At 35.5% G+C, this 70,714-nt stretch overlaps 7 protein-coding genes and 3 pseudogenes across 8 annotated transcripts; 5 read left to right on the forward strand and 5 right to left on the reverse strand.

Annotated features, from left to right (window-relative positions):
* Positions 1-2,828: 2,828 nt before the first annotated feature.
* LOC120159148 (phospholipase D zeta 1-like) lies at positions 2,829-10,490 on the reverse strand. Of its 2 annotated transcripts, XM_039169799.1 has the most exons (20): positions 10,144-10,487; positions 9,957-10,058; positions 9,706-9,821; positions 9,475-9,616; positions 8,792-8,962; positions 8,082-8,255; positions 7,365-7,607; positions 7,147-7,263; positions 6,724-6,863; positions 6,486-6,635; positions 5,885-6,041; positions 5,293-5,796; positions 4,782-4,892; positions 4,542-4,688; positions 4,248-4,445; positions 3,980-4,081; positions 3,722-3,853; positions 3,576-3,641; positions 3,207-3,268; positions 2,829-3,125 (listed from the first exon to the last, which is right to left on the reverse strand). In XM_039169799.1, exons 1-20 carry the CDS (start codon positions 10,375-10,377, stop codon positions 2,876-2,878), a joined length of 3,318 nt encoding a protein of 1,105 aa, XP_039025730.1. In that variant the 5' UTR covers positions 10,378-10,487; the 3' UTR covers positions 2,829-2,875. The 2 variants fall into 2 exon arrangements, with proteins under 2 accessions (XP_039025730.1, XP_039025729.1); XM_039169798.1 differs by having other exon boundaries at positions 2,829-3,268; positions 10,144-10,490.
* Positions 10,491-16,234: 5,744 nt separating this feature from the next.
* Positions 16,235-18,948, forward strand: LOC120159107 (cytochrome P450 83B1-like). The gene is made up of 2 exons (XM_039169773.1): positions 16,235-17,164; positions 18,266-18,948. The coding sequence occupies exons 1-2, from the start codon at positions 16,280-16,282 to the stop codon at positions 18,872-18,874; spliced, it is 1,494 nt and encodes a 497-aa protein (XP_039025704.1). The 5' UTR covers positions 16,235-16,279; the 3' UTR covers positions 18,875-18,948.
* A 1,190-nt stretch (positions 18,949-20,138) lies between these two features.
* Positions 20,139-20,603, reverse strand: LOC120159060 (protein RALF-like 33). The gene has a single exon (XM_039169733.1). It carries the CDS (start codon positions 20,572-20,574, stop codon positions 20,197-20,199), a length of 378 nt encoding a protein of 125 aa, XP_039025664.1. The 5' UTR covers positions 20,575-20,603; the 3' UTR covers positions 20,139-20,196.
* Positions 20,604-21,616: 1,013 nt separating this feature from the next.
* Positions 21,617-27,259, forward strand: LOC120159122 (cullin-1-like). Its single transcript, XM_039169784.1, has 20 exons — positions 21,617-21,762; positions 22,163-22,339; positions 22,462-22,561; positions 23,265-23,450; positions 23,541-23,588; positions 23,673-23,876; positions 23,963-24,040; positions 24,164-24,253; positions 24,338-24,418; positions 24,614-24,676; positions 24,797-24,832; positions 24,911-24,997; positions 25,086-25,235; positions 25,321-25,376; positions 25,460-25,580; positions 25,692-25,853; positions 25,982-26,125; positions 26,245-26,463; positions 26,557-26,724; positions 26,829-27,259. The coding sequence occupies exons 2-20, from the start codon at positions 22,200-22,202 to the stop codon at positions 26,928-26,930; spliced, it is 2,235 nt and encodes a 744-aa protein (XP_039025715.1). The 5' UTR covers positions 21,617-21,762; positions 22,163-22,199; the 3' UTR covers positions 26,931-27,259.
* A 1,195-nt stretch (positions 27,260-28,454) lies between these two features.
* On the forward strand, positions 28,455-38,120 carry LOC120159124 (zinc finger CCCH domain-containing protein 34-like). Its single transcript, XM_039169785.1, has 7 exons — positions 28,455-28,759; positions 28,857-29,002; positions 29,229-29,294; positions 29,508-29,618; positions 29,698-30,006; positions 30,087-30,392; positions 37,640-38,120. Exons 1-7 carry the CDS (start codon positions 28,690-28,692, stop codon positions 38,036-38,038), a joined length of 1,407 nt encoding a protein of 468 aa, XP_039025716.1. The 5' UTR covers positions 28,455-28,689; the 3' UTR covers positions 38,039-38,120.
* A 1,849-nt stretch (positions 38,121-39,969) lies between these two features.
* On the forward strand, positions 39,970-43,598 carry LOC120159123 (annotated as a pseudogene).
* A 51-nt stretch (positions 43,599-43,649) lies between these two features.
* Positions 43,650-47,311, reverse strand: LOC120159125. The gene is made up of 8 exons (XM_039169786.1): positions 47,161-47,311; positions 46,254-46,664; positions 45,942-46,062; positions 45,183-45,492; positions 44,683-44,755; positions 44,240-44,330; positions 44,080-44,159; positions 43,650-43,909 (listed from the first exon to the last, which is right to left on the reverse strand). Exons 1-8 carry the CDS (start codon positions 47,227-47,229, stop codon positions 43,775-43,777), a joined length of 1,290 nt encoding a protein of 429 aa, XP_039025717.1. The 5' UTR covers positions 47,230-47,311; the 3' UTR covers positions 43,650-43,774.
* A 7,454-nt stretch (positions 47,312-54,765) lies between these two features.
* Positions 54,766-56,105, reverse strand: LOC120159126. Its single transcript, XM_039169787.1, has one exon. The coding sequence runs from the start codon at positions 56,054-56,056 to the stop codon at positions 54,788-54,790; it is 1,269 nt and encodes a 422-aa protein (XP_039025718.1). The 5' UTR covers positions 56,057-56,105; the 3' UTR covers positions 54,766-54,787.
* A 3,716-nt stretch (positions 56,106-59,821) lies between these two features.
* LOC120159128 lies at positions 59,822-62,185 on the forward strand (annotated as a pseudogene).
* Positions 62,186-66,055: 3,870 nt separating this feature from the next.
* The window catches only part of LOC120159219, a 5,059-nt pseudogene continuing 400 nt past the window's right edge, over positions 66,056-70,714 (reverse strand).

Genomic DNA, 70,714 nt, shown 5'->3' on the forward strand with positions numbered 1-70,714 from the left:
CAATCTCATCATTTGTTTCAGTCTTTTCGAATAATTCTGACAGCAGAATACCCCCGATAAATTATTCTTCAGGTATTTACTCATTTCTCGGACATTTTCGGGTCAAGTGCCTTCTCAGATTTTACAAACGGAATATCATGAATTTTCCTGCTAAGTCAGGATCTTAACAATCAAATCTGTACTTAATCGAGTTAAGTATGAATCCTCTAAGTATTTTTTCATTCAGGGTTAACTCAAACTATTCGATCTCTTAAGGGCATTTATGTAATTTCTTAACCAGATAATTTCGATATTAGCTTTTAACGAAAATAATATAATTTAGAGATCCTATGATTAATTGCTTTACCGAACCTTCTCTGATCTTGAAGTGATTCCTTAACAGACTTCTAGTATCTTGCATAAACCCTCTTGGTGTTAAAAACCGGTTATCCATAATTTCCAAGTAAAACTAACATTTCCTTATGCACATCAATAGTTTTAGCAGATCAATAATTCTTTTCAGATTTATTAATCCACTTCCAGAGACAATTCTTGTCATTTTCCACCATAAGGGTAATTTCGTAATTTTATCTAATCAAAATATTCTCATAATTTATCATCTAAGTACCTTTAATAAGATAAATTATAATCTACAATCCATGGTTGATTCTTTTATCACTTAATTTCAGAACTTGTAATTTAATTCCAACTGTCCTCCAATTTCTTATAATAGTCATCTGAGCCATATTCAGTTATCTATTTTCTATCGTATTCGTATCTAGTGTAGATCTTCATTTATTACACATATAAGACCAAACATTTCCATTCATGCATTTACCAATACCAACATGTTCTATAAAGCATAAAGAGGTAGTAAAGTATTACCTCGATTTCTGTGCAATACTGATCGACCATAAAAATTCCATTCGAACACCTTTGATCTTCAATTCAACTTCCAATATTTCCTCGGATCCATATAAACAGAAATTATATCAGAAACGAAGCTTAATTACGATAAACGGATCGAATCGGGTGATAAATCAGTGAAAGACGACTTACCGGGTTTGAATTTGGTAAAACGGACTTCGGATTAGGATTCAGGACGTCGAAAGCATAAAATATGACTTTTCAGAAATTTAGAATTTTCGGTCAAAATCAAAGTCAACGGGTTTGACCGGCAATTTCGAGGCCTTCGGGTTCGAATTTCGAAAAACGGACAGCGAAATCGGATTTGGAACGTCGGAAAATGTCAGGATAGGTATACTCGGTCGAAGTCAAAGGTCGTTTAATGCCCGGTCAAAGCCGGTCAAAGTTTTGGTCAACAGTGGTCAACGACGGTCAACGGCCAACGAGTCAACGGGTCGAGTCAACGGGTCGGGTCGGGTTGTGACCGGTCAAACCGGTCAACTATGCACCAAAACCGGTCAAACCGGTCATTTTTTTCTTTCCCACGGGCAGTGGCGGCGCGTGAACAGTGCTAAAATCCCGGAAAAATTTCTAAAAATTATTTTGAGCGATTTCGAGATACTTACAAAGCTCGGTTCACAATTTTGAACGGCGGAGAGCTCGATTTCAACAAATCGGAAACTTTGACCGCTTCACCTCCTCACGCGCCACCGTCGACGGAGACTAAGGATGACACCATCGAACTCGGAACGATGCAACGAACACGATGGTGCGGGAGGTGTCGTAAACGGATGACCCGATCGTCGTGAATCGATGAAAAATCAACTAAAACCGAGTTATTACCGACGATATTTCCGACTGAAATTCACGACGAACGGCGATGATTCACGACGAAAGGTTTGAGGGGTTTTGTTCCTCGATTGACAACGAACACGATGGTGGTTTCGGCTCGTCGTTTGGAGGTCGGACGGCGAGTAGATCGGAGTTGAAAGGAGGGTAGTTGGATAAGGAAAAACTGGAAAATATGCATCTGCGCACGGGGAAAAAGATTTATAATTCAACATATATAAACAATGGGTAAACCAAGAGTTTAGCCACTGAACTTCCTGCACTTCATAAAACGGTATGCCAACTTTGAAATCTTACAATTTAATCCCCAATGTTTCTTTCAAAATATCAATTAAATCAGTCACTTTATAATTTTTTAATTTTAACCCCTAAAATGGGGTGTTACATTTAATATCTAAACTATCAATTTTAATATATTTTAATACTTCAATTAAAAAAATCATACCTAATATTTAATTTTTATTTCATTTTAACACCTATTATTAAAAACTTAACTTTTTATTTCATTTTAACACCCATTATTAAACACTAACACGTTTAGTATCTAAATTATCATTTTTAATACCTAAACTTTTAATTTTTTAAAATTTAACATTAAATTTTAAACAGAAGTACTAAAATAAAACAAAAAATTTAGTTTAAATATAATTTTGATAAAATTAAAAATTTAAATACTAAAACACACCGAAGACTAATAATTTGTATAGAAATGTATAAAACTGATTTGTTTTACTAATTCGATATGATAAACATAAGTTCACGTATGCCTCAAGTATGCATATAGTGTACAAATACAGTATACATATATCGTACGAATACACAAATTGCCAGAACTATCAAAATAAATATATCGAAACAGAAGAATGTACGATGGGAAGTCGAACCTGTAAAGGAGAAAGCTCGGCTCAACCTGGCTTTACGACGCTTGGATGGAGATGATGATGAAACGAGGAGCCTCAAGATGAAGATCCAAGAGATGATATAACAGTAGTCGATGATCATACAAAGAATGACGACGACGATATCGATACATAAATACATACGTATAGTACGATTTCCGTATAAATTTGTTGCGGAAAAAATGGGGTGAGGTTTCCTATGCAATGGATGCAAAAAAAATGGTGTTTCGAGTGCTCCCGACTTAATGAAAAACTTGGGGAGATGCATAATATTCACTCTCGTTAAACACGGGTCTTAAATCTTCCTTGCACATGAAATCCAAGGGGAAAGAAACAAGATGTCCACGTACCGACTTCAACTTATCCATCGGACCCGTTTGTTTGATATCTCCGTTGTGGAAGGATTCCAATTTCTTAGGGGCTATTCCTAAATCGATTGTAGTGTGACCAAGTCTTTCCTTCCAAAAGGTGACGTCTTGTCGGAGCGCAAGCCTGCAGATTAGAGCCCATCGAGTCAAGTGTCGGTAATATAACAACCAAAGAGAAAAGGAGGATAGACAGATGTAGTCGTACCGGGTATGTACGAGATCACTTGGGACACAAGAAAAGACGTCCTGGTAGATTGTTGTATTCATCTGTTTCATAATATGAATGTATCAGGTCATTGTGCAATTGCAAGTGCTTAACTATGTTGCTTTGACTCCTCATTTTTTGTTTTGAAATCATGTTCGGCACTCCTGTCCGACACATATATGAGGAATGTGACCTCCAACAAATCCGACCATACCCATATGGGATACATCCTCTACTCCGACACTCGCATCCGAGTCCAATTAACATAGGTTCTTAGATCAAGGTATCATCAGATTCCTTTTAATCCGAGCATTCCAGAATATAAAAAAATATGAAAGTACTGAAGAAACATACAAATCCAGTTCTTACCTTCGCAGTAGCAACCCATACGTCTTTATAACTTGAATCACTAATGGGATCGATTATTTGATTCATCTGAGGTGAAAAGGAAGAACAAATATATCAGCTGAAAATGAATGTAAATTAGGAAAAAGAATTGATGGGGGCTATCAAACCTCTCCTTTACGAAGACCGAGATGTTCAGACCATAATGAGAGGCGCAGACTCAACGTGAATTTTCCAGCCTTCCATGGATTTCCTCCCATGCGTGAATCAACAAATTCTTTGTCTTCGATAATCACGCCAATCTGAATGTTCACCGACATCAAATTTCTTGGGGATTAACACAGTATCTGTTATGTCTTTGCCAAAGAGAAAAAAGATGGTGCAAGTATTCCGTCCATAAATCAACTTATCCGGAAATGCAGTGGTACCTCTGAATCTCTCGACCCGAGTAAACTTCTGTCATTGATATTAGCAGATCCAATTAAGGCTGCAGAGTCATCAATTAACATGATTTTACTATGCACATATACCTGGAAAAATAGTAGGCACAAATATATCATCAAACATGCACATGCTACAGGTTAAACTTTCATTGTTAAGTATTACGACATGATATAATGCCACGGAAAAGAGAACTGCATAGAGGCGGCAAAATGATAAGCGAGATAACATATTACTATTAGTGCAAGAACATACTGGACTTGTAGCCACGGGACCATGACCAGCAAGTTGACCATACGATCTAAGGCCGTAGAAAGATATGTAATCGTGAGTTTTAGGACCAAGAACTTCATAAAGCTTATGCAGTATTGAATTCTGGCCTCTGCAAATGGTTCGGTACTGCCAATGCATTATGGCTCTCACAGATGCAGCACCAGCGTCATCAAGCCCACCCTGTCAAAACTTAAAAATCAGTTCAAACATAACTATTATCTGAACACCAAAATTAAAATACATGAATAATAAAAAAAAGTGGCCAAAATGTACAACCTGGAAACCAGGAAGGAGTGGTATGACGATAATAACCCTGAAACACTTCTTATCATTGTAAGCCCGCTTAATACGCCGGTATAATGCTTCCAAGACACGATTCCGAATAATTTCATCCCCAGAGAGGCCTGATATAAAAAATTGGTTCTGCAAAGAATGAAGCAACAGGAGTGTAAGCCATATGTAATTACATGATTTGTAGAGAACCGAAAATAAAATATTGAGAAAATCAGAACTTACCTCTATGTAAACAAAGTGTTCCGCTTTCTCAATGAGGGAACAATAAGCACAGTGAATGCTCTCTTCTATTTGGCTGGTTCCAGCAGACCACTGACTGACACTTCTTATAATCTGAATATTAGAGATCATCACAAGTTCACACCACTTAATAAGTTGAAAAATCTCTCTTTATATGAAAAAGAAGTTAAACTGAACAATAGAAGTAACAGATCATGCTCCATCATAATTGCAGCCCAAACTAACTGCAGACTGCAGCGGATAAATGATAGACTTCCTTTCATTAGTGAAAGTTAAAGCTTATTTGGCAGAGAAGAGCCTCATAGCTGCAAAAAGCACAGTACTGATGGCTTGAACCAAAATCATGACCAGAGACACTACTTCCTTTACATGAATTTTTTTATTTACTAATGCAATAAGACTGAAAAATTGGGACATAAAAGTAACAAAATATAAATGAATATTCGAAGCCAGATGCAAAACTGGCAAAAGTCTTGATGAGAATACAACCTACCTGACAACGACATGAAGTTCGGGGACCGACCTGTTCGGCTTCATTTACAAAACCGACTTGATCACCTCGTTCCTGTGTTTCCCACCACTCTGGGTCTGCAGCTTTGCTTCCAGGCAGCCTTTTTGCATCCGAAGATCTTTCCACAAGATCCAAGGAATCAAGGTCATCAACAAAGCCTTTCATGGGCGTGTCTGCAACTGCTGGTTCTATTTTGGACTTCCGAAATGCAAAAGAAACACTTTTACTGCCAGTGGAGTCCAACGCTTTTGATTTCGGATACCCACTGCAACTATCCAACTCAGCCTCTTGAGGCAAAAGTAGAGGAATATCTTCAACAGCTGATCCAGAACAAAATGAATCCCGTCTTTGGATGCCGTTAGTGTTTTCCAAATCGTTCTTGCTCTCAATTTCAATCTCTTTGCTTCTTCCCATATAATGTGGAATCACCATATGATGCTGAGGCATGAGTAGTGGAATTGCTTCCTCATATAGAGCTTTATTCCTCTGGTAAAGAAAACACCAGAACTTCGTGAAATAGCGAACTTATAGAATTGTTCCAGTTCACTCTATATTAATTCTAAATAAATATGACCTTGGCATAGTTCCAGCGCTGAACAAAATGGCGTGCTACATCACGACAAGGTGGTCCCCAGAGTGCACAATGGACATCATGCCAAGGCATTCGAGGATATTTTCCTCGATCCAGCTCATCTTTCATTATATCTTCCCATGAATTAGGTTCAGATTCCCTGTAAAAATGAATTTGGTTCCATTTGTTACACTGCAACAGCTTCAAATCAATTCATTATTACTTCAAACCATGAATATTACACTTTTTTCAAGAAAATGATCAGAAAGGAAGAAGGGGGAGCAATAGGCAGCCATGAACTCTTGAAGGTTTTGAACTCCTGATCTCTTTACATAAAATTGAACCAATAGAATTCAGAAAAATGTTGGAGAACATCTATTGATGCGCAATCCCAAAGTTATGAGAGATGAGGTATGAAAATCAGCCAAAAAAATCAAACAGTTACTTGGAATGATGTCTTCCTGGTAATAGCACACTAAAGAAGAATAGTGCATATAAATTAGGTATAAAACAACTGATGACAACTGAAACATCCCAATTTCATGAAAGGCTGATATGAATGCAATTCAAGTTCGAGGAGAGTCTTGGCTTGCTAATAGCTTACCGTGGGTTATAGTAGTCTTTTCCAGGCCATACTAAGGGAGGATTATCAGCCACCTTGTGTTCAAACGTGTCATAGCGACCAAAGCATAAATCAAGTCCACCAATAAAACAAATGTGGTAATCAACAATTACAAGTTTTTCATGGTGGGACCTACAGGTAAAAGAAATATATATCAAAGTGAAATATCCAATGTAACGAAAAATGCCAGTACACACTCAATTCTCCAAATAATGCATACCATAGATAAACACCAGCAGAGAAATGATCTGGATAACGCAATACCCTCACATTCTCATGAATGCTTTGAAGCTTTCTCTTGCTATAGACACTGTTGATCTTCAAAGCAAGGGCAAGTTCTTTGTAGAGAAGGATGTATATCTGCAGACATAGATATGTTCAACATTTTCACCTCAGGATTGAGCAATGATCTAAATAGTAGGACTGTAGATTTCGTTTTTGCAAAAAATAAAATAAAAGAGATTGTATACGTATGCAATAGTTAAATCAGGTTTAGAATTTAATGCGCTCAAAATCAAAGCAAAAGTCTTCGAAGTATCAAACAGAAACTCAACATCCATTTTATTTACAAAAAAAGAAATAATAATTTATGGACTTTATAGTACAATAAATCTTCTAATAAATAAGCCAAAGATTACAACACCTGGACCCCTTGCTTAGCTTTGGCTTCCAGTAAAGCATCAAGCCTGGAGGATGCCTGCTCGTGAAAAGGTCGGCGTAGATATAATTCTGGGCAAAGCCACCAGCCACAAATAAATATCTGCATTAATTTTTGAAGCATACAACAGGCTTTATGCTAAAGAGAAGAAAAAACAGTTGGGACACAACCAATTTCAACATGCAAGAGTAGAAAGCACAAACCTCTGATTTAGCATCCTCAATTGATGAAGCTATAGCATCAAAAGCAGCCATACCATCAATAAACCATTGCGCCTGACTACCATCTTCTGTCAAACCTCTTGGTGGAGCAAAAGATCCAAAGCGATGAGGATGACACCAGCCCTCAGGGGGCTTAAGCCCAGCATCATTAATTGCAGCAATCCAATCTTTAACTTTAGCACTACTTTTCGTTCTTAACCTTATACTCCGGACCCCACATGTAACCTTTTGAAGTTCCCAATCATCTGTTAGAAAGTGAATATCTCTAGATGTATTCATCGGATATACAACTTAACCCATCATCATAGAGATAAGTAGTTCATTTAATGTGTAGGAATAAAACCTAAATGTATCGAGAAATTCCCACATATTTATCTAGGCCCTAAATGTTTAATGAAAATGTGACGCTAGTAAAGTCTATAAATCTGGTTATAGAAATAAGTATAAATATCTTTTCCAATGACAGGAGTATCACTAAAATTTTTTAATTGGAAGAACTATTTTCTACTCTTTTTTTGTTTGTTTGTTGGGGATATGATATTCTTAATCCAAATCACAATGAGAGAATAAAGTAAAGAGAGGTCATTGAATGTGAACCACAACAATGACTTGAATTTTATCATGACAATGTTAAAATAATATGCCCATCTGCAGGAAAGTTTTTTTTTCCAAAAGGACAGAAAGCAGTATTCTACTGACCTTAAAAGAATGGCGTAATGGATTATGTTCCTTTACTTCTTCCGCTAACGATACCCGGCCCTCACCATTGCCATCTGAGGCTGGTAATACATCAAAAACAATAATATCTAAAGGTTTGGTATCAAAAGGATCTACCAGCAAGGCCAAGAATCCAGGTTTCAGTACAGCCCACACCTGTAAACAATCATTACAAATGAGGAAAGAATAACATGTCTCGTAGAAATACGCTAAAATGTGAAAATACCCAAAATGATGGCAAAGGAGTGTTATTTTGATGGTTCAACCAGAGAGTTGTCTATATGGCAAGACTAAGGCACAAAAAATCTGAACATTTTTGCAAGGTAAGAGACAACAGCTCCAAAGCTCTCAAGCATAAGAATCAAGTCAATCAACATATGATCTTCAGCATCCTCTTCCCAAAATCCAATAATCTTATTCAGTTTGACACGTCACACATCTCGCCCATTAAACAACAGTGGGAGATTCCTATGCATACTCTATATCACTAAGCACAGCTTACCTAGTGACACCACTTGCTGAAGCACAAAAGATGCGCACGGTCACACCAGTTTCTCTCCAACCCAAAAATATTTACAGAGAAAAGATGTGCCTAGTGGTTGCATCACCAAATGCACGTGTAGCACATGCTCTGAAACAAGTGCAACTTATATTGAATACAAACCAAAGTTTTAGAAAGTAGATCACATTACCTTCTGCCAGTTGTCATTACAGAAATTGAACCACTGACATCCACAGCATCTATCAGAATCGTCATTCTGGGCAATTTTTGGTAGATGCTTCACCAATACATACGCTTCCTTCAGCTTAGGGCCATACTCTGGTGAAAACGACAATTTTGAGACCTCCAAAAACTTGCAAACCTACAAGAAACTTGAGAAGATACTAATTCAACAATCAATCAAATAGGGTTAAAACTCAAAACATAAAACACTTATTAGTTAGCAACCACATTCCAAGTTCCAAGTTCTAAGAGCAAATCTACAGCAGTTGAACTAAGAACTCTGACTAGTGACTACAACTACATTATCCTACTAGTTTATTGGCTGACAGAGTGACAGGTCACTGAACCAGCATATAGAATATAGGAGGGGGTTTCATCTACATCATGAATCATGATTGTTCCATGAAAAAAGAAAAGCAAAATTGAATTTGGTCATTTATTACCAACATAGAATATTGGAGGGAGAAATTGAACACGTATCAGTAGTACCTAAAATAATCTGAAATTACATGGTTTATTCTCTAGGCATACTAAAGTGCCTTAGTCTCATGAAAAATGGTCTTAAAACCTGTAAAGATGAATATAATTGAACCAAAAATAATTGCCACAAATACATCATTATATCATATCTCCATGTTTAGGAATGCATACCTCTCGAGAGTTGACAATATCCAAATTTCCAAGAAAGTGGTTCAAATATTCTTGCATTGCAACCTTTGCTCTGTCCGACATTGACACCTGCCTTCCCAAGGCTGGTCTAATAACCGGAAAGGCAGCACTCGATGGAACATCTCTGCATAGAAAAAAAAACACTCATAAGCAAGAGGAGTTCAATTTTGTCTTCTTTTTTTTAAAAAAAAAATCAGTGACAGCAACAATCACCTTTTTTTAGCACTTTCATCATGATGTAAAGGAACAGCATCATCATCCGGTTCATCATCATCGTGAACAACTGGCGAATGGTCTCCTATTCCTAGATTTTGAAGCCATTCTTTAACCTTTAATGTAATAATATTCAGTGTTAAGGCCACATTCGGAAGCTCTTAAACCCTCCGAAACCAACAGTTACTAATTAAGAACATTTAAAAAATTGAAGCAAAATACAGCTAAAAGTAGTCGTTTCATATACACACCTGTTCCTGCTTCTCGTGAATTTCTTCAATAAACAACCGTTTCTTCAAAGCAAAGTGTAAGTAGAAAACGTCTGAAGCTTTCTTCAATAACTGCCACTTAAACTGAACAAAGTAAAAAAGAAGAAGAAATTAGTAAATATATACATAAAAAATGAAGCAAAAAAGGAACCAGATCAGGAGCACTTGCTTGTTTGTATTGGAATTCGATAGTGTAAGATAAGAGCATGGGACTGATATCGCCGGCGTCAGGTCTGGAGACAGAGACGATGGTGGCTTTAGGTAACTCGTCGAAAATCCAAGTTGACTCAAGGGCGGCACCTGGAGCTAACGAGAAGTACGAAGACGTCATCGACGGAAGATGCTCCGATTGCAGCGGGTAGTACCGGAAATCACCGCCAGACGTCAATTGCTCTGATGTCATACTGTTTGAACCTTTATTATCGAACGATCAAACTGAATTCGGATAATTTTTGGATCGGATAAATTAAAAGATCAGAAGTTGAGAAAGGGGAAATATGATAAAATTTGGGATCTAGAAGCTTTGAGAGGTGGAGAAAGGACACCGAGAGTTGGAATTGATGATAAAACAAATGTAAACATGCATACCCAAACTATGATTCAGATTTTAAATTAGTCCCTAAAGTATTAATATCATTTCAAACACATCCTTTTTTTAGTTTAACAAATTATTTAAGCATTAAATATCAATTTAGATGTGTCCTGAAGCATATTTAAAAATATACATATTTGTATTTACCAAGTAACTTCTGTGATAAAGGAATTATTGGTATTTCTTGAGGATTTGGGTTCGAGTAAGTGTGAGCGTTTAATATCAAAAAATTAAGTGTTATCTTTAAACATATATTACCTTGTAATTATCTCAATTTAATAAATTGGATATGATGTGTTGAAAAAAATAATTATGTTAAATTCTAACGATAATAAGTTTTTGCATGATATATCTAAATTCGAGATGATAATAGGTTGGAGTTTTGACCAACCTAACTCGAAAAGCATACTCATCCACTCGAATTTAATTCAATTTGATTTGAATTTAGGGAAATCACATCTGACCAGAAATTCAACTCAAAAATTAAGATAGAAATCAACATTCGATCCGACACAAATATAAAAAATAATTTTATTTGAAAAATTAGAGACCTAACTAACAAAATTTATAGATAGAGGAGTATTATAATAATTATCCCTAAATATATAAGAAATTATATTATTATCCTAAAGTTGTTCGAAACGAAGATTTTTAACCTAAATTTGAACATGATCTGATTTGATATCACAATTTATAAAATCTCACTTGACCTAGATCCATTTTTTAAAAATTTATTGATCCTATCAATTCGAATCGGGTCTAAAACCGTCGCAATCAAATAAAATTATCACCCCTAATTCAAACTATTCAAATTATCAGAAGAGTAATTTAAATTTTTTTAAAGTTTAATGACTAATATAGAAATTGGGTATAGTTTAAGGGTGTTGGTAAAATTAACTATTAGAAAAAGAACAAGAGGGTGAAAGAAACAAAGATGGGGGGAGAGGAAACGTGGATGACTTGTTGGATGGATTTACATGGTCGAACTTTCAAGATACGTTTACGAAACGTAATAAAGTATTTCTTTTAATTCAAGTATATGAGTTGTCGGTTCACATATTAATTGGACTCTTCACCATTTTTTTTGTTGCTTTTTTTTATACAAAAAGGGATAATATAAGGTAAATTATGTATTTAGTATCTAAATTATGAATTTTAATCCATTTTAATATCTAAAGTTTTAGTTTTTTAAAATTCTCTCTAATATTACATTTTTATGGGTAAATTACATAATTCATCCGTTCAATTATTTTCTCACTCCTATTTAGTACTAAAATTTAAATTTCTTAATTAACTAATAAACTTTCAAATTGCTCATATTTAAGCACTCTAATTTATTTTATTAATAATATTTGTGACATGACATTTTTTATTATTATTTTAATAAATATATAAATAAAAAATTAATTTAGAAGTTAGAGTGATTAAATTAAGAATAATTTGAAAGCTAAGTAATTAAATTAAAAAAAATAAGTTTTAATGATCAAAATAGGAGTGAAAAGATAGTTGAGTGATGAATGGTGTAATTTACTCATAAAAAGGTATCATGTGCAAATCACCCGTTAAGTTTTAGTGATCAAAATAAGAGTGAGAAAATAATTGAGTGATGAATGGTGTAATTTACCCATAAAAATGTATCATGTGCAAATCACCCGTTAAGTTTTTAACGACGAGGTATTAAAATGAAATAAAAACTAAACGTCGAGTATGATTTAAAAAAATTAAAAGTTTAAATATTAAAATTGACAAAGACTGATAATTTAAATTCTAAACGTGTAATTTACTACCAGAATATTTACATGTGAATGGAGATAGACAGAAAAATGTCGAGGTTTGATCAAAAATTAAAAAATCAGTTCGACTGTGGATGCAATACATGTAGTAAAACAATATAAAAAAATACAAGAACTTAAGACGGAAAATGTTTGTAAAAAGCTACCTTAACATAGAAAATTTTTCCATTCTCGACAATCTGATGATCACCCGAGTCAAAAGCTTTGAACTTAATTTAAATTAAAAATTAACCAAAATTTTACATTAGTTAACACACCATGCAAGCCTAAAATTTAGGCTTAAAGCTATCGGAACTGATTCAGAGGTCCAAAATCAAAATCAAAATCATAATTTCAATTTAATTTATGTGTAAGTAGATAAAAATTGAGTGAAATGAGAATATGAACCTAGCCTTTCAACACGCAAGTAATGTGACTTTATCAAGCTCTTGAAATTGAAAAGATATTACCCATTATGAATGAAGAGTCGTTGGCGAATGGTGACGCCGTATGACGACGGGTCGACGGTGCAAGCAGTGACCGGCGAGATTAGGAGCAGAGACCGGCGAGATTAGGAGCAGCGACCGGCGAGATTAGGAGCAGTGACCGGCGAGATTAGGAGCAGCGACAGACCTAAGAGAGAGTGACTGAGGGGAGGGAAGAGTATGGTTTGGGATATCTAATTTGGGAGTTAGGGAAATAATGGGATTTTTAAAAGGGTAAACTATAAGAGTGACCATTTTATAATGGTCAAAATTATTTTAACCACTGATATTTTAATTTGATCAAATATATCATCTAACAATTTAAATGCTTTGATCAAGTCACTCGTTGTTAGTAGTTTACGGAATATGTGATGTGGCAGTTAAAAATATTTTAGTATGACTACACAATTGGTACATGTTACTTATATATTTCTTCAATTTGGTCCTCATTTTAATAAATTAAAAATAATTACACGTGACGTCATTCGATTGGATGACAAATCATATTTTATATTAACAAAAAAATTACTATCCGTATTATATTAATAAGTATATGAATATAATATTTTATACTATATATTCATATTATATTATTAAATATTAACAAAAAAGAATATAAATATGTTTTATATATTTATATTTTTTATTAATGTAAAAAATATTCTTAATTTTTTATTTATTAATTATATTATTCGTATGAAAATTTTATATATTATTTAGTCATCCAATCGAATGATGACAAGTGTTATTATTTTAATTTATTAAAATGAAGACCAAATTAAAAGAATATATAAGTAACATGTACTAATTGTGTAATTATACCAAAATGCTTTTAACTGTCACATCACCTGTTTCGTTAACTGTTAACGGCGCGTGGCTTGATTGAAACATTTAGATAATTGGATGGTCTGTTTGATCAAATTGAAACATCAATGATCAAAATGATTTTTGACTATAGTTGAGTGATCATCCGTGTAGTTTACCTTTTTTAGAAATAAAAAAAAAACAAAAAAATTAGGTAATCGAGGAGTTTGATTCTCGGTTAAAATTTTTTTTGTGACTCGAGTCAAATTAAAAATTCATAAAAAATAATGGATTGAGTACACGATCTACAAATTCAATTATATTTATTATAAACATCGAATAATTTTTAACTAAATCGACCGGTCAACGAGTCAGATAATTTGGGTTGAATATTTTTAAACACCTTTGTTAAGTAATATTATTATTTTTGTTAAAAATGATAAAAAATGATATTTAAAAAATGATAAATAATAAAACATATTTTTTTATTTTAAAAATAACTATCAAATTTCTCACCAAAATTTTTTTGGAGGTATGTTTTAGCTTCAAACATATAGGGACGAGAAGAGAGTATTATTTTTAAAATTGTCATAATAGATATATCATCGATCACTAAATGTGAAAAAAAAATATCACCTTTATAGCATATTTTGTGACATTTTATGCAACGCCATGTAGAAAATTCGTCATAAATTGAGAATTTTGTTATAGTGGTTGTTACACCAAAGTTATGCAAGGAAGGTGGTAGCTCGTTACCAGATCCTCTGTTTTACCGAAGTGTTGTTAGTGTGATTTTCTATTTGAATCACACTCGACTTGACGTTGCCTTTAGTGTCAATAAAGTTGCTTAATATATGTAGGGATATAAATGAGACGAGACAAATATCGAGCTACTCGAGATCGATTCAGTCAAAACTCGATAAACACTCGACTCGGATGGACTCGAGCCAAAATGAATTACTTGATACTCGACTCGAAAAGCTCGTGAGCAACTCGAAAATATAATATATTAAGATTTTATTTTTTTAAATAATAATAATATTAACATTTATGTGTTGATTTTTTTTTTTTAAAAAATGCATTATAAAATTTTCATGTATTTAAGGTTTAGGTCCGAGTTCGAGTTCGAGGCTTTAATCGAGTAAAGTTTAAGATTTTTTTTTCTTTTCGAGCCTTTTCAAGCTTTTACGAGTTTCAGTTCATGATTTCGAGTTCAAGTCGAGCTTTGAAATTTTAGGCTCGTGAGTTTTTGAGTCAAGTCGAGCTCAACAATACTCGAACTCAACCCGGCTCGTTTACAACCCTAAATATATGCACGATCCTCGTGAACAACATTGGATTGATGTGCAACATATCTTGAGATATTAAGATGACACTCTTGATTTTGGTTTGGTTTTTTTGCAAGAATAGCACTGGTTTAGCATTGGAAGCCTTTGTTGATGCTGATTGGACGAGTAATGTTGATGCTGATTGGACGAGTAATGTTGATGATCGACGTTCAATTTTCAGGATTTTGTGTGTTTCTTGGTGGTAACCTAGTCTCGTGGGGCTCTAAACGTCAACGCTCGGTATCTCGTTCGATTATTGAGATCGAATATCGAAGAGTTGCTGATGTTGTTGCTAATATTACTTGGATTCATGCTTTTACGAGTTTCAGTTCATGATTTCGAGTTCAAGTCGAGTTTTGAAATTTTAGGCTCGTGAGTTTTTGAGTCAAGTCGAGCTCAACAATACTCGAACTCAACCCGGCTCGTTTACAACCCTAAATATATGCACGATCCTCGTGAACAACATTGGATTGATGTGCAACATATCTTGAGATATTAAGATGACACTCTTGATTTTGGTTTGGTTTTTTGCAAGAATAGCCCTGGTTTAGCATTGGAAGCCTTTGTTGATGCTGATTGGACGAGTAATGTTGATGATCGACGTTCAATTTTCAGGATTTTGTGTGTTTCTTGGTGGTAACCTAGTCTCGTGGGGCTCTAAACGTCAACGCTCGGTATCTCGTTCGATTATTGAGATCGAATATCGAAGAGTTGCTGATGTTGCTGCTAATATTACTTGGATTCATGCTTTGTTGGACGAGATGGGTATGGCCTGCATCTCCACACCGGTTGTTTATAGCGATAACATGAGTGCGGTAGCGACCGAAAGTTAATCCTATTCTTCATTCAAAATCAAAACATGTTGAGCTAGATCTTCATTTTGTTCGAAAAAAAGATTACAACTGATGCAATTTACGTTCCTGCTCAACACCAAAAGACGGATGGCCTCACTAAACCTCTTCCTCGTGCTTGCTTCACTTCATTTCGTAGCAAACTGAAAGTTTCAACAAGAGAATTAGAACCTATGGAAAGCATGAAAATGTTGATCATAAATGACGAGTGACCTGGCACAAAGGGTGAGCTGGCAAGCTTCTAGAATTTGTATGACAAATTGTTCATAGAAGAATCTAGAGGGTAATGTAATCCTAAATACGTGTTGATGATTGAATGGAAGTAAGGCTTTTTCTATCGTTTTACTGTACGAGTGGAGAAAAAATCAACAAAGATAAATAATTTATAATATAGAGGAAGATAATTATCTCATAATATTTGACTTTAATTTACGTTTTTATTTCAGAAAAAAAAAATTGACAATACTCATAGAATGGCAATACTATTGTTTCTCATCTTTCTTCTACCTCTCATCTTCTTCCTCTCGAAACATACCAACAATGGCAATCTTCCCCCGGGCCCTCCTGCCCTTCCCTTTATCGGTCACTTACACTTGCAGATGTTTAATAGCTCACCTAATCATATTTTCCTCTGGAAACTCTCTCGAAAATACGGTCCTCTGATGTACCTGCGACTCGGGCGTAAGCCGGCCGTCGTAGTTTCTTCGGCGAAAATGGCTAAGCAAGTCTTGAAAACCCATGACCTAAACTTCTGCAGCAGGCCCAATCAACTCGGCACCGGCAAACTCTCTTACAACGCCTTGGACGTGGCGTTTTCACCGTATAACGACTACTGGAGGGAGGTCAGGAAGCTTTGTGCTGTACATCTGTTTAGCAGAGTTCATCAGTACCTTCCCATTCGAGAAGACGAAGTTGCTCGGCTGATGGAAAACATACGTCGGTCGTCGGCCGATGCTACGCCCGTCAACCTGAGCGAGGCGATGATGCGCCTCTCGATGACGATCGTCTGTCGAGAGGGGTTCGGGAAGAGGTGTTGTGACGAAGGAGGAGGAGGAGGAGTTGAAAGGAGCAGGTTCCGTGGGTTGCTTAACGAGGGCCAAGCGTTGTTGGCGAGCTTCGGGTTTGCTGATTATTTCCCGTTGATGGGTTGGGTCGATCGGCTCACCGGATACCTCGGTCGACTCGAGAAAACTTTCGAGGAACTCGATGTTTTTTATCAGGAACTCATCGATGAACATCTCGATCCGAATAGAGTAAAGCCACAGCACCGAGACATACTCGATGTGTTGCTGCAAATACGAGACGATGGCGACTTCCCATTCGATCTGACCACCGATCATATTAAAGCTATTCTTATGGTGACCTAATCTCCACTCAAAATCTTCATCGTTTTTCTTCATGCTTTATGCCCATGCCCATAATTATATATACATACAGCATCAAATTCAAGTATTTAACTCTATAATCATAGAATATATTTTAATCTTTATGATTATGATTTTTTTTAGATATAACATTTATGCAATCTTCACAATTTTTTAAATCTCCATTACATAAATAAAAATTAAGTTAAATTACATATTTAATATTTAAACTATTAATTTTGGTCTGTTTTAATATTTAAATTTTTTATTTTTTAAAAAATATGTTAAATTTAATTTTTATTTTATTTTATTTTATTATCTCATTTAAATTTTTAAAAAATAAGTTTGAATATTAAAATGAATCAAAACGAATAATTTAATTACTAAAAAGTTTAATTTACCCTAAAATTTATAATAAAAAAAATAAAGAGTATTTTAGTATATATTTAGGTTTTGAATACATTATAAAACATATATATATTTATATCCTTCATATTATATTATAATGTCTTGACGTGTATTATTTAATGTTGAGATGTTAATATCACTTAATTATGAGTAAAGTATACAAATGATCTTTCGATTATAAAATATTATTTTTTTATTTTTTTATTATTAAAAATTATAAAATAATTATTTAATTATAAAATGTTATTTTATTAAGTCTTTCAAATATTAAAAGTTATAAAATAATCATCTAAATATTCATTATGTTTTAAAATTGTTATTTTTTTATAAAAAAAATTAATGATTTTTTAAGTTAGACGTTAGTATGATGATTGTGATATGATAGTCGTTTAAGATTCTAAGTAAGATTTAATCATATCATAGTTAGTAGGTTAATGTTCAATTTAAAATATTATTAATTTTTAATATAAAATGATAAGTTTAGAAGAAAATAAATAATCAAATGATTATTTTATAATTTTTAATAATCAAAAGATTTAATAAAATAATATTCTATAATCGGAGGATCATTTTATAAATTTTAATAGTTAATGAATTTAACAAATCAATAGAGGAATCATTTGTGTACTTTATCCTTTTGTGTACTCTAAAGACCTCATGTTTTGCTTCTTATTCCTCTGTACGTAGAATGTGTTCATCGCCGGAACGGACACAAAGGCGGCCCTGGTGATATGGGTCATGACTTTCCTGATGAAAAACCCAAACTGCATGAAGAAAACCCAATCAGAACTGAGGGATTCGGTCGGGAAAAAGGGCTTCGTAGACGAAGACGACATCCAAAGCTTAGTTTACCTAAAAGCAGTGATAAAAGAAACGTTCAGATTGCAGCCGGTTACCCCGTTGCTGCTGCCACGAGAAACGCTCCGAAAGTGCACCGTAGGCGGCGGCTACGAAGTGCCCGCAAAAACCTTAGTCTTCGTGAACGTGTGGGCGATCGGAAGAGACCCAGAAGCTTGGGAGAACCCAGAAGAGTTTTGCCCCGAGAGATTCATCGGCAGCACCGTCGATTACCGGGGACTGCACTTCGAGCTCTTACCGTTCGGTGCGGGTAGAAGAGTTTGTCCTGGAGTGGAGATGGGAATGGCAGCCGTGGAGCTTGCGCTTGCTAATCTTCTTTACGGATTTGATTGGGAAATGCCGACGGGAATGAACGAGGAGGACTTGGATTTTGATGTACTACCGGGGCTCACTACGCATAAGAAGAATGATCTTATCCTTCTGGCTAGGAACGGTTGATGCTTAATCGATGATGTCTTGAATTTTGTTACTGTCCCCCACTTCCCCTTATTTTGTGTAACCTATAATTGAAATCTCATATTTGTTTTTAAGGATAAATTATGTATTTAATATTTAAATTATTAATTTTTGTCTATTTTAATATCTAAACTTTTAAGTTTTTTAAAATCAAGCGTAATATTTATTTTTTATTTTATTTTAATATTTTGTCATTAAAAACTTAACATATTTAGAACTTAAACTATCAATTTTTGTCTGTTTTAGTACTTAAATTTTTATTTTTTTCAAAATTTAACATTAAATTTTTAATGATGTATTAAAAGGAAACGTAAATTAAAATCTTTAGGATATGGTACTAAAATGAAACAAAAACTAAAATTTATGTATGTCTTTAAAAAAATTAAAAATTTAAGTACTAAAATAGACTAACACTAATAGTTTAATTACTAAAAACATAATTTACCCTGTTTGTTTTAAAGAAACCAAAAAATATGTTAAAGTATAAAAAATGTCTATGATGTTTTGTTAGATCTCTTAATTATAGCAAATTAAAAAAATAATTTAACGATAATAAGATGTTTTTGTTGAGTATTGATTATTAAAAGTTGTAACATAATTACGTTATTATTTATATATTTTAAACTCGTCATTTTTTGTTAAAAATTTGGTGACTATTTGAATTAGACATTAATTTACTCATTGAAATACAATAAAATCTGATTCTAGAACTGTTTGAGCTATATTTTATGGATCAAATCTCTGTTTATATTATGTTACCGAGTCAATATTTGAAAGAAATGACGATGAACAGGTTAATATCTAACTCAAACATCTGTTAATATTTTTAACGAAAAAATCGTGTTTAAAATATACGAATAATCATGTGATCATTTTGTAACTTTTAATAATTAGATGACTTAAAAATACTCAGATAATTATTTTATAACTTTTAATAGATAAAGACTTAACAAAATAATGTCTTATAATTCGAGGTCATTGTATAATTATATTAAAATAATGAAAATTAATCTAAAATCTCGCAACCAAAAAATTAAAGCATGAAAAAGTAATTCCAACATAAAATATAAAATTAAATTAAATCTATAATATAATTTCATCCAATAATCTTCAAATTTATACCAGTCACTTATTTTTATATACGAATTTAATAAAAAAAAAAGGGGAATATATATATATATATATATATATATATATATATGAACAACAATTCATCCAAACAACATTACAACAACACACATAATTGAAAATCAAACAATATTATTACTTTTAGTATTGTAAAAAAGGATTTAAAATAAATAAATCTACCGCCTACAGCGTGTAATCCTACTGCAGCCGCGTGAGTAGGGATTTGCCTGAGCTCCAGGCCGGCAGTTGTAGTACGATGCGCCTCGTCGCGAGCAAGGCACGGTGTTTCTCCTCAGCGCACCGTAGCTGATGTACCGAGTCGTCGCTAAAATGCGTCTGCTGATCTCGGATACCATGGCGAACTCTTCGCCAAACTCCGACGAGTCGTCCCCACCTTGCATCAGACACTCGGCGATGGATCCGCGGCACTCGGATTTTATCGGGAGAAAGTTTCCGCCGGCGAAATCGAGTGTCGGAGATGAGGCTGAAACCGCCACGTGGACGGCCAAGATCGCGCAAACCGCGAGGGAAATCGAGAATGTAGAGCGTCGCATGTTTCTGGGTTGTGGATATGAAGAAAGCAGGCAGGTTTTAGGTTTATAAGTGATTGCTAATAAACAAAGCCACTGGGTTTTGATATATTTTCGATTATGCCACTTGACTTTAACGTGACCGAGCCGGCTTTAATTTAAGTGTTTTCAATTACTTTATGGACATCCACTAACCATCTTTTGACTTTTTACTTATTACATTTAAAAATATATATGAATTAGTTTAAGTTTTAATTTATTTTAATATTTAAGATTTCAGTTTTTTAAAAATCATACATAACGTTTATATTTTGTTTTATTTTAATATTTTGTTGTTTTGTTAAAAATTTAACAGACGATTTATCAATTGCATAGTCTATATTCGTCGTCTGTCGTATCCATTGGTCAATGAAGCCCAACTTGCTAACCTACAACTTTTCAACCTTTGAACGTGACTTCGACTTCCGTTTCACCGTAAAATGTCTCATCTCCCTAAATCAACGATGGGTTCTTCGACTTATTTATCCTTCAATCTCCGTCATCAATCGTCCAATGAGTCTGAAACTGAATTATGTTGGTCAACTCGTCATTCTCTTATGATCCACTGTTCGCATTGATCGTTCGTCCACCGTAGCTATTCCCTATCAGCCTGTCCATTAAATTTTCAACGATTCGATGCTAAAATGAAACACAAACTAAAGTTTAGACAATATTTTGAAAAAAATAAAGTTTAGATATTAAAATAGATTAAAATTAATAGTTTAGATACTAAATACGTAATTTACCTTTATTCTTTTACAATCACCCTTACCCGATATATTGCACGTTAATTTGATTAAAATATTATAAATATTTATTATTTAATTATGAGTTTCATCCCTTACTCGAAGTGACCTCCGTGATAAAGAAATTGTTGATATTTCTTGAGGACTTGAGTTCGAGCATCATATATGGCAGGAATGTAAACATTCAGTATTGAAAGGTTGATACTATCAAAAGTTTAGGTACTGAAACGGATTAAAATTAATAGTTTAGATACTAAATGCATAGTTTACCGGAAACTCTATAACAACGAAGGAAAACGGATCCAAAACCCGAAAGGATCTTTTAGCGACAAAAAACCCATCCATTTCCTTCTTCAATGATCTGTAGGCAGTTGGCTGTCAATCTTCGTCCCCTTTAGCAGATTTTTTGTTCTCTCTGGTTTCCCAGGTCTTTTTAGTTAGTATTTGTCTATTTATTTACACTATTTAGTGCATCTACAGATCTCTTTCTCTCCTGATTATCTCTCGATTTCTCATGAATTTTTTTTCCATTTCAATTTGATGAATTTTTCTTTTAGTTGAGCTTAGATTGGATCGATTGGCTTCAATTCTAGAAAGGGTTTCAGAAAAAAATGTTAATTTTCCTGTGTGGTAGCTAAGAAAATGTTGGTATTGTTTCAAGTAGCAGAACTGTGGCGCTTAAAGTCCAGATTTTTAAGTTGTTTTATGGATGAACCTTTTTTAACTTGTGGGTTTTTGTTAAATGAGCTAAAGGTCACGAAATGTCGGTGTTTTGAGCTAGAATGTGAGCTGATTATGTATGCTGTTTGAATCTTTTGATGTTTCAGGTTAGGGTTCTGATAATTAGGGAGGTGGCGTGGCTCGATGGCGATGAACGAGAGGAAGACGATCAACCTCGAACAAGGATGGGAATTTATGCAAAAAGGAGTCACAAAGCTAAAGAACATTCTCGAAGGCTTGCCGGAGCCCCAGTTTAGCTCAGAGGATTATATGATGCTTTACACGTATCCTATTTGTAGTTGTTTTGTTGTATTGGTTTATTTTTCCTTCATGGGAATTATTGGGAACATAACTGTTTTCGTGTGTTGCGACTGTTTTGTTGGTGCCCTTGACCCCTGTTGTGTAGAACAATTTACAATATGTGTACCCAAAAGCCTCCTCACGACTATTCCCAACAGTTGTATGAAAAATATCGAGAATCTTTCGAAGAATACATCAGATCATCAGTAACTAATGCTTGCTATTATTATTTTGCTTAATAAGTTGATTAGATTATGTTTGGACTTAGTGATAATGTACCTTATGGTTATATTTGTTGACTGTTGTTTCACTTGGTATCATTAACTTAGTGATAATGTGCTTTGTTATCCCGACTTAGGCATGTGTGTTGGATATGGGTATGTTTCCGAAATGGGTATGCATAATTTTTTTCAAGTATTTTCATATATTTTGAGGATCATACTCTCATATATGTACTTTAGGGAAAATGGAGAGTCTGGTTTGCATATTGGTTACATTAAACATAAGCTAGCCTATATATATATATATTGCATCGGAGGAATCAAATGCCTCATTATCTCATTTGTTTAGAAGCGATAATCTCTTATGCATTTCGTAGTACTTTAGAAAGTGCCTCACTACTCCTCCTGACTGCAAACCCCCCTTAAAGCCAGACCAATTGGTTACCTTCATTTCAATGATCTAAAAAGAGTATATACTTGCTTTTCGTATTTGCATTAGTTGTAGTTTTTAGATTTAGAGAAGCTGTTGATGGAAGTGAAATCATTGTAGCTATGCATGTCATGTTGAAAGTTATAATAGATTTTCATTTATATATACTGTTGTTCCTGTTGAGCATCATTTTGATTGTGCTATCTCTTCTAATTTTTATTCTTTATTGATTCGATTCATGAAATATTTCCTTTGTAGGTACTCCCATCTTTACGTGAAAAGCATGATGAGTTTATGTTGAGAGAGCTGGTGAAAAGGTGGACTAACCATAAAGTTATGGTTAGGTGGCTTTCACGGTTCTTCCATTACCTTGATCGCTACTTTATTGCTCGGAGGTCACTGCCTCCCCTTAATGAAGTTGGACTCACATGTTTCCAAGAACTGGTATCTGCAGATTGAATGTATTTGCTATGATATCTCTATACTTCCTTTTATGTTACTGGCACCTTATATGCGCATTTTCTCTGGTTTCAGGTCTACCAAGAGTTAAATGCCAAAGTGAGGGATGCGGTAATTTCTCTGGTAATTCCAGTTCTCTTTCACATACATTGTGCACCTTTCTTTTTCGGCCAAATAATAGTAATAAACTTCCTAATTTTGAATCAGATTGATCAAGAACGTGAGGGTGAGCAGATCGATCGGGCTTTGTTGAAGAATGTTTTAGATATATTCGTTGAAATTGGAATGGGGCAAATGGATTTCTATGAGAATGACTTTGTGGCCACTATGCTCAAAGATACAGCTGCCTATTATTCACGGAAAGCTGCAAATTGGATTGTAGATGATTCTTGTCCAGATTATATGTTAAAAGTATGCATTATATATATGAATATTTTTTCTTTTAATTTGTCCACTTAGGTAGTGTCTAATGATTTCATCTTGCCTTCTCTTTTTAGGCCGAGGAGTGTTTAAAACGAGAGAAAGATAGGGTCTCCAATTACTTGCATTCTAGTAGTGAGCCAAAACTACTTGAGGTTGGTATTTGATCTTGCTATATAAATCCACCCTTTCATCTTGGAAATAATCATGCACTTCGAAGGTTGTTCCAAATATTTTTCTGAAATGTTGTTTCTTATTGCGTTCTTTATCTTTTATAGAAAGTTCAACATGAATTGCTCTCTGTCTGGGCAAACCGACTGCTTGATAAAGAGCACTCTGGATGCCATGCATTGCTCAGGGATGACAAGGTACTTGCTGCATTCATAAGTTATTTGTTTTGTTGCTCGATATATTGGCTGGTCAACCATTGCTCATCTCTCTTTAACTTTTAGGTGGAGGATTTGTCAAGAATGTTTAGACTCTTTTCGAAAATTCCTCGTGGGTTAGATCCCGTGTCAAGCATCTTCAAACAGGTCAACTATTTCATAGCTTGCCCACTGTTTAATTTATTACTATTCTTTATTGATGACTTAAGTTGACGGTCATCTCAGATATATCATACCTTGAATTACTTTCACTCGGGTTTTTCGTTTATCGTTCCATAATCTTTTACATATTATTTCCATTCTTTTTCCTTTTTAATATTATGGTCTCGTTTCCTGCTTCAGCATGTTACTGCTGAAGGCACATCATTGGTCAAACAGGCCGAGGATGCTACAAGCACCAAAAAGGTTCGTATCTTTCTTGCATCATCTTTTAAAGTTCCATTTTTTTAAAAAAGAGTAGATTTTATATTTGATATCATTTAAGTTTATATCTACTCATACCAAAATGTTTTCTACCTTAAATAGTCAGATAAAAGGGATGTGGTTGGACTGCAAGAGCAGGTAAAATATTCACTTGTTCTTCACGACTCCACTTTACTGTTTCGAAGTTTGGAAATTGATTTTGATTGTGGCTTTCAGGTTTTTGTGAGGAAAGTGATTGAGCTGCATGACAAATACCTAGCATATGTGAATGATTGTTTTCAAAATCATACGCTCTTTCATAAGGTCTGCAATAGATAGCGTTTTGAAGATTAAGTTTCAAGGTAGGTCATATGTTTTGTTTTATGTTCTCAGTACTGTCTATTTTCCGTAGGCTCTCAAAGAGGCTTTTGAAGTTTTTTGCAACAAGGGTGTTGCCGGAAGCTCAAGTTCAGAGCTACTTGCCACCTTTTGTGATAATATTCTCAAGAAAGGGGGAAGTGAGAAGTTGAGCGACGAAGCAATCGAAGAAACACTTGAAAAGGTTTTTTGCGCCCATTCCTGTGCTCAATCTACATTTTAGGACCTGTTACACCTTACACTACATAATCTTGTTGCGAACTTTTCAGGTAGTGAAGCTACTTGCTTATATTAGTGACAAGGACTTGTTTGCGGAATTCTACAGGTACATGTGGTTTAATCGAATATAGAATTCATTTGGCTTGAGATTATTCAGCTAATTTTGTTTTTGTGAATTATTATTGGTAGGAAAAAGCTTGCTCGGAGGCTTCTTTTTGACAAGAGTGCTAATGATGACCACGAGAGAAGTATATTGACAAAGCTGAAACATCAGTGTGGTGGCCAGTTCACCTCCAAGATGGAGGGAATGGTCGGTTTCCATTATTAAGATTTGTGCATTGAAAGCCGCCTTCTATTCTCATTTCCAGATTTTCTTAACGCTTCAAATAGATAATTTTTGAAATGCTTCTCTGTTCTTTAGGTGACAGACTTGACATTGGCTAGGGAAAACCAGACAAATTTTGAGGAGTACTTGAACAATAATCCAAATGCAAATCCGGGGATCGATTTGACCGTAACTGTTTTGACTACTGGCTTCTGGCCAAGTTACAAGTCTTTTGATCTCAACCTTCCTGCTGAGATGGTATGCAGTATGCACAAAAATATCGCAAACATTTCATTTTTCGTTTTGCTACTTGCAAGTTTACCGAAAGTCACTAACTTTGAGTTTCTTTCTTCTCTCTTCCATCTTTCCCCCCAAAACCTCTTTAGATTAAGTGTGTTGAAGTTTTCAGGGACTTCTATCAGATAAAAACCAAACACAGGAAACTTACTTGGATATATTCATTGGGTACTTGTAACCTTATTGGGAAGTTTGAACCAAAAACGATGGAGTTGATTGTCACGACGTATCAGGTAATATGACCGAAAAGGTTATTTAGTCTTATTTTTTATTTTTTTCCCTCTTTATTCTAGAATAGCCAAATGGAGTTGAAGAATCATTTTTACTGATACCAAGTCTTCATGGTCTTTAGGCGTCGGCCTTACTGCTGTTCAATACCTCTGATAGACTGAGCTATTTGGAGATCATGACACAGTTGAACTTAACCAATGACGACATTGTCAGACTTCTGCATTCGTTGTCATGTGCTAAGTATAAAATTCTGAACAAAGAACCAAGCACAAAAACCATCTCTCCCACTGATCATTTCGAGTTCAACTCCAAGTTTACTGACAAAATGAGGAGGATCAAGGTACTTTTTAACAAATAAACCTACCAACATTCCGATTTACTCTCCTTTTGAATAAATAATATTTTCTACTGCATTTCGTTGCTTATCAATCAGATCCCTCTTCCCCCTGTGGATGAGAAGAAAAAAGTAATTGAAGATGTTGACAAAGATAGACGGTATGCCATTGATGCCTCGATTGTGCGCATCATGAAGAGTCGGAAAGTTCTAGGTCACCAGCAGTTGGTTATGGAGTGTGTCGAGCAGCTAGGCCGCATGTTCAAGGTTTGTATCAACTCTTTTCCTATTGTACACCATGTGCACAGGTGTCTGCTGTTACTTTCGTGCTTTCCGTGGTTATGCTGATAAAAAACTTTCGACAATTGCAGCCCGATTTCAAGGCGATCAAGAAGCGAATCGAGGACCTAATTACTCGAGACTATCTCGAGAGAGACAAAGATAACCCCAATATGTTCAGGTACTTGGCGTGATGCGGGAAATAGTAATTATCCTGATGAAGCGGTGACCATTTTGGTGCTGCAAATAGCTCGAAACTGCTAGACGAGGCTGGTTTGCAGTGAATGTGGCATGTAAGCATAATAAGATGCTACCTGATGAGCAGCAGGACCTGAGATGCTTGTACAGTAAGAGCCAGGTTTGGTCAAGTTGTAAAATTCTGAAACCAACCGGGGAAAATTTGTTATCGATCCCAAAATACGGTCTGGCGCAGCAGCAGCAGCGGACCACCTAGTATCCGGTTTCATGTTACTGCAAAAAGCACATTTCATGACTTCAGTTTGATGCTGGTTTGTTTTGTTCCCACCAAAAAGGGGAGAAATGTGACGCTTTAAAAGCTTCATTCTGCTTGTAAGTTGAATATTAGGAATGGCCTTTGAGAATGCAACCAGGATTTATGGCTTATCATTAATCTGAAAGCTGAGAGGTGATTTATGTAAGATTCTTGGGTAAACTATCGGTTTAGTCCTCCAACTGTGCTATTCATTGGATTATTTCATATTAGATTACATAAAATTTGAAGATTAAAATAAAAAAAATTATTATTATATCACTTGTCATAATTTTATTTAGGCAAAAAAGAAGAGGTCTATGTACTTTAAAAAAATCAATGTGGTTCTTGTATTATTGTTCTATTAATGTGGTTTTTTAACTCAAAAAAATAAATTTAATGTTATCTTTTGATCAATGTTTTTTGTCGTTAACCATTAAGGTGTTGATGTGGTAATTTATGATGTTGATGTGGTGGTCTACGATGTTGATGTGATAATTTACGACGTGATGGATAACATGATAGATGAGTTAAATTGCTAACTCAAATGGTAGATGAACTCTCTATTAACACTGGATTGTCACGTCATCATCATGAGCTGTCATGTAAGTATCGTAATGATTAACTATAGAAAACGTTGGTCAAAAAACCATATTGGATAGAGCTACATTAGGTTTATTTTCTGAGTTGAAAGATCACATTGAGAGAAAAAATAATATAAAAGTTACATTAATTTTTTTTAAAAAGTACATAGACATCTGATATATTTTAATCATTTATTAATGGTCAATCTAATAGTATGTATCAAAATAAAAAAAAATATTAAATTAGGTAGAAATTATTATTTGATTGTTTATTTAATGTTTTAACAGTAATTTAAACGTTTAATTAAAGATTATTATTTTTATTAATGTTTTTATATCGTCAATTTAATAGAATGATGATAGAGTTGTTATTTTGTTATAAATGATAACATTAATAATTAATTTATTTTTAAAATTTTAACGTAAAATCGAAAATTTATTCAAAGATCAATGACCATTAGTGTAATTTACCCTTAATTTTATCATATTACCTTCTCCCCTTCTACTTGGCGCGTATATAAACCACCGACCCATTAAAAAAAATACCCAGGAAGGAGAAGGAGAGAGAGAGAGCAAACAAACGGAAATTTTCTCAGAAATTCTGAAGCTGAGAGAGAGAGTTAGAAAATTTGGACTAGCACCAAACTAAACAAACAAAGCTCCAATAAAACAGCAGAGGAAGCAGTGTTTTTCTCTTGTTTGTGGAAGAAAGAAGAGAAGAGAGATATAGGAAGTTTCTGGTTTTATCTCTCATTTTTTTGGGGGTTTTTTCGCTGTATTTTTTTTTCGTTTTCTATATAGAAAATAAGACATGCATAGCCATTTGATCGAATTACAGTTTAGGCTATTTGGGGATTGGGGTTTTTGTTCGTACGTTTGATGGAGCGGGACCCAGAGTCCGATCCACATCCGGAATGGACTGCTCCGGGACCCAGAACGGGGCTCGAAGGTAAAGAGTACTTGTAAAATTTTCGTTTTTGGATTTGTTTGTTTGTTTGTTTATTTGTAATGTGCGATTTGATATGGTGTTTTCGTTTGAGATGTAGAGCCGATTCGGCAGTTGGGATTAGAGGGCGGGTCGGAATCATACCCGGAGAGACTCGACGAAGCTGATTGTATTTACTATTTGAGGACTGGGTTTTGTGGCTATGGTTCTAAGTGTCGGTTCAATCATCCGCGTGATCGTGTTGGGGTAATACAGTTGATTTGATCGAATTATTCTATGTTCTTTTATCTGAATTTTGGTTTGTGGTTGTTTTTGTTTGATCATGGTCTTTGGAGTGAAGGGGTTTTGAATTATGGGGTTAAAATGCTACTAAGATTTCTTTCTGCGACTGCAATAGTGTAATTGGCAAATGATATTTTGGTAGCCTATGCTTTGTTTGGTGAAATAAATGTGATGATGATGATTGCCTTAGGTTATGGGAGCTGGAAGTGGCGGTGCTGGAGAGTATCCGGAGAGAGCAGGCCAGCCAGTTTGTCAGGTAATTTTTGTTTAGTTTGTTTCTTAAATGTTCGACAAATTCGAGATATGTATGCTGAAATAGTACAATTTCGATAATGTGCGTTGCATAATTCTTGGAGAAAAAGGGTGAGTTAATTAAGGATAGAGTTTTGGTCTTATTTTTACTATTTAGGAAAAAATTATAAGTTTCTTTTTTTATGCTGTATACAGTTTCGTTTTTATTGATTTGCAGTATTTTATGAGGACTGGGGCATGCAAATTTGGTGCTTCCTGTAAATATCATCATCCCGCGCTGGGAGGCAGCTCTGTGCCACTGAATTATTTTGGATATCCATTACGCTCGGTTTGTATCACTTCATTAACATGAACTTTAGATTCGTACTGTTAGATCTTGCGTGATAATTGACCAATCTGTAGAACAGGGTGAAAAGGAGTGCTCTTACTATGTGAAGACGGGGCAGTGTAAATTTGGTGTAACATGTAAATTCCATCATTCCGCACCGCCGGCTATGCAGGTTCCAGCACCATCTCCAGCTCCACAAGTTGTACCTGTGCCTACACCAGTTCCTGCTCCAACTGTGTTTTCCATGGTGCAGTCACCATCTGGTCCTTCCTCTCAACAATATGGAGCTGTAATGGTGAGGCCTCCCATGATGCCAGGCTCGTATGTGCAAGGCCCATATGGTCTTTTGCTGCTGTCCCCAGGTGTTCCAAGTTGGAATCCATATCCGGTAGGTTTTTATTCAGTTCCCTCAACAGTGACGATACTATTAAATTTTTATGTTTGTGGTTGTTAATACGCTTGGTGCAGGTACCTGTCAATCCTGGTACTCACCTCCCTGCTCGATCAAGCTCAACTTTTTGGGAAACACCGTTATCTCCTTCAGCACATGCCTATACTGGATCTTATCAATTTGTGCCATCCAGTTTTGGGCCTCCAAATGGTATTCAGGAGGATGAGTCTTTTCCTGAGAGACCTGGCCAACCAGAATGCCAGTATTATATGAAAACTGGTCGTTGTAAATATGGATCCTCCTGTAGATATCATCATCCACCAGAAGTGTTTGCACCAAAAAAAGATGTCATCCTCAGCCCTCTTGGTCTTCCGCTTCGTCCCGTAAGCATTTCATACAAGATTGGATTTAAATTTTATAATGTTTGTTTGATACATAGTTACATGCTACCGCCCATCATGAATCTAAGTTTTCTTTGCTCAATTGCTTTTGCAACAATTGGTTACGTTTCTGTTCTGTTTGGCATCTATTGGCATTCCTTTTGCGTGTTCCAACTTGCAACTAGACATAGTAACACGTATAAGAGTTTTCCCGTGGTCAGGGTTTCTTTTTCTGTAGAAAACCGAAAGCACTTTGGAAAGGTGACAATGCATACCTCTGGAAACCAGACATACATTTTTGAATAAGAAGCATATAAGATCTGGTCAAAACTGATGTCTTTGCCTATTCACATAACTAGAAGCTTGCCTTGTACGTTGTAAGTTTTAGAAAGTAAGCCTCATTCCCAGAAGCCCTTCATGGAACACAGTCCTATTTTTTTCTACTCAACTTGTTAATGCTTTGGGTGCCTAGAATGGAAAACATCGTCTTTGGAGTCTTTAACTTGAACTTTTTTTCTTGAAAAGCCTGTTTCAATTATGTGTGGCAGATTGAGCAATGAACTTGTTTCATGGTTCAAAAACTAATTTGCAATTTGTGAAAGCTCTTGTAGCGCAAATTTTTGTGCTTGTTTGGACCCCGTAACTGATGCTTGGAAGTATCCTTGGTGTGCACTTCAATAGATTGTTATAACATTTCAGTTGTGAAATTACCGAATTTCTGTTGTTGTTTCATAGATGCATGTGACAGTCTTCATTGTTTGCGTGTTTATACTTTTATGTGATTTTTTTTATAAGAAGTGGAGGCCTCGTTAAAAACCTCCTTCATGATTGAAGGAAGTGTTCCTTTATCAGCGGAAGGAGGAAAAGAGTGCCTCAAAATTCATTAATAACTGAAAATTTACATAATGTTTAAAACAGCCAAGACCCTTACAAAGAACAACCCGAAACACTCAAACAAAACATCCTAAACTCAACAACAAAACTAACCAATTCCTGCCTTAGCTAGGTTATCAACCACTATATTAGCTGATCTATCAACCCATCTGATAACACCCTCCAATTCTCTTAACGTGACAGCAATATCCTTCACTAGATATAGATAAACACCAGGACATCTATCTAAATTCTTTACCCAATCCACTGCTAGTTTACTATCAGATTCAACAATCCATCGATTCTTGAACCTCTGAAGAATAGAAACAAAGAAAATTAAACCCCTCTTAATGGCTAAAAGCTTCATCAAAATAGGACCTGGACCCACAGCCTCTTGGAAAGAACCCTTCATCTCACCGACCTCATTTCTTATTAAACCACCTATACCACTCTTTTGCCAATCTCCACAAATAGCTGCATCCACATTCAATTTTAGAAAACCTTTTGGAGGAGGAACCCAAGGCACGATTTTATGAATCGAATTCCTAGAGGAAGAGCATAAATCTCTAATAGAGGGATCACTAATGAGAGAGTCCTTAGTAATAGCAACTTCCTTGAACTTAGCTAAGAATCAAGAAGCTAGCCTAAATCTAGCCATGAAAAATAGCTCAATCTGATCTAAGCTCCTTCCTTTAAAAACAATGGCATTTCTAAATTTCCAAATAATCCAAAGAACAACTCCCGGAATAAAGGACCAAATAGAAGAATAAGGCACAAAATTATTCCAAGCTAGTAAAAAGCTTTGAGCATTATCATGAAGAACCGAACTTAATTTCCAAAAATTCATAAACTTATTCCAAAGGGACCACGCCACCATACAGGAGAAAAATAAATGGGAGGCAAATTTGATGTCTCTTTTACAAAAAGGGCATGAAATGTCAACAATCCCTAAAACCCCTCGTTTTTGTAATTCAAACTTTACTGCCAATTTTTGATGCTCCACCTGCCACATAAAAGTTTCCACTCTTGGAGGCACCAACCCCCTCCAAATAAATTTCATCCAAAAATTCTCGTCAGCCGAAACATGATAACAAAGCTTCATACAAGAGTTGACGGAAAAAATACCTTCCCCATTCCCTCTCCATATCAGACCATCTCTAGACTCTTGGGAGAAACTAAATTTATGAATGACAGCCAATAAATCTGAAAATTGATCCAGCTCCCAATCACACAGATTTCTCCTCAGCTGAACATGCCAAGACCACCCTGCTGATCGAAACTCACCATACTCAATTAAGACCCCATACTTATTCAAAGAAAGAGCAAATAATCTCGGGAAAACAACCTTCAAAGGAGAATATGATGCCCAACTATCAAACCAGAAATGGATACTCTCCCCAATACCCACTTTGACTTGAAACAAGCTTCGAAACTTAGCACCAAACTGATCTTCTTTAAAATGGTTATTGACCACCGATTTCCAAAGCCAAGAAGCATTTGTTGGATATTAGCTGTTGAAAATAACAGATTAGTGTTCATATTATATTTGGAACAAATCATCTTCTTCCAAAAAGATTCCCTATCATAGCAAATTTGCAAGACCATTTCCCTAATAAAGCTCTATTCATAAAATTAAGATTCAACACATCCAGACCACCACAACTTCTTGCTTTACACACTGTCTTCCAGTTGACCCAGTGAATCTTCTTGAACTCTGCCCCTCCTCCCCATAAACAATTGGCCATGATTGAGTTCAGCTTTGAATTGATTGTTGGAGGAATATTAAACATAGACAAAAAGTATGTAGGTAACGAACTCAATACCGACTTTAATAAAACCAATCTCCCTGCCAAAGAAAGGGTTTTTGCCTTCCAACTCGCCAGCTTCTTATAAAATTTCTGAACAATCGGATCCCACAAACCAGCGGAGTTCCTGTTGGCACCAAGCGGCAACCCTAAATAATCAGAAGGGAAACGACCAACTGTACAGCTAATGACACCCACCCACTCCTTGACCTCTTCCTCATTAATGTTGATGCCAAATAATTTGCTTTTACTGAGATTAAGTTGAAGACCGGACATAACTTCAAAAACTCGTAAAACTCTTTTAACATTTAAAATTTGCGTCTTGAATGCATTACAAAAAATAATGAGGTCATCTGCAAATTGCAAATGAGATAGCATAAAAGAACCCCCATCTTTCCCTAACACCATACCACAAAACAGACCCGAAGAAACCGTCTTGAGAAGCAATAGATTGAGGAGCTCTCCTATAAAGTTAAACAACAGTGGGGAAAGGGAGCAACCCTGTCTAAGACCTCTTGCCATTGGAAATTCCTTTGTTGGCTCACCATTAACCAAAATTGACACCGAGGCGGATGTAACACATTTTCTAATCCAGCTGCACCATTTAATTCCAAAACCCATTTTGACCATCACTTTAAAGAGAATATCCCAATCCACTTTATCATAACCCTTCCTGAAATCAATCTTAAACACGCAGTCCTTTAATTCTTTCTTCCTCAAAATGTCAATTCCTTCATTGGCAATAAAAGAACAATCCAAGATTTGTCGACCAGGAATAAAAGCAAATTGCGAAGCACTAATAACATCATTCATACAACTTCTCAGTCTTCTCGAAAGACACTTCGATAGGATCTTATACATCCCTCCTACTAAACTGATTGGTCTAAAATCATCTAAGCCGCCAATGTTAGAACCCTTCGGGATGAGAGTGATGAATGATTGATTAATACCATGCTCCAATCTTTTCCCAAATAAAAGTTATGAAAAAATTTCAGAATATGATCTTTCAAAGAGGACCAAAACCTTTTGAAAAACCCCATATTCAACCCATCAGGCCCTGTAGCTTTGTTACTAGCACACGAGTTTAGATCCTCTCAAACTTCCTCTTCCGTAAACATCTTTTCTAAGCTAAGGCTCTGCTCCAAGGAGATTCTTGAAAAATTCAGCTTGATATCATCCACTTCTAAAGTTGACCGAAAGTTAAAAGTTTCAAAAAAAATGATATCGGAAACTTGCCTTGATGAGAATCGGATCATAAAAGATTTCATCTTTGACCTTAAGAGCGTTTAAATAATTCATCCTCCTCCTGATGGTGGCACAAGTATGAAATTTTTTTGTATTTCGATCTTTATCTTTAATCCAATTCATTCTTGATTTTTTAAACCAAACTTGTTCATCAATCCTGTATAATCTCCACAATTCATTTTTCAAGGAACACAATTCTGCTACACTGTCAGTGCCCCTCACAGCCTGCTGTTTCTGTAAATCACTTTCTAATAGATGAATCTTCACTTCTAAAGCAGAAATTACAGCACCTGGAAACTGATCTCTCCTTCCAGACCATTTTTTGATAGTTGATTTGGAGCTTCTGATGATACTCAGAATACCCGATCTTCTCTGAACTTTCTTGCATTCTTTAATAGCCTCTACAACCTGCTCATCAAACCCATCCTCATTCATTAAATAATTGAACTGCCTGAAAGGTTTCTTCCCCCAATTAGCTCCCCCACTCTCAAGTAAAATTGCATTATGATCAGAAATAGACTTTGGAAGTAAATGTTGGGTGATATCCGAAAATGCAAAAGAGAAATTAATGTTCAGCAAAACCTGTCCAATCGAACTCGAAAAGTTTAAAATTAGGCTCGGCTCGACTCGAAAACTCGTGAGCTAAAAATATCAAGTTCAGCTCGAACTCGAAATATAATATTGAAACTCGACTCGAACTCGAAAAGGCTCGAACTCAAAAAAATTTCAGGAGATCGATTGAAACTCGAGACTCAAGCTCGAACTCGATTCAAACTCGAATTTGAACCTACAAAAATCTTATATTACATTTAAAAATATATTTTTAAAAATTTATAATTATCAATAATGTATTTTTAATAATGTAATTTTAAAAAATCTAAAATTATAATATAATATTTTTTTCGAGTAGCTTACGAGCTTTTTAAGTCGAGTATTAAGTAGTTTGTTTTAGCTTTTCAAGAATTCGAGTCGAGTTCGAGCTCAAGTCGAGTTCATTCGATTCGAGTGTTGATCGAGCTTTAACCGAGTCGATCTCGAGTAGCTCGCGATCTGTCTCGTCTCATTTACAGTCCTAGTTAGTGATCACATATTATTATATTTAAAATTTAAAATCATTAAAGAACTAATCACTTTAAAATATATATTATTATTATTATTAGTCATTTCATTACTAAAGAAACCATCACTTCAAAAAAATATTATTATTATTAGTCATTTCATCACTAAAGAAACAATCACTTCAAAAAAAATATTATTATTATTAGTCATTTTATCATTAAAGAAACAATCACTTCAAAAAAAATATAAATTTATTTTAATTTTCTTTGGTTTATCAAGCTGTTTATTTTCATTTTCCTTTTCATTTCACCATTCATGGCTTCACCTTTGTTTCTTATGATATTATAATGACAGAAAATTTTATATTCTTCTTTAAAGCTATGGGTATGCAAGAGGAAGAGGCTCAGCAGATTCAAAACCCACCATTGATCGTTGATGGGCTATATTGCGAAGATGAAGAGTTAGGAGAGTGTAGTTTTGAAGACAACGCAAGTGAAAATTTAGGGAGAACAGTGAAAAACGAGACCTTTTCACCTTTGTTCTTTATTGACCGCAACTTGTTATGGGAAGATGATGAGTTGCTCTCTTTAATGTCTAAGGATTGATGTTAACTCAGATGAGCCATTAATTTTGGCTCGCAAAGAAGCTTTGGAGTGGAATTTCAAGGTCAAGGAATACTATGAGTTCAATGCCTGGCAGCTAAAGAAACACAAGCCAAAGCAGCTAATTGTCTCATCCATGGCTTGTCTTTTTGAAAATTTAAGCTTGAAATGAACCTATCAAAGTAATTCACAACAAGAACCATGGTCAAAGCATTGAACACATAGTGTTCCTTGACCTTGAAAATCCACTCCAAAGCTTCTTTGCGAGCCAAAACTAATGGCTCATCTGAGTTAATATCAATGTATCCATGGTTAGTTTCTTTCTCCTTAGACATTAAAGAGAGCAACTCATCATCTTCCCAGAACAAGTCGCGGTCAATAAATAACAAAGGTGAAAAGGTCTCGTTTTTCACTGTTCTCCCTAAATTTTCACTTGCCTTGTCTTCAAAACTACACTCTCCTAACTCTTCATCTTCGCAATACAGCCCATCAACGATCAATGGTGGGTTTTGAATCTGCTGAGTCTCTTCCTCTTGCATACCCATAGCTTTTAAAGAAGAAAATAATTTTTTTTGTCATTATAGTACCATTAGAAACAAAGGAGAAGCCAGAAATGAAAATGAAAATAAGCAGCTTGATAAACCAAAGGAAAATGAAAATCAACGGGAGATGAAATGAAAATTAAAATAAATTTATATTTTTTTTTGAAGTGATTGTTTCTTTAATGATAAAATGACTAATAATAATATTTTTTTTTGAAGTGATTGTTTCTTGAGTGATGAAATGGCTAATAATAATAATAATATATTTTTAAAGTGATTAGTTCTTTAAATATTTTAAAATTTAAATATACTAATATGTTAATGTGATCACTAACTATAACTGTAAATGAGACGAGACAGATCGCGAGCTACTCGGTCAAAGCTCGATCAATACTCGAATTGAATGAACTCGACTTGAGCTCGAACTCGACTCGAATTCTTAACGAGCTAAAACGAACTACTTAACTCGAAAAGCTCGCGAGCTACTCGAAAAAAATGTTATATTATAATTTTAGATTTTTTAAAATTACATTATTAAAAATATATTATTGATAATTATAAATTTTTAAAAATGTATTTTTAAATGTAATATGAGATTTTTGTAGGTTCAATTCGAGTTTAAATCGAGTTCGAGCTTGAATTGAGCTTACTTTCATGATTCATTGTGTTTATTTTAGGAACATAAAGATTTTTTCCCCATTTTTGATACTTTTATTAATTTACTTCAAAGAACGAAGTATTTTTATCCTCCTGGGTATGATTACTGCATGAGCTAAGTCCGGCCTTCCAATTATAATCTATATATAGTAAAGAAAATTGTCTTTCTCGGTGTAATTACAGCTTCGGATGGGAATGGGAATGTGTTTACTGGATTTTCTATGAGATTATTCATGGTTAACGTAGTTCATGTTCTGACATTTTTACCTTTCTTTCTTGATGCCATTCTTCTGACATTTTTAAAACCGGGCTAGTTAATATTCGGTCATGCTATCATCTCGTTACATGAATTTCTGATTATGTTTTACTCTAGGTTTTTTTTTATTACACTAGCCGTGCGAAATATATTGAGTTGTTTCCCCGTAAGTTGTCGTTCGTGTACTTATTCTGTGTGTGTTTTCTATCAGGGTGCACCACCTTGCACTCACTATTCACAGCGTGGAGTGTGCAAGTTTGGAGCCACTTGCAGGTTCGATCATCCTATGGGAATGTTAAGTTACAGTCCGTCTGCGTCTTCTCTTGCTGATATGCCTGTTGCACCCTCTCCTGTTGGATCTACAATAGGCTCTGTAGCTCCTCCATCCTTGTCGTTGGATTCACGACCCAAAGTTCATTCAGGGCATAGCGAGGACCCTGCTGCAGCCATAATGTCATCGTTGGTGAGCTCTTCCAGTGAACCGGTCACCTCGGTTTCCTCCAAAGGTGCACCTGATCTTCAGTCAAGCACACGACAGTCTAGTTGGAGTTCTGCCCCTTCTACTGGCAGTGACAGCAACGAAGAGAGTGAACCTCCCACTTCCAGTTAAGAGAGGAGCAACCACCTCAATCCGGCTTTCTCGATCGAGGTCATGAACCAAAACATTATATATATTTTTTTGAAGGTCTTCAGAAACAGGAGGCTTCCTTTCTTTATCATCATGGTTCCACCATTATCTATCTATGTTCTCCAACCCATAAAAGCCTCAATGAAACCCTATACACCATGCTGCTGAATAAACCATAGCATAGGGGAGAACCGAGTCAAACCATCCGGTTTTCCGAGTCCATTGCTTTTGCTTATGGCGAAAACAAACACATAGGACCCATAGCATTCTTCCCTCGACGCAAACACATAGGACCCATAGCATTCTTCCCTGGACAGCAACCGCGCGTTCACCTACACCGTTCTTAGACTCTTAGGTTCGATATCGGGATATCTGGACGAGTTTCGGACTCTACCTAGAAAGGAACTTGAATGCCTTCTTGTTCCCCGACATTTTATCTGGGATTGTTGTGAAGAAGGGTTAATACATGCATATTGATGGGCTTAGATACACAATCACGTTGTGAAAATGGAAATGCTCGACATTGTTGGGTACATCATTTAGTTATGATACATACCAATATATGTGAATTAGTTTTTTTTACTGTAATGAATGTTCATTAGGGTTTATGTTATAATTTCACAAAATTTTGAATTTAATTATTTTAGTCCTAATTTTGAAATTAGATAAGTATTGTAATTTTTTTAATTCAATCATTTTTTATAAGTTTTAATTTTGAAATTAGGTGAAGTAGATTCTAGTTATTTTTTTGTGAACAATTGGCTTTTAGTTTCGTTTAATTTTGAAAATAGATAAATTTAATGTAATAATTTTTTATTTAAATATTTTTAGGTTTCCTTTAATTTTAAAATTAAGGGTAAACTATGTAATTAGTGCACAAATTATTAGTTTTGGTCCGTTTTGAAATTTATATTTTTTTTTTCAAAATCATACATGACGTCTAGTTTTTGTTTAATATTAGTATCATGTCGTTAAAAACTTAATGCGTTTAGTACCTAGATTATCAATTTTGGTTCGTTTTAATACCTTAACTTTTATTTTTTTTAACTTAACGTTAAATTTTGAATGGGGTATTAAAATGAAGTAAAAATTAAATTTTAGGTATGATTTTGAAAAAAAAAAATTAAAAGTTTAAATATTAAAACATATCAAAATTGATAATTTAGATATTAAATGCGTACTTTATCCTAAAATTAATTAAATTACATCTTAATAATTAAATCATAGTGTATTATTATTTATTTATAAATATAAAATATTAAAAACTATATTAACAAATAATTATAGATGAAATTATAAAAGAATTGTATACGGTAAACACATATTATTTCACAAAATATCACTCCTTAATAAATAAATCAACCAATAACTAACACATTTTCTTTCCTCTTGACATGTTTTTTTTTTATAGAAAATATACTATAAATATGATCATAGTGTTAAATTATTATTGGATAGTTAATTATCTGAGTAAATTATACGTTTAATACATAAACTATTATTTTTGATCTATTTCAGTACTAAACTTTTATTTTTTTAAATTATATCTAAAGTTTTATTTTTTGTTTTATTTTAGTACTATGATATTAAAAACTTTAGTTTTTGTTTCATTTTTGTATTACGTTCAAAATTTAATATTAATTTTGAAAAAAAATGAAAGTTTAAGTATTAAAATTGGTCAAAATTAATAGTTTAGATACTGAAAGCGTTAAGTTTTTAATGACAGGTACCGAGATAAAATAGAAACTAAATGTTAGGTGTGATTTTGAAAAGTTGAAAGATTAAATATTAAAATAGATCAAAACTAATAGCTTAAGTATTAAATAAGTAGTTTATCGTAGTTATCGTACTTTTATCCTCGGATAATTAATTAGTGGATAAATATATTCCTTTTCTTTTCTTTTCTTTAACGTCTCTTCTTCGTAGTCCTTACAGGCTTACACAACAGAAGCTTTTCTTATTTCTTCCATTTGTCGATCTGTCACTTCGGACACGATCTTTGTCTTAAACGGACACTCAAGATCATAGAAACTGAAGCTTGAAAAAAGGAGAGGATTTTAAGGGGCGTTTGGATTCTTCTTAAAGGGAAATTTCGTGGTTTTCTGAGAAAAAAAGGGTGAAAGTGAGGATGATTTGGAGTAATTCTTGAAGAATTGTGTGTTTTTTTAATTCTGGGTTTCTTTCTTGGATTTCGGTTATGGGTGGTGGTGGGTGTTTTCCTTGTTTTGGATCATCAAACAAGGAAGAGACTAATGCGGGGGGCTCCATTAAAGAACTGGGGAAGAAGGATTCAGCTAAAGATGGCTCTGTTGGACAGTCCCTTCATGTTAATAGAGTTAGTTTAGGTAAACTAATTTCATTCTTTTAGCCCAATTTCACTTCTGTTGTTTTATATTATTGGTTTTTGATCAGCTGTTTGAATTTGTTGTTAGTTCGATCTGATGAACTTATGGTTGTTTTGGGGTATTTGCTTGAATTATATGGATTATGAATTTGTTGTACTAGTTTGAATTTTACAATAGTTTAGAGATCTGCTCTTAGTTTCTGATACTCGATTTTCGTAGAGTTCTTGTTATTCCATAATTGTTAAGCTAGTAAATGCATTTAAGTTAGAAGAGGAATGTTCCCACAAATGATGTAAGAATGTAGTTGAGTAAAGGGCGTATAGCTTCGCCTTGGGACGTTTCTCGTCTCACTTTGAGTGTCGAAATCAGTGTTGAAGTCATAAATTTTTCCTGTGGTTAATTTTGGGTGCAAGAGAGACGAGTTTGAGTATTCGAATCTATTGAAGAAGTGTACTGCAGTGCACAATTCTGAAGTTTTGTAGTAGCATTTATGCGGTCTTTCTTCGTTCATCTTGTCCGGTGTTTCTGATTCACTTATTTGAACAGACAAATCAAAATCTCGGAGTGGTTCTGATTCCAAAAAGGAACCTGCAGTGTTGAAAAACGAATCGACAGAAAATATTGCAGCACAAACATTTACGTTTCGAGAGCTTGCTGCTGCCACAAAAAACTTTAGGCAGGAATGTTTGTTGGGAGAAGGTGGTTTTGGACGTGTTTACAAAGGGCGTTTGGATAGTACGGGACAGGTCTGTTACAGTCTTGAAACAAATATCGGTTTCTGTGTGTTCTAAACGTTTCCTTATATTATGGGATTGCACTTAAGCTTCTTGCTTTGTATGATAGTTAAATATGTTCCTGTGCAGGTAGTTGCCGTCAAACAGCTTGATAGAAATGGCCTTCAGGGGAATAGAGAATTTCTTGTTGAAGTTCTCATGCTTAGCCTCTTACACCACTCGAACCTCGTCAACCTGATTGGTTATTGTGCCGATGGGGACCAACGCCTCCTTGTCTACGAATTTATGCCTTTTGGGTCATTGGAGGATCATTTACACGGTAAGGCTGGCCATCCTTCTGTTTTCATGTTACTTGCACTCCTCTAGCTCTTACATTGATTTCTCCGTCAACTTAAAGAACGAGTCACGTAATAAATTGCACCGGGATTGTTACGTTATAACCGAGTTATTTATTGATTAAGCAGCTTGGGTCAACTTTGGTATGCCAACAACTCCTTATATAGATGTTTTTTAAGAGGCCATTAAGAGATTTTGAGATAGTAAGATTTTGAGATAGTAAGATTTTGAGATTTGAAGAATCATAATGCAGGGAGAATAATTTTTTTCGGATAAACTATTGGTCCGTTACCGGTTTCCTCAACACCATTAGTAGCACACATAATGAAACTATTTTTATGTATCGGTACATCAGAATCTTTAGTATGAATAGGAAGCAGTCGATATGGAATCTTTGGTGGCTTATCTCGAACTCGGTAAATATAAGGCTAGAGTTCAAGAATCGGAATTTAGTGGACCACAATGATTGCCTTGTTTTAAATTTTTTTTTCAGATCTTCCACCGGGTAAGGAACCTCTGGACTGGAATACGAGAATGAAGATTGCAGCTGGTGCAGCCAAGGGATTGGAATATTTGCATGATAAGGCAAATCCTCCCGTTATATACAGAGACTTGAAATCATCGAACATCCTTCTTGACGAAGGCTATCACCCCAAATTATCTGATTTTGGGCTTGCAAAACTAGGTCCTGTTGGTGACAAAACCCATGTGTCGACTCGCGTGATGGGCACTTATGGTTACTGTGCTCCAGAATACGCAATGACCGGCCAGCTCACTCTAAAATCTGATGTCTATAGTTTCGGAGTGGTCTTTCTCGAGCTTATCACAGGGCGCAAGGCCATTGATAATATGCGTGCTCCTGGAGAGAAGAATCTCGTTGCATGGGTAAGTGTCTTCTCTGTTCTACCGAGCCTTAGTTCAGACATGAGGGGTATCTTCTGAAATTTATTGCTTCTTCGACTTAAATCACGTTAATTTTTTGTTCTTTATGTTGTTAAAATGGGGGTTTCTAGGCACGACCGCTTTTCAAAGATCGTAGGAAGTTTCCGAAAATGGCTGACCCACTACTACAAGGCCGTTATCCAATGAGAGGATTATACCAAGCTCTTGCAGTTGCAGCAATGTGTTTGCAGGAACAAGCTGCTACAAGGCCTCTAATAGGTGATGTTGAGACGGCCCTCACGTATTTAGCCTCACAAACCTATGACCCGAATGCAACCAGCAATCAAAGCAACAGAGTCGGTTCATCAACTCCGAGACTCAAGGACGATAGGAGTATAGCAGATGGGTTGGACAGCCCCGATGGTCGTGGATGGCAGGGTTCCCCTTCCACTCATAGAAATTCACCTGATTACAGGAAGAGGCATCATGCTAGGGAATCGAGCACCGGTACTTTGTTGGGTAGGAATCAAGCTGGTGGGGGGTCAGGGAGGAAATGGGATTCTGATGATTCGGAACAGCAAGAATCTAATAGAGGCAGTCCCGTGAACGCTGTGACTGCAAGGGAAACTCCACATAATCGTGTTCTCGATAGAGAACGTGCTGTTGCAGAGGCCAAGGTATGGGGTGAGAATTGGAGGGAGAGAACGTGGAAACCCAATGGGTAGCTTTGATGGTACAAATGACTGATGCTACCTAAATACTAGTTCATTTCCTTATGCTCTTTCAAGTGAAGGCATCATTTTTTGATTTAGGGGTCGTCATTGGAAAAGAAGAAGACTTCGAAGATAAACAGTCTGTCACCGTCGGTCTCTGTTTCTACCCTCAAGAAATATGGCTCGAAACCGAATGCTTCAATTATCTGGTTGAAGAAAACACAGTTAAAGAACAGATCGCGACCATTAGTTAACAGGCTTGGAGAATTCACAAGTAAATTTCCGCTGGCAAAAAAAGAACAATGTATGCAACATGTTAATCTTTGCATTTAGCTTATGTCTTAGATTCATGTCACATAAGATGTCTTAGTTTTTTCCCATATTATTATTGGTCTTGTCTGTGGGGAGATCTTATTTTGTGTGGATATCTATCTCATCGATCATATCGATTGGACTCGTAAGTTTCGTGTATGTTTCTCATCGTCATTCCTGTTTTCGGCTTTATACAAAGAGGTTTCATGATATTGGCATTCATCTGATCTATTATAACTAATCAGAACTATTGCATTAACCAGTGAGTAGTGTGATGTTTGTAGGACCAAATTTATCAGTAAAATCTATCATACAACAAACGTGCATATCTACATTTAAGGCCTCGGTTACTAGGCAATAAGCATAAAAATTCAGCACTGCATTCATTAGATCGAATCACACTGGGCTTGAATTTCCAGCTACCTGAACTCGCCAACCAAAACAGTAAATATACAATGAATTGAGTGCCATGGCTGTCCCTAAACTCACCGTCCCGGAGATCAGTATAGCGAAAACAGCATTCATATGGACCTGCAGAAAGACATGGAAAGGTCTATGAGAACAAGTTGAGTTCCGGTTTCGGGATGCATTTCGGTACATATTCGGGTACGAAGCATTAAAAGAGAACGTTTCTATAGATACCATTCATGCGAATTGCTTGCAAAAATAAGTTAGTTTAATGCTTTTAAATCATTGCTCACCACACCATACAATAGATGAACGGCTAATGCGACAAGTGCAAATTCGAGAGCTGCATACGTCCATATATACTCCTTGATTGCTGCAAATGCGCAAAGCCGAAACAAGCCGACCTTAAACCACAACTCGAAAAGAAATGTAAAGTTTGAGGTTCCGTCATACCTAAGACGACTGCAAAGATAGATGCTAAGAGGCCTAGGGTAAATGCGAATGGCGCGGCAATCATAATTGCTTGTCTCTTCATTTCCTGAATCTGCAAAATCACGGGGCATGAAATTGACTTTCAATATACAAAGGATATGTTGCTCCAACACCTCATTTTTATACAAGTACCCGTGTTCAACACCCATGTCGGATAAATTTTTGGACACGGGTATAACGATATAACCCTCTAAAGACCCTGAAAACATGGGAAAACTAAACAAAAAATCGAGTACTCGAATCCGAGCAATATATATAAGTTTATAAGTGACATTTTCTGCTCTTCCATGCTTAAGAACACAGTTGAACCACTAGACGATTTCATTGACTTTGACAACATTACGTTCAGCAGAATAACAAGATCAATTGCGGTTCAATTTTCCGATAAAGGCACGAAAGCATACCAGTAGCTGCTCAAGGAAGAAGAAATAGCATATCGAGCTAATTAACACGAGAACCACAAAATCCTGCCAGGCACTGCATAATTGAAGCATGTATTTAAGTTAAACGCGAGAAAACAACTAATTCTCAAGAAAGTATTTTGCTGTAGAATAATTATCTATGTTGCTCCGAGTCCAACTCTTCATTTTGTTTGAAGTACTCGTGTCGGACACCCATATCGGACACAAAAAAATGAAGATATCCATATTGGACTTATACTCGTGTCTGACATACATACTCAAATCCGACTAAAATAGATAATTATTAACACTATATTGTAGGCATGCTCGGCAGTGAGCTTGGCATAGATTTCTAAATGAAAGAGAACAATGCTTGAGAGATTAAAAAAAGATCTAGTTCAAGTAAATATTTGAAGAGAATGTCATTAGATTCGAGTTCATTATCAAAGTGTCATAGTGCAAAATCAACTGTAATTAGATGCAAGATAACTAGCCGATACTACCTCACGGTTTCTGATGATAATCTCTGTGGATTAACGTTCTGTCTATTACCCCTTCGAGCCGTAGTAGGCATCCGCAGCAAAGTTACTGGTAAGTTCCTCACTTCTTGTCCGCATACCTCACAGTTTTTGCTTCCTCTCGTACTAAACCATTTAATGGCACATGCTTCGTGCACAAGTTGTAGGGCACCTTTGCAGCTGCATTCCATTTTGAGTGTATTCTGCTCGTCGCATTCATCAAAACAGATACGGCACACGGCTTCCTCTTCTGGAATCTCCTCATCATCGCTTTCTGCAGGAACGGGATTAATATCTGCACATCCGCAGGAACAGCAAACCAACCTCAAAACTCGAGAGGAATAAACCGACAATAAATGAAGCCAAAAGTTTAAAAAACACCGAGTTGCAAGTTCAGACCAATTTGCATGGTCATGTGTCCTAGAATAAGCAGCTCAAATTTTCAGACAGTTTAGTTTCTCTGTCGATCTTTGATGCTTCGAATCTTCATTTTTCTTGAAACATTTGTATTAAGAACTGTGTCCGACACATCTATGGACGTGGTTATGAGGATATAATACTCCAAGGACCCTCAAAATACATAGAAAAACTTTAAAGATTGAACATATCTGTGTCGGACATACTCATATCACACTTATATCAAGTCCGAGTAACACTAGTTGAAGTAATGACACTGAAAGGGAACTCAAATAGTAAGGATGAAAAAATAGAAGATTAGTTATTGCTGTATGTACCACTACATACCATCACTATTATCTGCAGGGACATGCTCTTTACGAGTGTCGAAAGATGCTGATCTTACTATAACGATATTTCGCCCGGGCACTGAAAGTGACCTTGAAACCACCCTAGGCATTGCTTGTTTCTGCATAAAGTTTACAGTAACCATCTCAAAATGCTTTTAAATTATCAGAAGGGGAATGTATTTAGCATCTTAAAAAAACCATGATGCTTCAGCTCTTCATAATGCTTGAAGTATCCGTGTCCAATGTATATTTGGACATGCGTATGGCTCTCCAAGCCCCCTCTAAATAGCTAGTATTATAAGATACGTACATTTGATTTATTCCGTTCGCCAGACATCCTTTCTGCATCCGGCATGCCAACCGAAGGGGACAATTTCGATGCTGGTGTGACAGGCAGGGATGTACACTTTTTCCAAAAAAAGGGGGATGGAAAACTGGCCATACTCGGACTTTTGGGACCGGTATTGCTGTCAGGAGTGAGGAGAGAGCTACACTCGCCATCAGCTATGTTGCCTTTTTTCTTGAAGCTCAAGCCACGCAAGAAGCCTCCAGGTGAAGAACTACCTTTGCCGGAACCCCGGGACGGAAGTAAACCCTTTCCACTACGGCTACCAAATCCTACCGGTCTAGGAGGTATTTGAAGCGAAAGATCCGAGGGCCAACCACTTGTTCCGGGCTTAGAAGGTTCGTTACCGAAGGGTTCCAGCAACGGAAAATTCGCCTGCATGTCATGAAAGTTCAATTCAATTTCTTTACCAAGCCTACACAAAACATTCAACATCACAAGAATTCATGCAACACCATAAATTGCATGACAAACCATGTATGAATCGAATGTAGCATTCGTTATTGTTTCTCGCAGTGCCCGGATCCTCGCTCGCCCGTACTGGAATCTGAATTTTTATTCCGTTAATTATCCATTTCAGTGATTGTAGCGTGTGCCACCATGAAATTCGTGTTGCCGTGTTGTTAATATATCTTATACCCTCCCTCAAAAATATTTATGAATCCGCCACTCGTTTCTCAGATTTCGAAATTTGGTAGATGCCTACTTAATAGCGTACTTAAACTCAATATCCTTGTATCTATCTCAGCTAATTTATGGATCAAGTATGCATATATTTCTTACGATTCATGACGTCAAATTCCTAAACCCCAAACAAAATCAATAGCACACCATAATATATATATATATATATATAGGAAAAGAAGAGAACCTGAGAAGAACCCTTAGAAACTCCATTGCTGAGAGCTCCACCTCCAGCTCCAGCTTCAGTTGCTTGCATTACTAATTCTTGGGTAAACTCGTAAGCACCCCCGATAAATAATTTGTAAGAAGTATTTATAAATCAGTCGGATCGGAGTCGATGACTTGGGAGATGACCATAAGCTCTGTCTGGACGACAGCCCCGCCCCACCCCCGCCTTGCCCCAATGTCTTGTCTTTTTTCTTTTCTCTCTACTCATTCGCGATTATATGTACGTTCTCTACTCGCTTCAGATCGTCGCCACGTTACATGTTGAATTTATTAGGGTAAATTTCACGTTTTATACCTGAACTATCAGTTTTACTCCGTCTTAGTATTTAAATATTTATTTTTTTTAAATTATACTTAATATTTAGTTTTTGTTTAGTTTATTTTTGCTCCGCATTATAGGTAAATTACATCATTCATCACCCAATTATCTTCTCACTCTTATTTTTTATTAAAGTTTAAAAAATTTTAATTAACTACTCAACTTTCAAATTGCTCATATTTTAATCACTCTAGTTTATTTTATTAATAATTTTTTGAAGTAATATTTTTTATTATTATTCTATTAATATAAAAATAAAAAATAAATTTGAAAGTTAGAGTCATTAATTTAGGAGTCATTTGAAAGCTAAGTAATTAAATTAAAAAAATAAATTTAGTGATTAAAATAGGAGTGAGAAGATAATTGAGTGATGAATGATGCATTTTACCCATAAAAAATGTTGCATCACCTTTTTATTAGTAATATACTAACTTGAAACAAAAACTGAACGTTAAACATAATTTTAATTGTTTTTAAAAAAATCTAGGTATTAAAATATACTAAAATTGATAGTTTAGATACTAAAACGTAATTTTTTCAATTTATAATCCAACTTTCAAAGAATGGCGTTTTAAAGTTGGCATGTAAGTAATTAATTTGAGGTGTGAATAGAAATAATTTTATTAAAATAATTTTAGTTTATTAAATTAAATCGAATCAGAAAATATTAGATACAATTTTTTCCATGTGAGAGTGGGCTTTGACAAATGAAGCAAGCCAGTGAGTTGGTTCCATGGTTAGTATGACACATTCATTACTCCCAAAATAGTTAGGAAATTTCCTAAACACAAACAAATCCCCATTTTAAAAAGAGTAAATTACACATTTAGCATCTAACCCATCCGTTATAATATCTAAATTTTTTATTTTTAAAAAAATCATATTTAAACTTTAATTTTTATTTCGTTTTAGTACCTTTCAGTAAAAATTTTAGTTTTTGTTTCATTTTAATATCTTTGTTCAAAATTTAATGTTGAGTTTTGAAAAGATTGAAAGTTTAGGTAATAAAACGGACCAAAACTAATAGTTTAGGTACTAAGCGCGTTATGTTTTTGACATTGTGATATTAAAATAAAAGGAAAACGTTTACCTAATTTAAAAAAAAATAAAAATTTAAATAATAAAATGGACCAAAACTAATAGTTTAGAAAAAAGTTATAAACTACTATACAGGCATATTGTATTATACCAAGTACCTACCCCCAACGATGATGATCGGCTCCCAAATGTTAGAACAGACGGCTCATTAGAGGTGTAGATGGGAGAGTTCTTCAACGAGGGATGCCTTCACGATGTGGGTTTGGAAATGACAGCTTTGGAGAATAGGGGCGAGATCTGGAAGGGTGGTCTCATTCTTCAAGGGAGGATCGAGATCAGGGTAATATCGGTTTCGGATAACATCAAACCCATTATATAACGGTCAGGGTGTATTTAGGCCTAGGCCTACCTAGACTATGGCCCGATCCGTGCTCGTGCTCAATAAAAGGGTAAATTATTTATTTAATCACTCATTTTTAATTAATTTTTGTTTTAAATCACACTTAATGTTATATTTTAGTATTGTGTTTTGGACACCCGCCTTTAAAATGTTAAAAATAACGTTGATATGTCATCATAAGATAATGTTAGATAAAGATTAAAAAATAATTAAAAAATGCCATGACCAAGCTTACAAATATTTTCTGGATTCGTGCAGTACGGATAACGGAACTTTATTTTAATCCCTATTCCCGAGTGGTAATTTTAATGCCAGTGCCACGTTGACGGAAGCATCCATGCTAACACAGCACCACCAATTTGGAGGAGGCCTCCATTGAATTGGCACAGCTTGTCGAGCCTTGGGTGTTGGCGTGGTGGAATGACCTTCGACAAAATGGGAGGCCCATGAGGAGCTTAGATAGAGCACATCTTCCATGGAGATGCAGGAGTCGGTGAAAACAAAACAGTTCCTACGTTTCCATATTTGCCAGAGAATTGTAGGGAAAAGAATGTTCGAACACAAAGACGTACCCGGAAGTTTTGCAGGGCAAGCGAGATTTGTTCGGATCCAATCATCGAGAGAGTTGGTGAAGAAGGAATGCACGAGTCCAACAGACAACAATTGACTCCAGATGGTTTTCACAGCTTGGCAATCACGCAAGACATGAAGAGTGGTTTCTTCATGAAATCCACAAAGAGAACAAGCTGGATTCTGGGTTAGGCCACGGCGATAACGTTCATAGTTAGAAGCAATGCGGTCCCTGAGAACTAGCCAAAGGAAAGTACGAATACGCTGTGGAATTTGTAAAGTCCAGATCGTGTTCCAGATAGGACAATGAGCATTCCAAGATCCTTTAACCAGCTTGCGATAGGCATCCTTGACGCCAAACCTGTGCATGAAATCCCCTTTCCAAACACAGCGATCGTTTCCGGCATCATCACTGCGCGGTTTGATGGCCATGATGCGAGGAATAACGTTGCTAGGGAGCATGGAAGAAAGTTTATCGACGTATGCCCGTACGACACATGATGTTACTGATGATTCAAAGAAACATACATATAACCATGGAAGATTACATATCTTCTTTTGATGGTTTTCATGCATGAAAAAGAACATTAATGAGTTCTTGAAAGCTTACTGCATTCTCTTCCTGATATGAAACATGATGGTGCTCGAGTTGCCTGCTAAATTCAAACTATCATCTGGCTTCACATCTGTGAAGAAAGTCCGTATTATAACGAATTTGTCATGCAACTCCATTGGTTTATTTCATTAACAGGATCATGAGTGGAGACAAGCTGTAACTGCTGCTGGATCTGGATGCATTGCAGCTTTATCAGTTGAACGATATCTTGTTAGAAACGATCTTCTTGTAGAGTTTCATCAGGTATTCCCCCCCCCCTCCCTATTTCAGTATGCTTTGAGAAAGTTGTATCACGAGAGCCCGAGGCTTATATGTGTATAATACACTTCACCAACTTGCGGTCCATGTCGGACTTTGAAGCCAATTCTTAGCAAGGTATGAGTTCTAATCGGTTCCAGATCGACCTATAGCCCTGGGACGAGTCGGGAGCATGCGTAACGTATATATCGGTCGTGTTTAATGTATCATGACACTTATCTTTTCTATGTTGTAAGTTATGTCATATAAAATGACTTTGATTTTGTTGATTTGGTGCAGATGCTGGTGATTGATGAATTCGATCGGAGTGTACATTTTATCGAAATCGATATTGAGTAAGTTCCGGAGCAGCCGGAATTATCGATATCCAGGAAGATCCGGAGCTGCCGGAATTATCTCTGGCTCTGTGACTACCCTCTTCTCATCGACGGCGGACGAATGGTAATTTCATTCTTTAGCAGTGTTATGTGATTTAATTTACTTTTAGGATGTGCACAACTTAAAAATCTGGGAATTTGATGGGTGTGTTTTGGGTGCATCATTTTCTGAAAGCAAAAATCATTTTGATTTTGATTTTTGAAAGTATAAAGTGTATTGGGATAAAACAACAATATTTATTTTTAGGTATAATATCAAAATTAGCCCCCAACGTTTATAAAAATGTTCATTTTACCCTCTATTCTATTTTTTGCCCCCACCATTTCATTTTAATGCAAAAAGGGCCCTAACATTTGACAAACTAATCACTTCATCTCTTATTATTTTTTATGGGACATTTTAGCTCTCAACGTTTCATTTTAGGTAAAAAATACTCTTATTTTAGAGCGTTAATCATGTGTTTACTAATCGTTTTCATTTATAGAGAGAGTTGCCCAGAAGTAAAATGTTAGAGGTCAAAATGCTAAAAAAAGAATATGGACCAAAACGATCTTTCTACTAAACATTTGGGGCTATATTTTGGCATAATGCCTATTTTTTATATTTAAATTAACTAATAATTGATATAAATTTTATTAATATTTTTTATAGCTATTAATTCTTCTTTTTTTCAAGTAGGGAAAAAAACAGATTAAAGAAATTCACTCAAAACACATTCTCCCCTATTTTCCCGCCCTTTTCCTTATATATATATAAATTTCCTTAGCGTTCACATTTCCCTCTGAACAAATTACAATCGCAGCAGAGCCCAGAAATGAAGGGAGGGAGTTTCTTTTGATAAAATTTATTCAAGCAACCTTCCTTTGATTTTCCTTTCCTTTTCTATTTCGTTTTGATTTTGATTTTCGCTTATTCTGAGGGCCTTATTTTGAAAATTTACTCGGATCTAAATTTCAGTTTTTTTGAATTTTTTGAGGGGGTAAATTAACATGGGGACAGAAGTTTTATGGCCTCGGGATTGTTTGATCGAACGGATCAGGGTTTCTCCAATGGCTTGTTCTTGCCGGAGATACGGAAACGGTGGATTCAACCCTGGTTATCACGGACACGGGAGATTTAACAAGAAGCCCATTCAGAAGAAGCGGGTCGGGTCGGATCAAGCAGTTTCGAAAAGATCTAGCTCCAACGACAAGCTGAAGGTGGTGAGGAACAATGTTGGGATAGAGAAGGTTACGATTTTTAGGCGAGGCTGCGGAAACGGCGGATTTAGCCCTAGTTATCATGGGAACGGTAGATTTAACAAGAAGCCCGTTCAGATGAAGCGGATCGGTTCGGATCATGCCGTCTCGAAGAGATCTAGCTCCAACGATAAGTTGAAGGTGGTGAGGAACAACAATGTTGGAATAGAGAAGGTTACGATTTTGAGGGAAGACAAGTCTCCGGCGATCGAAAAATCCGACGTGTACGCCGGATCGGCTTTCGTCGTATCACCAGCTCCGAGCTCGGTTCCTTTACCAACTTTCTCAAGGAAGAAAAAAATTCCGATCGACAATTCAGCTACCAGGGATCTCAGGCGTTTGCTCCGGCTCGATCTCTGAGATCCGAATCCTGACCGGGATATAGGTTTTGGGATCAGGAAACAGCCGTCGTTAAAATCACCTCCTCTCTATATCTCTCTCCGTTTGAATCGCTTCGTCTCCATTTAGATTCTCTCCTGAATCTTCAAGATCCGGTTTTCCCTGTTATATTTTTTTTTCCAAACGGAGGATGATTTGAAAATTGGAGAAAATAGTAGGGGTGATTAGGTAATATTTCCACTTTGTCTTATCAGTTGAAAGAGGAAATTAAAAAGGGTTAAAATGCAATATAGATATAGTGTGAGGTTGGATTTATAGTAAAACCGGCTGTGAAAAAAAAGACCTCAAGAGTCCTTGTACTTTTGAAAAATAACCAATGTGACCCTCGTATTACTTTTTCTCTCTCAATATGACCCTCCAACTCAAAAAATAAACACAATGTGACCCTTTGACTAATATTTTTTCGTTATTGACTGTTATAGTATTGATATGGTAGTCCACAGTGTTGACATGACAGTCGATGGTTTTGATATGGCAATCCAGGGTAGCAGATTAACGTGTCGGATGACATGGCAAACTGACTAAATTGGTAACTTAAACATGACAAATAGATTGACATATCAACACCATGAACTATCATGTCAGTATTGTAAACTAACACGCCAATATTATAATGGTCAATAATGAAAAACGTTGGTCAAAAAATTACATTGCGATAAAATAATACGAGTGCTACATTGACTTTTCCCCCAATTGATGCCTTTTTGCCTGTATATTAATGCTATGTTGGGGGAGTAAGAAAGATTTGCAATCTCATCCCTTTGTTGTTGTAAAAAGATAATTTAAGAAATTAGGGAGAAATTTGAGCAGATTTTTTCTTTTATATAAATATAGATTTGCTCTGTTTTTTTTTATTGTAGTTTGTAAGGGTGTAAACGAGTCGAGTTGAATTCGAGTATTGTTGAGCTCGACTCGACTCGAAAACTCTGAAATGGAGCTCGACCCTACTCGAAAACTCGTGAGCTTAAACTTTTCAAGCTCGACTCGAACTTGAAAACTTGAACTGAAGCTCGTGAGCAACTCGAAATGAATAAAAAAAATATTTAAACTTAACTCGATTGAAGCCTCAAATTCAAACTCAAACCTAAACTTTTAATACATGAAAATCTTACTGCATTTAAAAAAAATCAATACATAAATGTTAATATTATTAATAATTTATTTTTTTAAAAATAAAATCTTAATATATTATATTTTTTAGTTGCTCACGAGCTTTTCGAGTCGAATATCAAGTAGCTCGTTTCGGCTCGAGTCGAGCTTGAGTCGAGTCCATTCGATCCGAGTATTTATCAAGCCTTGATCGAGTCAATCTCGAATAGTTCGCGATCTGTCTCATCTCATTTACAACCCTATTTACATGTATTAAATATAAGGATAAAGTATACAAATGATTTCCAATTATAGATTAAAGGGCAGTCGATTTTTTATTCTATTGAGACCTTGATTAGAGTTAAATTTGTTGGTCGTTGTACAAGTGATTTACAGACGGGTTAACCAGGCTCTTTGCAGGGCTTGAGAGATTGCTTATTGTATCTGTGTTCTTGTAGAATACTCTTTATTTCTTGTAGCTACTTTTTCTTGGATAATAAGATTGCAAATTATCAAAAAAAAATATTATAAAATAGTCCTCTGTTTATGGAATGTTTTTTTTGAATTCATCGATTATTAAAAGTTATAAAATACTCACTCAATTATTCATTATATTATAAACTCGTCTTTTTCCGATAAAAATGGATGGTATTATTATAGTTGAACGTTAACATATTGACTGTGATAAGATAAAATCTGATCATAAATTCTCAAAGGACTATCATATCTTAATCATAATGTTAACATCCAGTTCAGATGACTGTCAATTTCTTAACAAAAAATGACTAGTTTGGAACGTAATGAATAGTCGAGTAAACATTTTATAACTTTTAATAGTTGAGAGACTCAATAAAACAGCACTCTATAATAAAAAACCATTTTCTAACTCTTAATAATCAAAAGACTTAATAAAATAATATCATATTCTCGAGATCAATTGTATGTTTTACATTAAATTTAAATTCTAACTCATAATTTTAAAAAATCGAGATAAGATCGTAGCAATATAATAATTTTAGATATCGTTTGATATTTTTAACAATTCTAACGAATAATTGACTTTAAAACTCAATTTTTTCGGATAATTTTAGGATAATTTTACAACACTTGACGAGTATTGATGATCACACGAACACTGATTTCTTAAAACACGAGATCAAAAGAAGAATATTTTTAAATATAAAAATAGTTTAGAAAATTATACTTCAAACGGAAAAAAACCAAAAAAAATATTTTTTTTCTTTTGAATTAAGTACAAATTTTCTCGATTTCAAAGCAAACTCAAGCTACCCTTTGAAGGGGCTTGGTGCAAATTTTTCTTTTCTTCCCTGCATTTGCTCCGCCGCCAGCTCCGCTGCATTTTATGGAAAATTCATGGCCGCAAATGGTGCCAAAACACGAAAACAGTCCCGGCGAGCTTCGTCTTCGGGTGTGTTTTGTTTTTTTGTTCGGCGCCGTCAAAGCCTTCCCCAGACTACTAGAAGAAACTCTGCTTCCGTCGCTGTAGCCGTCGCGGTCGTGGTCGTACATAGGAGGGAGCTCGACCCTCCACCTCTCTAGCTTCGAAACGATCCCTTCCATGCTCTCGTCCAAACTCCAACTCCCGACCAACGAGCTCTCTGCTTCGTCCGTTTTGTTTTGGGTCTTGATCTTGGCGACGGCGGCCGCAACTTCCGATGGCGACGGTCCCAAATCGGAATCGTACTTCCGAGCCCGGTGATCAAACCCGCCAAATGTTAACCCGCTTGACCCGTATATGATCGTGCTTGATTTTTCTTTTTTGTTAGTACCGTTCTCAAACGTGTAATTCAACATTGAGCTCCCCCTCGATTTGATCTTGTAGTCGCTTCTTTCCGACGGGCCACCGCCGCCGCCGGTGTTGAAAATGGACGATCCTTTAAAGGAGATCATCGGCACATATTGAGACCCCAACATCGAACTCGAATCGCTCAAGGTTCTTCGAAGCTCATGTTTGATCGGTTCAAATGAAAATTGGTTGTTGTTGTTGTTGTTGCTCCGATCACTGCTTTGAACCGGCTCGTCTTCGCCCATAAAATATTGGTACCCGACCGCCGATGAACCCATTTGCATATACAACGGCATGCTCCTCCTCGAACCGTCGAGCAACGTCAACCCGATGTTTAAAATGCCTTGCGGCCGACCCGAAGGCCGCCGGACCTGAAGCGCGACGAACCTCATCCCCAGCTCAAATTCAAGGCATTGATGGCCCGACGAGCTCGACTTCAAGAGATTCCCGACGATGATCCGAACGGTCCCGACGTGGATATCACGGAACCAATGGACGGCGTAGACCTCGACCATGACGGCGGACGTTTCACTGGACAAGAACAAGTCGTCGACCCGGAAAATGAACTTATCGTTCCACGTCGGGTTGGTGTGGCCTTCGGTGTCGATTCGGGTCGTGAGCTTGCGTTTCGGGTTGACCCAAGCCACCGCGTACGTCTTCATTCCGCGGCGGACGATGGGTTCCAAATCTTGAGCAGATATCAGGTTGAGTTCCAATAGCCGGAGCGGTGTCGAAACATCCATAATTTCAGTGACGACGAAGTAGAAGATTAAAAAACCGTCACTAATGGAAGGTATTAAACTTTATTATCGTCGCTATTTCTTTACTTTTCATCGTTAATATGAATCATATAATTCAATATTAACTAAGACGAACTTTGTCGCCAAGGGTAGTTTTCCACGACGTTTGTATCACTCTTCGTCGCTAAAAGTGGTTTTAGACGACGAAGAGTGCATGGGAAAACCGAAAAATAAAGAAGAAAAAGTTTAATTATATTTTGGAAATGCAGTGTGAATCTGTGGTCATAGAGATGAAACCGTTGTTTGTTACATTTTTCTTTGGTTGTTTTTTAAATATCCACTAATTAAAATTTAATTTTTTAAAATAGAATTTAAGATTTTTCTATTTTGAGCCTAGACTCTTAGAAATTTGGTTGATTTATTATGTGTTTTTTTTATTAATGATAATCGATTAATTTAAAATATATTATCAATAATTTATCACGAAGATAATTTTTCAACCCATAGATGGCATGTGTGTGAGCGTTCAATGTCAAAAGTTTGAGAGTTTCTTTCAATAAATACTATCTTGTACTTACCCCATATTAATAAAAAAAAGTCTTAGACTTTTTTCAATCGATCTAATATTTCATTCTTCTGTATCGGTTAATAATTAGTAAAGAATTTTGGGTAAATTATGCATTTAATACTTAAACAATCAATTTTGGTATGTTTTAGTATCTAAACTTTTTTTTTAAACAATATCTAACATTTAGCTTTTGTTTCGTTTTAATACCTCTTCGTTAAAAACTTAACAAGTGTTTACAAGTGTCACCTCTTTTTATGGGTAAATTTCATCACTTAACTATCTTCTCACTTCTATTTTAGTCACTAAAGTTTAAATTTTTTAATTTAATTACTTATTTTTTAAATTACTCCTAATTTAATCACTCTAACTTTCAAATTTATTTTTTATTTTTAAATATATATTAATAAAACAATAATAAAAATTTTCATGTGAAAAAAAATATTAATAAAATAAATTAGAGTAATAAAATCACTTTAGTACTAAAATAGGAGTGAGAAGATAGTTGGGTTATGAATAATGTAATTTACCCTTAAAAATGCAGTGTCGTCAAGTTTTTAATGGCAAGGTATTAGAATGAAACAAAAATTAAACATTAAATGTGATTTAAAAAAAATAAAAAGTTTAAATACTAAAATAGATCAAATCTAATAGTTTAGATACTAAATGCATCATTTACCCCAAAATTTTATTATATTTTTGTGTTATATGTATTTGAGTTTTCTTTTGTTGTAATTTGAACCAAACAATGTTACATAATGTGACCAAAAAAATAGAGTTAAAAATGAATATACAATAATTTCTATGTTCTCTGTGATAAAAGTGAGAAGCTATTGATCTGCTTTTTATTTCTTGACTGATATAAATAGGGATCATGCATCATTTCATGTTAGGGGTGAACTTGAACTTATAAAATTTTAGGAGATAAACTTAAACTAATAAAATGTTAAAGGGGCAAAAATAAATTTTTAACATAAAATACATAAATAAAATCTAAAATATATAATAATTTTTAGTTTTTAGGGGGCGACCACCCTCACCCACCTCATCTAAGGACATCCAGGATACAAAGGCACATTCATTACCGGAAGAATGTCCAAACCTGGCAGACATCATTTGCCTAACCCTCAAATGTATTTTGAACAACGAGTTTGACTTCTCGATCACGACATACGACGGTCGGGATTAGCAGTAGTGTAGTGTTTTCAGAGCCGACTTGTCGAACAAGCTAAACTGAAGTGGCCTTTCAAGACTCCATTAGCATCTTCTTCCGGAAGGCCGAATATACGGAGGTTACGATCCATTGATCCCACTGCCAAGTACTTTGCATCTGAACCGAATTTGACACAAGTTGCTCTACCTGCAAATACAGGAGAACATTTCATTTTCATCTTCAGCTGGCAGTCAGGAATGACCGGAAGACGAATGCATCATCGGAAAACATGAAGTTCAGGTCTCATAACATGATTTGCTCCATACCCGACTCTTCACATCCCAGATTCTAACAGTGGATTCTGTGGTGTCTGTGATGAGACCATCATGATGAAAAGCAGCAGAGTATAGCCCATGGGATTTGAAGGGTCTTCAACCTGTCGAAACAGAACTGACTCATATTAATGGATTTTCACCCGCCCCAACTCCGACCCGAAAATCTATAGCTTATACCTGACCTGCCCTCCCCTCCCCCCCTCAATTCTTAAACTAAAACCCGATCGGATAATACGAAGATATTGACATCAAAGACATTGTTGGAGTTAATCAAACTAAACAGGGTGAAGAGTACCTGACGCTTTTTACGCTGTCGTGTCAGAGCTGCATTACATTCTGTTAACTCTGCAATAATACACTCAGAAACCCCAAAGCGTGTTCACTTTGAACCAGGACCCATATCTTCATCCTCTGGTGCTATGATCACAGAAATGATTTTCAGATAGGATACAGAATTAGCTAAACTGAGAAAGAACCTCGCTTTCCATTACTAAGAGCAGCAACATCGGCAGTAGCAGCTGATGCTGGCAAGGGGGCCTGCCTCTCAGCCTGTGCAAGCAAAGACCTGGCTTCATCCCTTTCCTTTTTAAGTCTAGCAATCACTCGGCCATGGGGCCATGGCCATCATCGCCGCCACCCTTACCATCTCCATAGATGGCCATTGTCTCATCTGCAGCCATGTGCGTCGTTGGATCGCTTGGGTTTCATGAATTTTGGGGTTTGAGTTCGCGAGAGTGTGATTTTGTCGTTTCTTATTTCGGAGACGCGACGATTATAGTTAGGTTTGGCTTTTCGTATAGTGGAGGTCCGATCGATGTCAAACAAACACGATCGATGTGGATTTAGGGATTATCAGAGCGTGACATGTAATTAACGATCGTTACGACCCAATCACCTAAAGTTGTAACGTTTGTAACATTAGGCATCTGAATGACTCAATAAAAGTTTGGACACCTATTTAGGACAAACGGTATAATTTGAGCAATTATTTTAGAGTAAATCCTTTGAAATATATGTAATTTTAAGTAAACAATGTATAAATACACTTTGGAATCCTCTAGATATTAATATATTTGATATTTATTGTAGTTTGTATGTAATTTTAAAATATATTTAATATTTTAAATAAAATATATTCCAATTAATGTTAATGAACTCACATTAAAATTTTCTAGATAGTCTAATGTGTTATATGAAGTGAGTCACACAATAAATGCAATTAAAATTGGGTGGATTTAGAATTCATATAATTAATATGCATAATTTTGATCTTAGAGATTACAAAATATAAATAATTTTAAATTTTATACCAACAAATTGTATGATGTAAATAAAAAAAGTTATCAGTATATATATATATATATTGGATTGAGTGAAATTCGTGTTTTTATCTTAAAAATCAGATCATATAAAATATTAAACAGAAATACATATATAAAAAAAATTATGTTTATAAAAAATATGACTCGACTCGATCTATATCTTTCTTTATTTTCGATTCAATTTTTAAACAGAAATACATATATTTTAAGTTATAATTTTATTGTGGGACTAATTTTCTAAAATAGAGAGAAATTAGCAATTAAAAAGCAATTATGTTTAACTTATTATTAATTGGTAGGAAATAAAATATTCTAAATATAAATATTGTAAAAACAAAAAGAGGAAAAAGAAAAGGCCAAAAATAGGAGCTTTGAGCTTAAACCCTCCCCTCCTCCCAAGGGGCATCTCCACCTGAAAAAGCGGTCAACGCTCGATTTTCCCGTTGACCAAACAGCCCCCTCTGCCCGCCAATCAAAACATCCCTCCCCTTTCCCTTCACTTTCATTCTTCGTGATTTTCCCACCCTTCACACACATCTCCCCCTCTCTCTTTTCTTGATTGTGGACGAGCCCCAATTCGAACGGAACAAATCGTTGCTTCAACAATCAAGGATCGAAAGGGTTTTCGGCCTTTTTTTCTTTTTGATTTCATACCTTTTTTATCCCACTCCCCAAATCGTCGCTTGGTTATCAAGAAAAACCAAAGGTTTTGATTTCTTCGGATCGCAAACATCGTTAAAAGGGAGGAGAGATTCTGAATCGAAAGAATGGCGTTATTGTGAATGAGAACATATACCGCTCCATTATCTTCTTCTCCGGCTGATGCTGTTAATTTCGTATTGACATTGCCAAAGGATCCCAAATTACTCGCACCAGATATGAAGGGTCTTCTCAAAGGTTTAAGAAACCTTCACAGTATGTTTGGTGAGTATATAGCCATTCCCCCCCTAGTTTTATTTTATTTTATTTTATTTTAACTCGTTTAGGATAGTTAAAAACTTGAATCGAGCTCGAGCTGATTTCATTTAAATCGAGTATTTATCAAATTTTGATGGATTCGATCTCGAATAACTTACTATACGTCTAGTCTCCTTTACAACTAAACTGAACTGTGACAAATTTTGAGTGCAGAAGAAAAAGAAAAAGAACAAGAAATGCAAATAGGGAATCCTACGGACGTAAAGCATGTTGCTCATATTGGCATGGATGGTCCTGCTGCCAGTAAGCCTAGCTGGGTATGATTTTCTTCGTTTTACGTAAACTACCTCTTTAATATTTAAATCATCAATTTTGATTTATTTTAGTATTTAAATTTTTAATTTTTTTAAAACTTAACGGTGAATTTGAATGGGTAATAAAATGAAACAAAAACAAAATTTTAGATATTATTTTGAAAAAAATTATAAGTTTAGATATTAAAACGGATTAAAATTGATAGTTTAGGTACTAAATGTATAGTTTACCCTAAATTATGTTTTTTTAATATAAATAAGAGAAAAGTATATAAATGGTCACCTGACTATAGAATATTACTCTTTTAAATTCTCTAACTATTAAAAGTTATAAAATGGTCCTCTGATTATAGGGAGTTGCTCAGTTGAGTCATTTGACTATTAAAAGTTACAAAATGCAAAATTGCCCTTTTCCATTAAAAATTTGATGGTGGTCTGAGCTTTACTATAACTATTGACTGAGATATGATGAAATCTTATATCATAATATCAAACAATTGTCATATCTTAATTAGCATGTTAACATTCAACTCAGATGATTGTTAATTTTTAATAGAAAATGACAAGTTTATAATATATAATAATTGAGTGACTATTTTATAAATTTTAATAGTTGAGAGACTCAACAAAGCAACTTTTAATAATCAAAGGAATCAATAAAGTAATATTTTACCATTTGTGTATTTTACCCTATATATCGGATTCATTTATCTATTTCATAGATGATATATCTTTCATGTATTACATTCTTATAAGTTATGTTCTTCATGCAGATGAATGGGTTTGATTCAGCTCAAGAGATCTCATCCCAAACTCTAGCCAATGATCTACAAGATGTAGATTTAGGTTTGTTCATAAAGTTTTATAATTTTGTATTCTAAATTTTTAATATAACTTTCTAAAAGTCGATACTATTGACGGTTAGACGATAAAATGTTCGACGAAAGTAGGACGTTACCGTGTTTGTGAAGGAACCTATATAGCCCTAACAAAAACAAAGAGGGTTTTTGCCCCTTTAACAAGTAATGTCACAGAGGTGATTTTGGTGGCAGGAAATCATGAGCCATTGCCACCAATCGAGAAGCACAAGAAATCGAGGCGCAAGGCATCGATAGAGAGCGGCACAGACGACGAGTCTCTGAAAGACTGCGAGAAGGGCAAGAAGCACAGACGCCACCGCTCGTCGAACCACTCGATGGAGTCCCCCGGTCGGGAGTCGTCTTCTTCCCATGGCAGACGCCACTCGAACCGCAGCACCGATGGTGGCGAATCCACCGACATGCCCGACATGCCAAAGAAATCTCGACGGAAGAAGTCAAAGGCATCGGAGGGGGGTATTCATCATCAAGATCAAAAACAGGTTCCTTGCCTGATGTAGGCGAGCTTGAATCTTAAAAAGAAGAGAGAGAGAGAGAGAGAGAGAGAGAGAGAGAGAGACGGCAAAAACAACAACGTGATAGGGGCTGCCCATGCATGGTCAAAAGCACCAGATAACATAAAAATGGAACAATAGGATTTAAAAATCATGGGGGATTTCTTGAAGAAATCACTTTCAGTTTTATTTATTTATTATTTATATTTTGATAAAAATAAGACTATTACGTATTCCTTGTATTGGCGATTGTTTGAGTTGGATGATCGTTTTGAAATTTTTAAAGCAACAATAGTCAACTATCAAGTCTCCAATCAATTCATTACGGTATCTCATTGGGTTTTTTTTCTTTTCAAATAACGAATTACATGTTTTCGATTCGTTATATTAAAGTCGATCAATAGTTTTATATATAAATAGATATAGTAACCATACGATCATAATTTTATATTAAACCCAATCAATAATTTTATATATAATAGATATAGTAACCCTACAATCATAATTTTAATTGAAATGGATTGCATATTTGGATGAAATTGAAAGATTTAAAAGTTTAGGGACCAATTTAGAATGTGATTCATAGTTTAGGAATAAAATTTGAATGTTCAAAAGTTTAAGGATTAATTTAGAATTAGAGTCATAGTTTGAGGATAAAATTAAACTATTTAAAAGTTTAAGGACTAATTTAAAATGAAAGTCATAATTTAGGGATATATGATACAATTAACTATTATATTTATCTTACAAATATTATTGTGCGAACCCGAGACATATAGGACAAACAACATTCACTTTTACTGCATATGATTTAAAATTTTAAAATTAAGATTATAATCTATTTTTTTTTATTTCAAAACTTATGTAGCATTAAGAAGTATTTAAATTTAAAAAATAATTAAGGTTCAATTTGTGAAGTTCAAAATTAAGATAGACTTTTTTCGATCTTAAACTACGTTGTCTTTCCTTCGACTTCTCTCCATAACTCGATCAAAATTTTGAGTAAAAATTTACACTTGACACGATAAAAAAAATAAAAAATAAATAAGGGTTATACTAGAAAATGAAATGCAAGTTGAATAACAATTAGGGTAAACTATCTATTTAGTACTTAAATTATTAATTTTGGTATGTTTTAGTATTTAACTTTTATTTTTTTAAATTATATATATGTTTAGTTTTTGCTTCATTTTAATACCCACTGTTAAAAACTTAACGCATTTAGCAACTAAACTATAAATTTTGATTCATTTTAGTACTCAAACTTTCAATTTTTTTCAAAAATCAACGTTAAATTTCGAACATGATACTAAAATGAAACAAAAACTAAAGTTTAGGAGTGATTTTGAAAAAATTGAAAGTTTAAGTACCAAAACAAATCAAAATTGATAGTTTAGATACTAAAAAGGTAATTTACCCATTAATTGAGAGTCGGTTGTCATCTTATTTTTACAATATAATAAAATTTTGTACCCTGTGATTGATATTGCCGTATTCATTTGGTCACGTGACTATTGACGATTTTGGTCCACGTGTTTCTTCACCTGATCACCCAAATAATAATATCAACAAATAAAAAATCACACGAATAATTATTTAATTACAAGACTAATTTTAATTTAACTATTGACTCATTAATTTTATTAATTAAGTTGATTAGATATCTAATAATGTGATATTAACATTTAACGAAAAAATGTTACGTCAGCTAAATAAATTAATATATATTGTATTATCAGTTTGTCTATTTTTTTAATTAATATGGGTAAGTACAGTATATTGTATGTTCACAGAAAACTCTCAATTTTTCGACATTGAACGCTCACACCCCAAACATCTATGGTACTGAAAAAAAAATTCTAATATCGATATTAAATGTGGGATGAAATTAAAAGATGTAAAAGTTTAGGGATCAATTTAGAATGAGATTCATAGTTTAAGGATAAAACTCGAATGTTCAAAAGTTTAAGGACTAATTTAGAATTAGATTCGTAGTTTGAGAATTGAATTGGACTATTAAAAGTTTAAGGACTAATTTAAAATTAAAGTCATAGTTTGAGGGTGAAATTGTACTATTTTGTTATTCATTTAATGAATGTATTGTTTATAATATATTTGTATATTGGAAAAAAATAATAACTTTAATAAATATTATAAAAATTATTTTCTATCGTCAGGATAACATCAAAATACTTCTATGTGACTATCGTCAGTTGCCGAAGGAATACCAATTCACATAATCATATCAGTGTAAGGGGTTGTTTGTTTACTTTAGAATGATCAAGCGCTGAATGATTCAGAGGTTCTGTATGAATTAGCTCTGAATGTGACATGCCGTTTGACAATAGCTCTGAATCATTCAGAATGTACTTCTGTGTTGAATCATTCAACATTGTTTTGTTGAATCAGTCAACACTGAATCGTTTAGAGGTGAGAAACAAACAGTCTAAATGCTAAACGGTTCAGCATTCAGAGCCAAACAAACAGCCCCTAAGCCATATATTCCCCAGCAAAGTTCTGGCACTCGAATTCGACGAGAAGTTCATGCAGACATGGGAGTACTATTTCGATTACCGTGCTGCCGGTTTCAAGACCGGAACCCTTTTAGATTACCAGGTAAACTCTATTCTTGTCTGCTAAATGATCTGTGAACCTATATATACACACACATACAAACATACTGTATCAAACAAGGATTCTCCTGTGTTTGTTCCATTACATGTCTGTGGTGGAAGATTTTAATCCTTAGGCTCGCTGCTACGTACAAATGCAGGTCGTATTTTCGCGGGCCAGCAATTTCGGCACGCTCGGTGATCCGTACAGAGGTTTCCCGTCGGCGTATTCCTTCAACGATGATTGAACTCCGTGTTGAATATCGACTCGAAAAGAAGCAGGGTATTATATGTTGTAGTCCCTACTGTTGTTTAGTTATGTTGCAAGAATAAGCAAAGACAAATGCATCTTCATAATGTCTGTATCCGGTAGACTAGTTGGATATATTGAGTGTTTTCTTAGAATGTAAGAATTGTTTTAAAAATAATTACATAAAAACACTACTTAAATTTTAGGGTAAAGTACACATAGTCCCCCAGCTATAGGGTATGTTTTATTAAGTCTCTCAGCTATTAAAAGTTATAAAATAATCATCCGACTATAGAGTACTGCTTTGTTAAGTTCTTCGACTATTGAAAGTTACAAAATGATCACTCAAAATGCATGTTCTTTTTACTTATATTACATATTCTGTAGCGAGTATAATTGTGAAATGTTTCGTCAAACGTGGTTATCTGCACACATTGATATTTATCAAATGTTGATTGTCAAGTTTTTTCCCTTGTATTTTTTTTTAAATTAATGTGACCCTATTATTATTATTTTGCTCTTAATGTGTACTAACTTAAAAAATAAATTCAATAAATAAATTCAATGTGGCACTTTTACCAATGTTTTTAGTCGTTTGACTGTTACGGTACTAACGTAGTAATTCACGATGCTGACATGTTAGTCCACAGTACTGACGTGGTAGTCCATCTGTCATGTTTGAGTTACAAATTTAACCTATCTGTCATGTTATCTGCCAAATTATCAACTACCGTAGACTGCGACGTCAATATTGTGGACCAACACATCAGCATCGTGAACTATTACATCAGCATTGTAACGGTTAACGACGAAAAATATTGGTCAAAAGATCATATTGAGAGAGAAAATAATACGAGGGTCACATTGATTTTTTTCTTAAAGTACAAGAATCTCTGGTGTTCTTTTGCCTTTTATATTTAAGCCATAGCCATTCATTCTATCTTCCTGCATAAATATTTTTATCAGTGTCTGTAGGCACACATCGTTAGAGTGATAGAATACCCTCCGATGCGTTTTTTGCATTCGGTTCAATGATTGATTCATATCGGCTATAAGGGTAAAGCTCAAAACAAAAGAGCTGTTTCTTTGCCTGTAAAGTGATGCATACGCTAATTGTTGATCTATAATGTTGCTGCAATCGTGAATCTAGATAGCCGCTTGCTAAGTTTGAGAAGGCGGTGCTGCGTCAGTGGTTTCGTCAACGGCTGCTGGCGGTGGCGGTGGCGGTGGTTGAGAGGAGGATGCAACTGATGGTTTTGTAGCATTTGGATTGTACCTCATAAGCACCCTCTCTTTGTTTTTGCTCCACCATTCTTCAGCCTGTTGCTCCTTAAACCGTCGTTTGCTGGAAAAATATCGGAGTCAATACAAGGAACAGATTTAAGACCTTATCATGAAAATCACTACACATTTGCAATAAAACATTATATGCCAATCAATCTTGGTTCTCCGGATTTGTATATATGTTGATGGTGCAGTCCGATATAGTTTCGGTCTAGCTCATCATACAGGAAAAAAAAACAGAATTAGTTTCTGCACAAGTCGAGTACCTGAATCTAACTCGTCTGAAGATCTTCCCTTCATTCCGGTGATAAACGAAAGTAATATAGACTCCAGGTTCGAATTGCTCGGTAATTTCTCCACCTCTAGCTGCTGCAGCCTCTCTGGAACTTCCACTATCCATGGTGTTCACATTATCTTCCAACTCCTGATTTTCCGTGGTTTCTGGCAGAGAAGAATCAGGTTTTACATGAGTGCTTAAGAAGGCTTCAGCTTGAGTATTCATAGCTTTGAAGGTTTCTCTTTCCGAAACCTCGGAAGGCAACTTCTCGGTTAGTTCCTTCAACTGTAGAACAGTATCAAATCGTATTTATCAGTAGGTGTCATTGTAGATGGTACATATGGTGGCAAACTGAAAAATTAAATTAAATTAAATGTACCTGATCTGTGATAGATTTCACTACTTCCTTGGCCTCTTTAAACTTGGATGATTCTCTTACAGCATATGAAGCAGATTCTTGAGCGGTTTTCCGTAGTTTCTGAATCTCCACATCTTGTGTATCACACTTCTGCTTCAAACCTTTTACCTGTAATCGCTCGAAAATAGAGAAAAGTGAATTAATTTTGATGGCAGGCTGCATCGGTAACACAAGCAGTGTAATGAGCATAACAGAACATCAGATAGGTATATCGCTAGTACTTGATTTTGCAGTTTTGACACTTCTTGGTTCAGATGTTCATTTGACTTCCTCAGGCTTTGAATAACATTCTTCGAAAATGTATTTGTTCCTCGGGGAGGACTTGGTCGTCTCGAGTATGGTGAACTAGATCTAGAGTTCATTGGGGAATGAGATGGTGACGCTACCGGAGATGTAGCCTGTCTAAAAGCAGTTTGAAAAGGAACTAATGAACTCGGAAGTGCAGACTCTCTAAGCTGTAAAGGTGAAGGAACTTGGGAAGCTCGCATTTGAGAAGCATCGATTCTGGACCCAGGTTTTTTGTCATTATCTCAAGGTATTGACCAGTTCTGTTTGGGAGAAAGCAAAAGCCTGGAAGACCTTATCTCTACTCTCTCTGATTTTTCCCTGCTATCAATTGAGGACCGTGGAGCAGCAAATTTTCTCATCAAAGTGAAGTATTACCAGCTTCAGCAGATTTAAGTTTTGCATGGCAAGCATCGCAAACACGGTGAGGTTTTCCTGGAGTTGGAGCCAATGCTGCTTTCAATGCTTTCTTGGAACTGCAAGCATGGCAGTGCACCAGTCCGCAATTGTAACAGTTGTGCCTCTTCTTAGTAAAGCCAAATGCCTGCCGGCAGCCAGAGCAAACTGACTGATCGACACCAGAGGTCCATTTATGCATACATATGCAGGAAGTGAAGTTTGAACCACATGATATATTTTTATTTGCCCATCCTTCAATGCTTCAACTAATGTTGGGGTTCTTCTATCTTCTATGTCACCATGTCCCAGTCTTCCATTGGCACCTCTTCCCCATGTGAATACTTCACTTCTTGATGTCAGTACAGCAACATGACATGCCCCACAAGAAATTTCTTCGACAAATTCACCTACCAGCTTATCTTGTACCAGGCATGGTAATTTTCCATCGGAACTCGGGTTGCCTAGTTGACCATATGAAGTACCACCCATGGTGAAGACATGACCTGATGTTGTAAGTGCAACCGTAATAGTATGCCCACAAGCTAGCTGGTGGAAGTTGTAGTCAATTAGCGAAGAGACGCAGGCCGGAAGTAGGTAAGTTTCCTTACTTCCATGACCTAGCCGGTGTTTATCGCCATCACCCCAGGTGAACAACTTTCTTGATGACAAGTTAGAACCGCACTGGCCTGAAACCTCTACAATAGCTGCGGTATGCCATACCCCACATGCAACTTTAACAGTCTTTAGTCCATTCAACATTTGAACTTCTTTTGGATATGCAGCGTTTTCCCTATCTCCATGGCCCAAAACACCAAATCTTCCATCACCAAACGTAAACAGCTTGCCATTAGAAGTTGCCAGAGCTGAATGCCAAGTGCCACAAGCAATGGATAAGACTTGCAGTCCTTCTAATGCACCACAAACTCTCTTTGGGATCCAATGGCTGACATCAGTACCATGAGCAAGGAGGCCGGCATTATAAGTACCGTCACCCAAGTGAATAAATCACCAGCTGAGGATACAGCACATGTATGATATTCTCCGGATGCACGAATTCCACATTAGTTAGTGCCAGGAGCTCAACTAATTGGGGGCGGTTAAAGTCTTTTTTAACTCCATGGCCAAGTCTTCCACCAGATTCCTCACCCCAGGTGAAAACTTCACCCTGCTTTGTTACCAGGGCAATATGTCTTACGCCGCAAGCTATCTGATGAACATCAAGTACTACATTTGATTCCAAGGGCTTAGGAGTTAGCACATCATTTTTTAGACAAACTGAGCTTGCAGTCCCATCTGATCCGTCAGACCATACTTCTCCCCACATGTAAACATCACCTAATGATTCTACGTCATCTGGACCCCCAGATCCACCACTTGAACAGCTAGGAGTGCTTGAAACACTAATTCGGAAACCATCTGCACCAGTAGATCTCAACTGCATACTTGCACGTTCTGAACCTGCATCTGAGCTTCCAATATCATAAGATGCAACGCTACCAGAAATACTATCGCTGAACTCTAGAGCACCAAAGAGGCGACCATTCAGCTGTCACAAAAGACATGGAAGTCAGTAAAGATTCAAATCTAAAGAACAGGCAAGGCAACAAATATAGCCATAAGATCCCCGGGCTTTCTTAACTATAATGAAACTCACGTTGTGTGTATTGTCTAACAGATCATACCATATGCACTTTTATGTCCTTAGTGATTCATTTGTTTAAATATGTTATGTTGTAAGTGGATTTTTCAACAAATACTAGTTCAGTCTGCTAACTCAATACGAGCAACAAGTGACTTATAAGCATATGTATATAGAAAGCATAACTTACATCACTAAAATCACTTTTGGTTCTTCTGTTTTGATTCTGTCCAATCAATGACTTAAGACCTACTAACCACACATCAGTCTCGGCTTTGTCCTTGCAGATCTATGGAGTTAGACAACAGCAATCACTGGATTCAGATTTACAATTCATCTGAATATAAACAAATAGCATATCCCAATAACTGGTACTAACCAGGTCGAGAGATCTGTCACCGTTGTTATATAGAAGTGAAAATGATAAGTGCTCCTTTTCCGGGCGAAAAAACCTTCTAAAAACAGCCTGTAGAAGTTGGAAAAGCACTGGTTTTAACCTTAGTTGAATCTTAGTGGTATAAGGCTAATTATGCTGCAACATTCACCATTAACTGGAATTATGAAAAGCAGAAATAAAACTTACAGTTCGTTGTCCAGGAATGATACGGGAGATGGTGCTTAGTTTCAGATTCTTCTCTGCTCCATGCGATAACCATATTAGTGCTGTTTCATCCTGTTAATACAGCTAAAAATGAAATCATATATACACTTGAGATAACTTCATATGCGCTTTTCTATTAATAGCTGCTGCTTCCTAGGAGAAAACAGCAGAAATTAGGAAATAGAAGAGAATTCACATGCATATATGTATATGTATATCTACAGTGGTTCTTCAAGTTTAAAATGTCGCCCAGGCACTAAGAAAGTTACAGTTAGGACCATGATTCACACATTTTCACAACTCCAAACTCCTAAAACTGGATGATTGTACTGCAACAAGTTCATGTTATAGAACTACGAAGGCCAGATAAATACGTTACTCCGACTCTTTTCATTTCTCTGAAGTACTCATGTCCAATGTATATCTATACATGAATATAAGATACGACCTTTGGAAAATCCTTCAATATGTGAAGATACATAGAAAAAAATTGAACATCTCCATACAGGGCACATATTTACCTAGGCGAAAGTATCACCAGGTCCATGTAATGTAATAAGATTGAAGAGAAACTCACCGGAGAAAGTCTGAATGTTCGAAACTTGGGTTTTCCTTTACGGCTATATTTGATAAGCCGAGTGCCTTTTTTCAAAGCAATAATCGCCTTTAAAACAAAGGGTATAAGGAATTAAGCGATGAATACGTAACAGTAGATCAAAAGCTTTAGACATATAAATGAAACAAAGATCGATAATGGAGTCTTCATGAATGAGACCATCAATATGTTTTTTTTCTTCTTCTTAATACCTTGCCACACACATTTAAGAGTAGAAAAGATAACGCTAGTTATGTTTCATCAACTTTCATTTGCTTCAAGTATTCGTATTTGAAATTCATGACCAATGTTCATTTGAGTA

Source organism: Hibiscus syriacus, unplaced genomic scaffold, assembly GCF_006381635.1.
Source record: "Hibiscus syriacus cultivar Baekdansim isolate YM2019G1 unplaced genomic scaffold, ASM638163v2 tig00111342_pilon, whole genome shotgun sequence".
NCBI lineage: Eukaryota > Viridiplantae > Streptophyta > Magnoliopsida > Malvales > Malvaceae > Hibiscus > Hibiscus syriacus.

Bases quoted from the DNA above. Each gene is read 5' to 3' on its own strand.
- LOC120159060 (XM_039169733.1), bottom strand. From the start codon at position 20,574: ATGCGACGCTCTACATTCTCGATTTCCCTCGCGGTTTGCGCGATCTTG.
- LOC120159124 (XM_039169785.1), top strand. From the start codon at position 28,690: ATGGAGCGGGACCCAGAGTCCGATCCACATCCGGAATGGACTGCTCCG. The intron at 28,760-28,856 runs GTAAAGAGTACT...TTTGAGATGTAG, and splicing joins ACCCAGAACGGGGCTCGAAG to AGCCGATTCGGCAGTTGGGA. The intron at 30,007-30,086 runs GTAGGTTTTTAT...CGCTTGGTGCAG, and splicing joins CAAGTTGGAATCCATATCCG to GTACCTGTCAATCCTGGTAC.
- LOC120159125 (XM_039169786.1), bottom strand. From the start codon at position 47,229: ATGCAAGCAACTGAAGCTGGAGCTGGAGGTGGAGCTCTCAGCAATGGA. The intron at 44,160-44,239 runs GTATGACGGAAC...GCGCATTTGCAG, and splicing joins TATCTTTGCAGTCGTCTTAG to CAATCAAGGAGTATATATGG. The intron at 43,910-44,079 runs GTGAGCAATGAT...GTCTTTCTGCAG, and splicing joins TTCATCTATTGTATGGTGTG to GTCCATATGAATGCTGTTTT.
- LOC120159126 (XM_039169787.1), bottom strand. From the start codon at position 56,056: ATGGATGTTTCGACACCGCTCCGGCTATTGGAACTCAACCTGATATCT.
- LOC120159122 (XM_039169784.1), top strand. From the start codon at position 22,200: ATGGCGATGAACGAGAGGAAGACGATCAACCTCGAACAAGGATGGGAA. The intron at 24,041-24,163 runs GTTGGTATTTGA...TATCTTTTATAG, and splicing joins GTGAGCCAAAACTACTTGAG to AAAGTTCAACATGAATTGCT. The intron at 25,377-25,459 runs GTACATGTGGTT...TATTATTGGTAG, and splicing joins TTGTTTGCGGAATTCTACAG to GAAAAAGCTTGCTCGGAGGC.
- LOC120159107 (XM_039169773.1), top strand. From the start codon at position 16,280: ATGGCAATACTATTGTTTCTCATCTTTCTTCTACCTCTCATCTTCTTC. The intron at 17,165-18,265 runs GTGACCTAATCT...CTCTGTACGTAG, and splicing joins ATATTAAAGCTATTCTTATG to AATGTGTTCATCGCCGGAAC.
- LOC120159148 (XM_039169798.1), bottom strand. From the start codon at position 10,377: ATGACATCAGAGCAATTGACGTCTGGCGGTGATTTCCGGTACTACCCG. The intron at 4,446-4,541 runs GTTGTACATTTT...AAGTTTTGACAG, and splicing joins CACTCCTTCCTGGTTTCCAG to GGTGGGCTTGATGACGCTGG. The intron at 3,269-3,575 runs GTAAGAACTGGA...ATTATGAAACAG, and splicing joins TATGGGTTGCTACTGCGAAG to ATGAATACAACAATCTACCA.